This window comes from Rhipicephalus sanguineus, chromosome 4, assembly GCF_013339695.2.
Source record: "Rhipicephalus sanguineus isolate Rsan-2018 chromosome 4, BIME_Rsan_1.4, whole genome shotgun sequence".
In the NCBI taxonomy this organism is placed as follows: Eukaryota; Metazoa; Arthropoda; class Arachnida; order Ixodida; family Ixodidae; genus Rhipicephalus; species Rhipicephalus sanguineus.
The window spans coordinates 55,104,516-55,176,604 of record NC_051179.1 but is presented as its reverse complement, the minus strand read 5'-3'; the positions used below and the strand labels follow the sequence as shown (position 1 = coordinate 55,176,604).

Below are 72,089 nucleotides of genomic sequence, written 5' to 3'. Positions count from 1 at the left end.
AAAAGGTAGTGTGAACAAAAGTTATGCTATTGTTACTTGGGAATCATTTTAAAAATATCTGAAGCATTGGAAGCGGGACTTCGCATTTATCGGCGGTATTCTTGCCATATTTTCAATTGAAGTCCCCATTAGTGAATGCCCATTTTGCCCCTTTTGAAAAAGAAGTTTTCATCGCCATGTTTTTTTTTCCTCCGTTGGATCCATGTGAAATAACATTTTTCAAACTGCATCTCTTTTTCTTGCCTACATTTTTTCTTCCTTAGTGAAGAGGATAAAGAGGCGGTAGAATAGACGTGAAGCAAATTCTTGCTGTTTCTCCAACCCTTTGGAGTGGGCTCACCTGCAATTGTGCAGTTGGTCTTCCCTTCACCTATACCTGATCGCGCACGCGATTTTTCTGCGTAGTTAATGACGACACCTGACAACTACAAGAGCTTCTCTTCATTTATTTATGTCGTGATTCTCGTAATAAGTTGTTGGTTCATTTATCCATTCCTACGGTCGCCTATTATCACCAAATCTTCTGTGGTTTTTATTATCTAATTCTTCAACGTTTTCATCTCGTTCGCTTGATGCTGTAGGTACGTCAAAGCAGCTTGTTCCCAAACGATTCACATGCAGCGGCGAATTGTGAATTCAGCGCATGTCCTGGTAACCCCTCTTCTTGTCTCTCGTCTTGTGACGCGTTGCTTCAATGAAATTACCTAACCAACTCAAAGGGGTACTGATATCAATTTTCCAAGCCAACTTCACTCCGTCATACAGCTTTCCTGTGTACAGAGACCACTCTGAGCAAGTGTGAAGCTCAGTAAATGCAGATAAGATATTTTATTTTGATACTGAATTTTGGCATGGCGCACCTAGTGATATCGACACTAGCGTGACGTTAGGCTATATTATCGCTTTTGGTGACTTCACACACCAGTATGGCTAGTTGGGATGACGTCAGGTACCAAAGCATACAATATGGCCGCTAGCGCGTCACCAAAAACATTCAAAATGGACGCTTGTGAGTCTCCAACGGCGCCACTCAGTGGTGCAACCGCGGAAACGTCGTGATATCTTGTGCGAGCACGTCACGGGAAGCTCATACCGTGTCATGACGTCCGGGTACAGTATACGAACCGCAACTAGCTTTTAAAAACATGTTGTAGTTCATTTTTCTGGGTTCCCTCACGTTTACCAGTACATCTATTGGGCCCTTGAGTCCTTGGTCTTTCATTTCACGCAAAAAAAAAAAAAATCAGGCCTGAAAATTTTCGTGTCAGTGCCCCTTTAACTCATCTAGTCATTCTTAACCAGCCTAACCTGAAATCGTCACAAGGATCGATGTTCCGGCCGGAAAAGTTCCCGAAGGGTATGTCGCCCGTAGCGCAGTCGGCTCCGTAGCAAGGCGTGGGTTCGTTGTCACCACCGGCGCGCCCCAAGCTGAGGATGTTCCACATCGCACCGACAAGAAAGCCCGACGTCAGGACGATGACAGCGAAGCCGAACAGAAACCCCCAGTGGCGACGTTCGAACCGCCGGGTTGTCAGGTCGTTCGTCTGGGCGAGAAAACATGCGTTACACGTGTTTATGCACATACCAATGCTCTGCACATGAGTGCTTATGCATATTTAATCTTCCCGTTCAAAGAAACGAAAAATTGGAGACGACTCTAATCATTGACTTCGAGGTGTCTGGTAGCTGCGCTCGCACCTCGGCGTTCATGTGCCCTCGTGTATCCCTTGGTTTAGCATTGTATATCGTCGCACGCTGTCGAAGCTAATCTCAGAGGCCATATATAAGGGAGCGCGTCGTTGAGATCTGCTCCGCAAGGTGCCGCATCGATCCTATAGCTGCTCACGATAAAAACCGCCTGCTCTTTCGATGAACTCATTCAATTAATTTTCAATAATTATCCTTACAGTTAGATGACCCTTAGTTATTTAGCCTTTATTATAGGTTGGAGGGTTCAACCTCCCCCCTACCCCCACCCAATTTTTCAATTTGCGTGTGTATATATAAAATGCACTCATGCAAACACACACTACGAACATATACAAACGCTGGTTAAAGTCCCCTTTCCCACCAAAATTTCTGGCTACGCGACTATGTTGTGATGATGTCCAAAACGTACACGATGATTCTGACCAAATTCAAGTTGCTTCGAGCAGAGGCTTTCCTTAGCCAGGCTCGAACCGCAAGAGCAGCGTAAACCAGAAGTGAATTAGGCGCAGACCGCAAGTGCGTGTACGGAAGCGAACTGAGGATTGAAAGCCGTGTGACCGACCGGAAGTTGCAAAACTGAACGTAGGCGCGTCTTAAAAGTCACACTAAGGACGAGGGAAGTCGTGTCGAGATAATGCGAGAGGAAGTTGAGGCTTAAAGGTGCCATGACACCCAAATTTTCACCATAATCTGTGTTATTTGGGTTAATCCTTGCGCGTTGACAAACAATTTGGCGAAATTTTAGCGCATTTGGTCGAGCACTTAATTTATAATCGAGTGTTTTTATAAACACGCGAGTGGCCTGAGAGTCGCGCAACACTGCCGCAGTCGCGAGCCGTGACTTAACAAGCTGCTTGCTGTGCGAGCATCTGCATTCCAGCGAACTATTTCGTTTCGCACTCATCTGCGCTTTCAATCGAGCTATTTCAGATTTGTTCAGCTTCTCATTGAAATTAAACGATTTGCAACGGCTTAAACTTTGATAGATGACGGCGGCTCCGCTCCATGCAGCTCATGACGTCACACACGCCATGGAAAAATGACCGTCGCCGGCGGTGGGTGGAGTTTATATATGGCGACTGCTGGGGCTTATTTTGCGGTGAAACTTTCTTAAGTCTATTTTTCATATATGTATAGGCACAATAGACCCCGTACTTCTATTTTTCGCTGAAAACCGCGAATTCTTGCGTGACCGTGTCATGGCCCATTTAAACGTAACATCAACTAACAGTCTCAATCTAATGATCGGGTTGTATACACAAATTATTTTTACCGCGCACGTTGGTGACATGCCAACCGCGTCCGTGTGTCGGTGGCGCGACCTTCGCCTCCTGCGCCGGGCTCCCGACGAAGAGAACGGCTTGCCGAGTCGCTCGGAGCCCGCCGCCTTCTCGTCCATTAGCACAGCGTCGGTGCCGGCCCACTCGGGGGTGCTCGCCAGCGTACTCGCACCGCATGACGTTCCGGCCGCTGGCCTGTCGTCCAGCTGGTCGACGTGCTTTTCGGCCGAGTTGTAGCGCAACACCGGGGAGGGACCGCGCTGCTTTTGAGAAGTGCTGCGAACAAAGACGCGCCATATTGACTTATTCCTGAGTACATGTTTATCCTTCTTGAAGAATGCGATAGTTAAAGGGACACTAAAGAGAAAAACGATTTTTCTCGTGTTAGTAACTTACTCTTTCCCAATTGCAGAATCGCCACGCTTGCCACGAGAACGTGCTTGGTAAGCGGGAAGACGCGCAGAAATAAAATGCACGTGGCGACGCCACCTTAAACGCCTGCATCAAACGCCGTGACGTCATGGATTTTGACAGCGTCTACTAGGTTCTAGTGGTTCCTAACGAGTAAAAATTAAGTACATTGTCCTCTCAAGGGGCCACAAACTTAACATACCTGGTTGCAGGAAATTTTTTTGTGCCGATGTCACCATAATGCAAAAAGTGCAATTTGAAATTCGTGACGTCACGCGCGGAGATTCCGGCGCGAAATTTAAAAAATGGCAATTTGACCTTGATCTTCTCTATGGATAAACCTATTATGGTGAAAGTAACAGCGCTATAGTGCTCAGAGTACAACTTATCCATCTAAACCGATTCATTGTTTCACTTTAGTGTGCCTTTAAAGGGCCCCTAATAACCATAGAAAATACAAAGAACGAGCGTGTTTTTTCTCTCCTGACGTTTCCCGTCTTTGCGGCACAATTCGTGACGCCAGCAGTCTGTTCACGTGACGTCATGAGGAAATAAGCTCTCTATTGGTCAATATACGAGGAATATGAGTCGCGAATTGTCTCCTGCCCTATTTTGCCGTGCAGTCGGACGCTCGTTCTGCCTTGTTTCGCATTACCATCGTGCGCGATCGCATGACCATCGTGCATGACCATCGCATGACCATCGATCGCATGACAATCGTGTGCAATCAACCAGTTTCACTTCGTATCGTGCGTCTTCGACTGCGCAAGCGGAGATAACCGGGTGTAGCCGAAAAGCGCGAAATCGTGATAGACTCAACGCTTAGGGCTGACGTTGTCCGCGTGTTTTACGAATAAATAAAGTGGCAGATAGGAAACAGCGCCTGTAGGAAAGGCGATGAAGGCAAGAAAGAAAACACTCTCTCATCTCTGAACTCAGAGTGGTTCCGGGGCCCTTTAAGACAGAGTCAGAGGGGGTTAGTTGAAAATATGATCTCTATTTTTTTGTCTTGGAAAAAGAGTTCAACACGTTTAGCACCGGTGAGAGGTGCCATGCCCGCAACGTATCCTGAAACGCCGTCCTGTCGTCGTGTCAGCGTGCTCGCCATACAACAGTCACCGGAACCTCCCTCTCCCCCTAGCAATCGTTCGAGGATGACCATGTTCTAGAAGTGGTTCTCGCTGGCACCTAGGGTTTTCTTTTGAATGTCCATTACATTTGTTTGTGTTTTTGTCAAGTGACCAAGTGAAACAAGTGACCAATTCACTTGTTTTAGGACGGTTTCTTGACCCAATCGCATGTAGCGTTATCAAAAACTGTACGCCCGGTCAAGTTGCTGGTTCGTAAATTGCAGATAGGTGACAAGTGATCGCATCTTGTGTCGTCTTTAAAACTTTTAGTGCTAATACATTATAACTACACTCGCGTAACGCACACAGAGGTTTGTCTGTTAGGAACTATTGTCACAGTTCATAAAGACAAGGTCATATCCATTGGCTTAGCCATTGGTTAAGTGCGTTTGAAGTACCCATTTAAGGAAGACATTATTCGAAATACTGTAGAAACCATTCTACAATGGCTCTTGCACTTGTTTGTACATGACCATCAATAAATTATCTAGTGATTTTTGTTAATAAGACAACTGACATTTGTATGCACCTGGAGAACGTGGATAACTGTCAACTAAAGTGGGCTGATTTTGGTTCAGCTACAAACATGCTATATCTACTCCCAACGAGCATTCGATTGAATTTTTAATTGCAATTTTTTACTGCTTGACCCACTGCGTCCAAGTATAGACACACTTGAAATTCATACTCCTATATATAGTATGCAGTGTTCTCGCTCTGACGTTAGAATACTAGTCACTACGCCTCGAAAAGAAACAACAAACTCGACGGCTCTAAAGCAAGTACAGTGATACCTCACAGTGCAATAAGCGCGTGCAAGAACAGCCTCATCGAATGATAATGGAACGTTGAAAGTTTCAACTGGAACGTTTCAGCTAACCTTGACTTATCGGTAGGCGGGGCGTGGTCTTTGACGGGTCCATCAGCCAATACTCTTTCAGGGCTCGGATTTACGGAGAACGATTTACTTGATGGAAGTTCGGGCGACGGCAGCGTCTTCTTCCGCGGGACTGCTGGCTTCTTGGGTGATAATTCGGAACCGTCGGAACACGTCTCTGGCGTCTCCATTCTTTTTTTTTTCTTGTTCTCGTTCCCCAATAAGTGGCACTTGCCCACTACATTGGGCAGGCCAGGATGCAGGTTGGAAGACAGCAAATGCCTTCGCCGAAACTAAACAGGAAAGCAATTTGGAATCGGGAAATTTACGGGCAGTAGAAAACGAAATTCATCTTGTATATTGAAGCTTATGACGAGCAATGAAAAGCTGCAAAGGTCTGGAAGTTCGCAAAAACTACAGTACTTTTGCCCTGCGTCATTTGATTATAATATGGGGCCCTCTTTTTTTGACATGCGTTATGACTTGAGGTCTTCATCCCAACGAACAAGGACAGCAAGATTTAAAGAGATGATCTCATTTTGCAATCTGTTCGTCACCCAATTCTCTGTTGTGGGTACCTGTCTGTCTTTCACATCATGATCATCATCTTCTTCATCTGAACTTTGCGCCGTGACAGGCACCGTATGTTCTTTTCTTTTTTTCTAGGTTACGCTGGTTTTGGTTTATTCTCATGTAACATGTGTAACGAATTGCCTGTGAAGCGTAATTTGCGGTCATTGTAGCAAAGCATTCGTCTCTATGTTGCCTTCCAAATATTCAGCTCATGCCAATTGGGCAATTATAGCTCCGATGATGATGATCAAAACTTTATTTCTCCCAAAAGAGGGGACCGACCCAGAGATCGGTTACGCTGCTTAGAGGAGCACAAAATATTAAACAGGGCCAGAAATTATTGTTCAGGCTGGCTTTCACATTGTAGACGTGTTTATGTAGTGTCTTTTATAGTTTACTTGTCTTTCTTCATTAACGCGACACCACCTCGACGATCGGTATGCGCCCTCTGAGATATCGTCCACTCTACAACACGGTCGTGTTTTCGGTTACGTGTTACGAGGTGCCTTAGTTTGAGCTGCACGTACTTACTGTCAAAAAAACCTTCATGAGCCCGTTAAAGTGGCCTTGAAAGACAAGTAAACTATAAAAGACACTACATAAACACGTCTAAAATGTGAAAGCCAGCCTGAAAAATAATTTCTGGCCCTGTTTAATATTTTGTGCATTTTAGAATACTTGTCGCATTCTCCATTAATTCTAAGTAGGATTAGCAATCATCCATCCACGTCTGCGCTAACTATATTTTAAAAGGACTGAGCGCTGGGCGAGTTGGTACTCCATTACTAAGAAAAACTGCGCAAACTAAACAGGGACAGGGAAGACACACGCACAAGCGCAGAAGCGCACAAGCGCTTGTGCGTGTGTCTTCCCTGTCCCTGTTTAGCCTGCGCAGTTTTTCGCTAACTATATGTTCGCTGTGGAAACTTCCGGTCACCTGTTCGTTCAAACCGTTCTGTCGAATACTGGCATTTTCAAAACCTAGCTCAACTTACGCTCGCCTACTTATCGTATCCTGAAGAGATTGATTGATTGATTGATTGATTGATTGATTGATTGATTGATTGATTGATTGATTGATTGATTGATTGATTGATTGATTGATTGATTGATTGATTGATTGATTGGCACTTCGCACGCAACAGAAAAAGAAGAATGTTCTCAGAGGCGTGAGTCTCCTTCCGAACACGGTGGACTTACTCCTTACAAAATATATTTATACAGTCTATAGACACTCTAAAAATGGGTTTAGACACTCTATAAACTGTTTATTGAATTTTAATAAGGGACGTTTCATAAATGCCTGTCTACACGTACCACCTTCTCACATTTGGTCGCTTTGAATCCGTGCTGTCTTTTAACGACCGCAAACAAAGCAAATGACAAGGTTGCTTCTTCCGTAACGAACGTAACGCCATACTTTTAATGTTGATTGCTCGCATGCCGCGTTTCGTATACATGCATATATGTGTGACCTCGCGTTCCTTCGCAAGTATCGCCAGTATGCAACATGTCGATATTTATCGATACCTCAACAGCGAACATCGATATCAAAATCTATATAACGGAAGTCAAGACGTTTTTAGTGGTCGTTGGATAACTTCTCAAAATTGGGTCGAATGGCACACAGTATTCGTAATGGGATTTTCCCGCTCGACCAACTCCACCTCGCAAGTAGGTAGAAACGAGGAGCCTTGCCATCGAGTCACGAAGGCCGCGCACTGTAGATACGTAAACGCTGTATTCTAACGGAAGACTATAGGCTGGACGAGCTTGTGTTTGTTCGTTATTTACGCAGCGCGAAGGACGAACACTACCGGAAGAAGGTGAAGCGATTGTATGTTTCACTAGCCTTTATGATGTCATTCTGTCTCGTATAGCACTCCACCCTTCCGTAGTTAGCAAAAAAACAGCGCAGGTCAAGTACAACGCACCAAACGTCTTTATTGCACACACTACACTCAGTTACTGTAAGATGCGTGCTCGTATAAAGGTGGGAACGCCGTTTTTCTTTACTCAGTGAACTGCGTCTAGTGGATACTGCTGGACTCGTGGGATTTCAGGGAATGCTCCTCACGAACGGTTAAGCGTCGAAACCTCGAGACGGAATCTCGACTTCTTGGCAAGGTCACAGACCTGCAGTAAAGTGCGTCCGGCTGTGAGCGACGTACCCGTATTTCGCTGCTGTGGCACCGTCTCAGGGAGAGAGTAATGCTGCTACGCGAGGCCTTCACGCCACGCCCGCTATGAATAACAAGGCCGAGGTCGCAACAGCGACCTCGGCTCCCGTGTTTGTTATACAGTTTATGATGATGGGATAGCCGACTCTAACGTAGCCTACCTTCCCATATTTTTTCCACGTCTATATAAAAAAAAAAAAGTTTACGAAAGGGGGCGAACACTGGCAAAGTCCTTCCGCGGGATCATCTACTCGTCTCACGTTTAAACCTGTGCTACTGAGACCGAGGCGCATCATGGACATAATCTTCTTTCCAAGTCCTCTCTTCTACTGCCAGGAACTTTGCAACCTAACATCAAGAACTCTATTGCTGTTTTTGTTGTGGTGGTTGTTGTTTTATATATGAAAAAAAACCAAAGGAAGGTAGGCTACGTTAGAGCCGGCTATCCCATCAACATGATATTAGTATTGAGGAAACACAGAAAAATACGAAAAACTACAAGGAATAAAAGAATAAGAAAATAGAAGAATAATCAGAAGCACTATGTACATATACAGTATGTGGCGTGTAAAGAATGAGCAGAGTCTTGTTGTTGTTGTTGTTGTTGTTGTTGTTGTTGTTGTTGTTGTTGTTGTTGTTGTTGTTGTTGTTGTTGTTGTTGTTGTTGTTGTTGTTGTTGTTGTTGTTGTTGTTGTTGTTGTTGTTGTTGTTGTTGTTGTTGTTGTTGTTGAAATGAAGAGAAAGCCGGAAAATGGGCTACCCGAGGAAAGGGCCAGTCATGGAAAATATACTCCAGTGAATATATGAGGAATGTATGCAATAGACAAAACAAGACGGAAAGAAAGGAATATAATAACGAAGCAAGTATTCCAGAGGAATTGAGTAGACGCCTTAAATGCGGCATAGTCTTCGAATGCAACGCACAGTGCGCTGCATATCTGCACCGTGAGTGTGTCCAGTCAAAGCCAGGCATTACCGTAACACCGTTTATTTGTGCAGACATGACGTAAAAAGCCAGGTAGAGTGAAAAATAAAGAACACAAAAAGAATTAATACAACTTTACAAAAACGTTTACAGGCAAATAGTGAGCGCATTCACAAATTGACTCTGCATGCCTTGTACTGGCCACAGAAGCAACGCTATGTTCTCGTTTAATAAAAGCAAGCCTGACTAAGTAACTGGCTCACCGATCGTTCGTTAACGATAGCGCTATACATTCTCTTCAATTCTCTCTGTCTGACTCTCTTCATTTACACATATTTATAACGCGAATAACTTTTCTGCAACGCGTGAGTTACCACGTGGCACAATGAGATTAAAAAAAAATTAGCGTCGGCTTGATCATCCAGAAACTGCGGAGGTACTTTCTGGCATTGATCGTCGACGATTGAACGCACGAGTAGGACTCGGGGCTAATGGCTAATCTGTAATTAACTAACGTCTGGCCGGCACCCCGCTTATGATATGTACGTGCAAATGAATGGTTCTAGTCGACGCGAGAATTTTCACTGTTTAATTTTTTCACGAACCGAATGCTTTAATGTGAACACTCGAATAATGGGGTTTTGCGACTCCAATCAGAAACCCGCATATCATTCAGTTTTTTTTTTCATTAATTCAATAACAAAAACTCATTTCCTCTGATCAGTTAGACAAGACAGATGTTGCAGGGGAACATAGAGGCTTGGAGTGAAGAGAAATTTTTGAACAAGCAAGTCGTTCGTTGGACGACTTGTCACGACTTTCCACGACTTGTTGGACAACTTGTTATAGCTGTGCAGTTAAGGAACACGTACACCCCTCTAGATGGTCAAGTGTTTCAAATTGCAAAAATTTATCGAATGCCCGCTGTGGCGGCCGCATTTTCGATGGAGGCTAAAATGCTTGAGGCCCGTGTACTTAGATCAGTGCTTCTTAGCCGTCGATGTGTCAGGGAACACTTGTGGATTGGTCGAAGTGATGGCGGACCCCTTGATGAGACGAAACAGGGGGAAGGGAGGAGGTCTGATGTAGTAGGCTTAGTTTTTAAATGAGACGTTGGAGCGCCGAGGTGATCTTGTTCAGAATGATGCTGCAGTTCCTGTAGCTGGAACTGGGAATAGGTCAAAACTCGCCTCCAAAAGCTTTTTTTTTTTTTTCGAGGGCGATGGCGTCGCGGAACCCCTAAGACGTCTCCGCGAACCCCATTTGAGAACCACTGACTTAGATATAGGTGCACGTTAAAGAACCTCGGGCGGTCAAAATTTCCGGAGCCCTCCACCACGGCGTCCCTCATTTCAGTCTATAGTTTCCTGTGATCAAAGAGGGTATTTGATGGGTAAACAAAAGACCATGCTCGCGTGTCTTGTGGTTCCGCTTCGAACAGTAAACAACCATATTTGCTATCTTCGCTTGAGAAGGCGCGAACTTCACACGCAACTGCAACATACAGGAGTTCACGTGCAATTGTGATGTACACTTGTATGTACATGTAAACATTACACACGAATGAACAAGTTCATATACAAGTGTAGTGGTGGCAGTCCTATAGCAAATGATAAAACCTGTTGACTTCAACAGCCGATAACGTTCCCAAGAATGCCGCGGACCCCATTCCAGATATTAAAAACTCACGTTATTCTGACACTTCTGTGCTGTCAGAGCACTTATTATATTTCATTACGGAATTACAGAACCAATATGTATACGGAATATGTTGCGGAAGGAATACGTTACAGTCGAGCCCGCATATATCGAACCCACATATAACGAATTATTGTGTATATTGAACAGTTGTAAAATTGCCTTGAGTATATTTTTGATATATAAGCTATTTTATATATCAAATTGCCAATATATAAAACTTTTGCGGTCCCTTTCGCATTCGATGTGTCAGGGTTCGAATGTATTGCCCTACGGAAGGGGAAAGACCGCAGTTTGGTCATCACCATTTTCTCATCACTCACTGTTATTCTTTGACTTGCTTCTGTCACAAAACAAAACAAACAAACACATCGCTCCTCAAAGGGCCATAGTGGCCACTATAGAGCCACGCACGAGGCTCGTTAAAACGTTAGTAGCAAGTGTGCGCTATCTTAATCAACCATACAACCGATATGCCCTTTAATGTTCCTATAGTTAAGCGCCGAGTCTCGTCGCCGTTAACTATTGACGGCGCACGGGGCGCAGCATCGAAGGGATCAACGGAAAATCCTTCGGACCGTTTTCGGTACTATGCGCACGATCGTCCACATTTAGGGGAATCGCTTCATCAGTATACTCATGCAGGCGTAAGATGAACGTTTGTTATAGCTAACGCGGAACACGTGGCTTATGTGACGACTAATGGCGATGTCAGTCAATAATAGAATACTGCGGAATCTCGCTGATGCGATTCTGCATAATACGTTTTTCGGTATAATGCGCTTTCGTTCTTTTCTTGGCCAACGTTCGGTAGGAGCAACGTATATTTTCTTACGGTTCATGCCATCGCGTTTTCACCTTAATTTGGATAATAATACAGCAGATGTGTACTTTTTCAGGTGCTTCTAAAGTTCGTATACGTTCTAGTGTTAGAATGAATAACAGAGGGTTTTGCTGCAGGGTCCCCTAAGCTGCTATAGTACACCCAAGCCCTTGCGTTCCTTCGTATTCTCCTTGGGGGCGACTGGAAAACAGAAGAAACGGGGAGAGTTCTAAAGAACGCAAGAACGCGTTGACCAAGCGGCTAGGGGTCCCCGGCACTAAAACTTCCATGAACAATGTGTAACACAGCTGTAGCCATGGAAAATTCTGTGAGAAATCGCCATCACTAGAGAGTGGAGAGAGCCACTGCTAGTCTGCCGATCAGGTAAAAAACACTTTGTACAAACGACAAGTATACATGCATGCAGACACAGTTGTCATCTATCTGTCCTACTGCACTATAAGTCTATATCAGCTAACTAATCACTCGTGGAAAAGTTGCAGAGGATTCCTAAGCACATTCTTATGAGATGAGAAAACGAAAGCTTTTTTTTTTTTGATAAATTGTTCTTAGAGAGGGCTCCTGCGAAGTGGTGTTGCCTAGTTGCGTTATAAAGAATAATGCAATGCGAGAGGTCGAATTGTGTTATGCAATGTTCGGTTCGTTGAATTTCAATTGTTTGCTCTTGCTGCTTGCGATGTGCCCGGACCCTGGTGGGAATTCGAGCCACACTATGATTATTTCTCCGTCAACGTCCTTCTGCACGTACCGCAGATTTCCAACTGCTCCGTTCACAAGCTCATCGAGTGCGTGAATGTTTCGAGATGACGAAACACGACCGGACCGTGATAGGCACGCTTGAGGAACCAGAGGGAGCAACTCCGTTGTATCCACAACACGGTTTTCGAGAACATCGGCATCAGGACGAAGCTGCTGTGCGTGGCGACAGAATGCCACTGCCGTGGAGTAAAATGCGGGCACGTTAAGTACTAAGAGCTAAGCCGTGCTCCCGGTAACAAATAGCGTGTCTTAGGGCCTAAGAAATAGCAGGCAATTAAAATCATGCGCGGGACACTGATCACCTTGCAACAAGTGAAGAAGTAATCGCAGAGCAAGCAGCCGCGGCAGCGAATAGACACTCATGGGACCGCGAATCCACCGCTGTTGCATGGTTGTTCAAGCGGAGCACGGCAGACCAGCTCAGTTCCATCTGACACCAAGAACGAGCCAAGAAAGGATTACAACGACCTCGTTATTCCCAAGGAGGGTTGTATACAAGATGAGAAATGTACCATGTACGGACACAAAATACAGTGTGTGTTAAGTACCTTCTTTACAACAGTGGTAAATCGTAGTCTTGCGCTTCCCGGACATGTCGTTTTACATCTTCGTGTACTGAAACCCACACGGAGGCTCATATGTGGTAGTAGGTATAATCAAGCCCGAAAATGCGAATAGGTCGAGTCGCTTTTTTGTAGACGGAAAAGGGGACTATGAATTTCTCTACTAGGAATCGAGCACACCTGATGATGTCCTATTAAGGAAGGCATCAGGCTCCTCAAATACCGAGTGACAGCTGCTGCAAAGCTTTTGTTGTCGACGTTGAGAAGCACAACTGACCCTCATTACTCTGGGCGAACCGACGATGGGTCATGTTTGGTATTAACACAATATAATACGACCATCGTGAAAGCTATCCGGGAAATCAAAGTTCTCGAAGCGGTGGCAAAAAATTCGGCAGATCCCACGTACCATGGGAGTCGATGTGATGCGAAGCATGCGGTGGGAAGGTGAGTGTGGCATCGTCCTCGGTCAGCATGAGGCCATCGCCCAGCCTCGTAAGGAATGAAGAGGACACTGCGTCGTTCTGGCGGACTAAGTGCACTTTACGGTGCGATGATGTGAATATCATACGTAACTTTCGTTAATGTATTCCTCCGGAGTCGAGCAATGCTTGATATATCTTGCTGAATAGGGATACAAATGTAATGTTTATTAAACTGCTATAAAAGTGGAGCCAACACTGGAACCACAGACGTTAATCTGATATGACGTCTCTATCGTAGGAGTATACGCATCGTAGAAGTATCATGTATAGTGTTTATTGCTTTATTGTAAAATTAGATAGCAAGCGCCACAACCACAACTGACGTTGCACCGCTATTACGCCTACACAGGCTGTTTTTCCAAACCAGTTCATAGACCTGGCATGGCTCTGTGGTAGGATACCTGATTGCCACGCAGAATGCTTGGGTTCGATTCCTGCTGGGCTCCTGATTTTCATTCTTTCCATTCGTCGGGTCAACGCTGCCGATGCCGGTTTTTCTTAACGCTCTCGGACTTAATGTCTGTTCTCGCCGTTCCTGTGTAGATATAAACTGTCAATCACTTGTGGCGCATACCCATGCACCGCGGCCCGTGGTAAGCGGGTATGTGCCACACGTGTCTGGAGGAAAGGGTTTGACGACATACGCGACAGGATTTTCACTTTATTCATGTCATGACCCGACAGTCACATTCGTCAAATCATGTTACCATTCCATGCCAATTTTGGTCTGCACCAAGTTAAGGAGGGGATCATGAGAGCCCCCGGACGTAGGCGGCTAGATAGATAGATAGATAGATAGATAGATACGTAGATAGAAACGCTCAAAGTGCCAAAGGTTCGCTAAGAAATGCTTCGCATTTAATAACAGAGGTGCAAGTGGCACCAATGTCTTCCCAAAAGGTTAAACAAAGATTGGGGCAACTACGCACTGGTAGTGCCAAGAATGAGGATACTGCGGAGCTGGTGGCCTTCCCTAGCATGCCTGCAAACTTCAACTCGCCTCTCTCCCTCCTCCACTCGCCTCCACTATACTATGCTTTACCCCCTCCATCTCTCTCCCCTCCTCATCCTCACATCATTGCCCCTCATCCTCACTCCCCTTTCCCACTTTTTGCTAAACTATAATATACATGGTTCCGCTATGCGCTCCTTCTATGCACCCTATCCACTCCTTCTTTCCCTGTCCTATTTTCCTCCACACCCTCAATAGGTGACCCGTAAAATAAGCAATCGCAGGGAACTATGGGGCGCGGCGGCTTCCCGTTCGACACACCATGCGGGTAAGCAGCGGCACGCACGGGTTTTTTTTTTTTTTTTTACCGTTCCGTCTGCCGCGGTGTAGCAGTGGTTATGTGCTCGGCTACTGACACGAAGGTCGCGGGTTCGATCCCGGCCGCGGCAGTCGCATTTCGATGGAGGCGATATGCCAGAGGTCCGTGTACTTTGCTATGTCAGTGCAAGTTAAAGAACATCAGATGGTTGAAATTTCTGGAGCCCTCCGCTACGGCGTCTCTCAAATAATATCGTGGTTTTTGGACGTAAAGTCACAGATGATATTTTTTTTCCGCTCTGTGAAAAAGTCTTACTCTCCGCCCATGTTTCAGCGATGTCAGCGCTTTAGAAGATGATTTTGTGTTTCGGTTAAACGTGACTGCGATGATGACAACTCCCGCAAGCCATGAAAGGTAAGGATATTTTTGCTGCACACAAACGATATGCAATGCTTTTCTGCTGCTCGCGGGTACTGTAACTTTTTCGCTAGCAGACCAGTCGATACAGAGAACAGTTTTTATTGCATAATACGTTGCTTCACGTGAGAAGCATCATGTTAAAGGTCTTAACAACGCTGCTAGTTGGGAGAGTTGGAACGTACATGTCATTCCTAGTGGTATTGAGCGCAAACAATATAGACAAAAGACGAGCGAGAGGACAATGACGCAGTGCATTCTTCCAACTAAAAATTATTTGGAAAGCGCGCGCACACACACACACACACACACACACACACACACACACACACACACACACACACACATATATATATATATATATATATATATATATATATATATATATATATATATATATATATATATATATATATATATATATATATATACACATATGCAGAGGAAAAGGACCTAGCCAAAAAAGAAATGAGCAACAAAAAAAACGCATAAACGTGTCACGCTAAGAAAAAAAAGATCGACGTCCTGCTAGGTGAGTCTTTGCTAGGTGCGCTTCCGCGAGAATTCAGTTATCGATATGATATTCGCAGAAAATACATGCGTAAGCTTGCTATTTACGTTTGCCTTTAACGCTCGAGTTGGAGCAGTCGATGGCTGAACAGCCGACTATGGTTTTGCAAGGCGATAATGCCGCGTGCGAGAATGCCAAACAATCAGAGGCACGGCGGAGCGGTTCGCCGTCTGCTTGCCTCGAACAGGAAACCCGCAGCAGACGACGTATCCCACAATCCCTCGCTCTTTTGTCGGTCACCTATTCCCTTTCCAGCCCCATTGCTATGCCATACTATACATAATTATGCAACGCCTTACCCTCCTCTCCTATCCCTCCTCCTCATCCTCACTTCCCTTTCCAACCCCTTACCATACTATACTATACTATACTATACTATACTATACTATACTATACTATACTATACTATACTATACATGACTATGCTATGCTTTACCTTCTGCCCTCCTCCTAAGCCCGACTCCACTTTCCCACTCCTCGATGTACTATACTGTACATGGCTGTGCTATACATGGTTTTGCCTGCGTGACGCCAGGCCACGACCTGAGACGGCATCAGATAGCATACGACAGCCCGGGCCACTAAAGTGCTCCGCACATAAAAGTTTATTCCGTGCTATGACGCTATGAGCACTTAGGCACATCATCGATACAACTTGGGCAGTAACAAATACAAATGAATAACCATGACTGTTACATGCACGTCCAGCAGAAAAGAGACGCTTCCAGAGAACGTGACGCCATCATCATCGACGGAGGGTGCGACGGGACAGGGGTTAATCTCCTCTTCCCCCCGCCTCGCCCGGACTTTTAATAAAGTTTCTTCATTCATTCCAGAGAACGTCTCCATACTGTCCATACCACTACGCTGCGCTTCATTGTTCTTTGCTTGTTCTACTGTAGGGCCCCGTTTCTGTCCCAAACACGTGTTTCCTTAGATAAATCTTTTATTGCGATAGCAATTATATGGACAGTCTCGGCTGGATTTTGCCGTCGCCGTCGCCGTCGCCGCCGTCATGCACCGTATATGTATAAGTATGTATATATATATAAAGGCCCCAAAGAAAAATAACTCAGAAAAATGCTTCCGAAGCGCGGAATCGAACCAGGGACCTCTTGATCCGCAGCGAGCGGCGCTATCCACTACGCCACGAAACGCAGATCCTCCACGTAACTAACGGCGAGCGTTATATACACACCATTTAGCTCTGGACGGACTCGGAGACAGCAGGCGATAATAAGCGTTTCTTCATTACCAGCGAGGTGGCGCTAGGATCCCGACGGGCGCATTTAAAAGGCGTCGGCGAGCTCGCTCGCTTCTTCTTATATTTGCGCATGGGAGAAGCTTGCCCTTCCGCTGTCTGCTCGCGCGGTTTTCTCGTGGCGAGGGGTAGAGGAATGTTTCACGCTTTCACCGTGATGTCCGCGCTCATGTTACGGCGCGTACGAATGTCACTCGAGCTCAGGGACGCCGCCAAACGAACGAACAGAAGATGAGCGCGAACTATCAAGTGTCACAGCTCGACACTTGAAGCACGCTAGTTTCCTTCGCTGCTTCGGCCGCCTTTGCAACAGAAGCGCTGTTCCAACTGAGACTATTAGTTCCTTGCTATCGCATTCATTGCTTCGCCCTTGCGGCGAAACTGTGACTTTTTTTATTGGCTTCACCGAAGAAAAACTGTCTTACTGCGTGCAAACATGACGAAAGAGGCGCAGCAAGTGATCATTATGCGCTTAATATAACAGAATAGATTGCGATATCACGTATAAGAAAAATCTCAATGTAAAATGCTCTAGAAAGCATGTTGCAATTCCGGGAGGGTCGCTGCTCGGGCGATTTGGACGTTGATTTGGGACGTTGATTTGGCTATCCATAAACGTAGCGTGTCCTTCTTTCCTTCTTTCTTGCTTTCTGAAGAATCAGTAAACCAGGCCAACGAGGCGCTGACCAGCTGACCAGGCACATTTGCTAGGGTGTCTTGATGCGCGCGCAAGAACGCGAGCGTCAAGGCACCCCAACATTTGTGGATCTGTCCCGCCATCTAACGACGTTTCTGTGAATCTCCAGCAGCATTTATCGATGCACGGCGTAGAAATCTCGGAGGTCTCGTTTAAGTTTGCTACGCTCTAAAAGTCGATCTTCGCGCTGTTTCCGTCACGCGGACTAATGCAACGACTCACATTGTGATCCTTTACGACTGCGCCACGCTATTACGTGCGTTTAGCTTTTCTGCAGCGCTTACTAGAAAACAGGCGAGGGTTTTCCCTCAGAAAGCTCTAAACTGAGGGGCCACGGCTGAGTGCGTAGCAAGTCCTTGCGCAGAGAGAATTATACTTCTAAGACTAGACGTTTAGTTACGGCGCCAGACAAGATTGACGAAAGTTAACATTTTTGAAAGCGTAACTACCCATTTTACTAAGCAACATTTCAGTGATTTGTTTCATACCTTTGATCCTTTTCATTCTGTTTCTTGTTTGTTTAATGTTGTTGCTGTTTCTATCAACTCCCGCGTATGTTTTCAATATGCGGTGAGGTTATTCACATTGCACAGAATACATATACGTGCTATCTGTTTATACACATAAATAAATAATAGTGAAAGAGCAATGTGTCTAGATGACCACGCCACTTCGTTGCAGGCCGCTTCCACCCGCATTCCGCAATGGGCTGTGACAGGGGTCTCAAACTCACCTCAGCTAGGGGGCCACAATTACGAAATTAGTATCACAAGGGCCGTGACAGTTAAAAATGTGTGTGTGTGTGTGTGGGGGGGGGGGGGGGAGGGTTAGACCGAGATAAAGTCCGAAAGCCTTTTGCGTATCTTATACATGGGCCATTTCTGAAAGGCATTTGGCGTCAGGTTTAGACAAGCGTCGATACCGATCTGCAGACGGATTAAAAGCCGGACGCCGCTTCTGAAATACAGAGGTTTTTTTTTTTTTTTTCCACGGTTATGTTTCAACACATGGTGACCGCATGGGGTGCCTCACGAAAAAAAAAATACTTAAAGTCAGCCACGTTTGTGTAGCTTACTGGAACAAAGCGTTATTATTCGCAAGAGGGCAGAAAATAATCCGAGTATTAGTTAGCAAAATAAAAAAAAACTTTATTCCTTGTGAAGCACGAAATAAATACGTGTTTAAGTTCTAAACACGCTGGCTTCACGCCTGACAACTCAGTAGCTGCGACGACCGAAGAAAAGTGGGGAGGGGCGAAGCATGTAGGTAGGGGTGTCTATGATGATGGACCAATTTATGATGGACCGTGACTACGACATGACACGCCGACAAGCCGAGACCCTAAGGCGCTTCGCCCCGAAAATGTCCGCATCACCTTCTTGTTCAGGGACGATTCTCATGGGCGATCTCAGGTGTTCATCAGTCATCGTAGCTGAGTTGTTCATTTCGAAAAAATATATATATACATATATAGGACGATGACAGTCATGTGCGGGCAGGGCCGCGTGCTTGAGACCCCTGGGTTACGATGATGTACAATGTCCGATGACCAATTTCTGACCGAAATAAACATCAGTAGAAACAAAGGAAGAGCACCAAAAAATTCAAGAGAAATAAACAAACCGGGCAAACTGAAATAAAACATTCCAGAATAATAAAAAAAGGACAGAATCTATTGAAACAGAAAAAATGAAACAAATAAGTGAGAAATACGGCGCGGCAGTCAATGTGCAGGAAAAGTGAAAATCACTGTCAATAAAGTTTGACCAACCAGCCAACCACCCAATGGTGAATCTAAAGCGTGCGGCCCCAGTGTTTGTCACTGGGTTTATCTCGACGGTTCATTGAAGTATTTCTCAATTGTTGATTAGCTCTGTCCATACATTTTAACTGGTGTTTGCCGCCCGTGTGCGCATTTCATATTTTTGTTGACCATTGGCGAGTAGTGGAGCTTGCCCAATTTCTGTGGCACACACGCGCTGGGAATTTTCACGCGCATAGGACGGATGAATTTCGGTTTCGTCTAGCCATATACAGCTTGGCTGTAATAAAAATAGTATAAATTAAAAAAATTAGATGTCGCCTTCGTTCACTTCGGATTAGAGGAGTGAATAGTTTACCGACTGTTTTTAAGCGCTTCCTTCATACAACCCCGCACAAAATTCTGGCCACTGTATAGTCAGTCACTTGTCAGTCCCCTCCCTTCTTGACCAGTACGAATGGCAACAATGGCTCAACTTCCTTTCTGATGGCTGTTCAGATGCGCATCTCATAATCATTGCCGGATTAAGGAATTTCGCGGCTTGTAGCAAACTGTATACCTTCGAGGCCTAATGATGACGTTGACGATGGAGGCGGTGGTACTGGTGCTTGTGGTGCTGTCTGTTTCGAGACTGCGCATTTTAACGCGACAGCGTTAAAGAGCACGTTTCGCAGAAATTCCGCCGTCAGCGTCGGCGTCGTTGGTTGTGAGTGAAAAATCATCATTTTGTCCGTGACCAAAAAATCAAGAAAGCTGCAAATGAAATAAATAATAAAAATGTTGGGTCCGATTGAGAATCGAACCCAGGCCGTCTGCGTGGCAAGAAGGTGTTCTACCACACAGCCACGCCTCTGAACGTACTTTCATGCTTCACAAACATACGCGTCCTGTACACAGATGTCACGGTACGAGATGTAATATCGCAGTAATATTGCGTGGTACAAGCGTACATTGCCATCGGGTGTCACACCACGTGAATATCATAACGACTTGGTGGTTTAAAGCCAGCCACCCATTATAAAAGGCACACACATTACTGCGCGTATTCCCTTAAGACTACGTAGTGGGTGCATCGCAGCTTCTAAAAAGGTTCTCGCGCATAATTGCTCCTGGTTTAAAGCATGCTACCCATCACATAAGGCACACACCTTAGTGCGCTCGTTCTGTTCAGTGCCAAGTGGCGCGCGACAACGAGCCACGCAAGACGGAGGCAGAGAAGGCAGACACCAAAGCTCGGCGTGCTGCGGCTATGCGACCACTTTGTACTTTGTCGATTACAGTAATGCACAATCTGAACAGCATGTCAGGCGAACAGCCAGACAAACATCTCCAGCTTCATTAAAATATTTATCTCTCTCTCTGCTCGAGTAAAAACATACAATAAGAAGTGTGTACTAAGTGGTCTCAGTACGCACTAGGGGCAGGATATCGCTATCGCGTTCAACTCTTCAAGCATAAGCGTCCCCCAATTTTTTCGAAGCCCGTTTGGTATACTCTCCCTAAGCAGTCCTAAAGCATCCATAATATTTACGGGTTCGCGCAACTTATTTCTTAAGTTGTTTTCCAATGTTATTCAGTGTTTATCGACAGACGTGCGCAATGGTATTGTTTAGAGGAATACAAGACAACGACGAAGCACTCGAGACGCGGTGTGTAATCTCATTCACGCTACGAAACGTACACCATTCTAACCTTGACTTCAACAAATATTCGTTAAGTCATTAAAACATGCGTTAAAATCTAACATATCTACTTAAAATTGTTCTGATCAGGTTGATACGGCAGTCTGGTCTACTAACACAATCGCACAGTCATTGCAGTATTTATTTCATGTATTACCTGTTGTTCCGTTTTTATTTTTATTTTATTTTTTATCATGCAACATTTTTTCAAATTATCTTCTAAGGTTTAAACTACGAATTCTTGGCGAATCTCTCAGAGTGAGTATGTGCCACATTGTTGAATGAACAAACAAAGCAAACAAAGCGACCCGAGCTTGCGCTTGCCAGGATTTTTGGCTGCTTGACACCCGCCGTTACGAGACGCTCGCCCTTGACGTCCCTTGACGTTTATACGTCAATAAATCACGTGTCAGTATACGTCCGATTCGTCAACCTTTCACGAATTTACAATTAATCGAAGCGCCGCAATTGCCACGCCGCACAAGAAGTGGAGTTCCAGCCGTCCATGTTCGATGCTAACGTAGGCATCTAGCACGCGCAGTAGCCACTGACGGCAGCAACTATAGACTATTTTACAGATGGGTTTTGATGCCACGATATTGGAATGTCAACCTTCTCGTTGTATGTCCTTAAAAATGAAACCAACAGTGCTACGGTAGACAAATACGCATGAAAACTGTTGGATTGATGCATTCGACATTTCATGTCCCCATTAATTCACTTCGCGATGTAAAAAATAAGAAAACATTCGCTTAATAGCCAAAGGCGGTGGTGCCCATATGTCTTGCGTAAAATGTCCTTAGCCCAGCGCTGGTCGAAATCCTCGTCACCTCATCAAAATGTGTCCTGATAGAAATCCTGTTGAATTTATATTACTTTCTCCTTAATTAAGTGAAAATCATAACTCATATTTTGAAGATTTCTTTTCAAACTACCCTGTTGTAATCATATATGCCCCATAGTGGGTGCGTGCCGCGTGCGCGTGGTCATGCGCTCATATCGAGAAGAAAATAAAAGCCAGAAGAAGAATGGAGACCATGATGACCGATCCGCTCTCTCCGACCGGAGCGTAAGTCGGCCTTGCTTTACAGCGCCACACTTCCTCTGTATTGTTCGCGTCTTTACAATGCTCGCTTGTTTGTGCAGTGCATCGGAACAGTGGGAAGGCGAGGAAGTACGGTCTCCCCAACCAAAGTAAGCATATACATAGCGCATAGTCGATGGGCAGTGTAACCAGCTAGGCCCAGCCGCATGACGCCTCTAGCACGCTCCGGTGTTGAGCGGAGCGACGGGCGACATGCTCCTGTCGGTTCGCGAGACACTGAAGCGGAAAACGATTTCTACGTGGGCTTAAAAGGGTCACGAACCACTTTGCCAAGTAATCATCAAAGGACGCAGTGTCGGAGCTTATTGCCTTACGAATCGATTGCCGCAAAAATTTCTCGAATCCGTCATGAAAGAGCGGAGTTATATGGGTTTGTCGCGTGGTTTAGGCTCTTTCTCTTCTCTCGTCCCGACGAGCGCGCTGGAAGCTAGGGGAGTGATGGCACGGGGGAAAGAAGTTACGTCAGCGCGCTTCATGACCTTTAGCGTGTGTCACGAAACGCGATCGCTCTTTCCCGTTGTGATTCCTAAGCGCGCTTGTGTGACTGTGTAACGTTAACAGACTATGGGGCGCAGCGCGTGCTCGTGGTTGCACCCCGTGACGAAAAGCGCATTTGATGTAAACGCCGCTCTTCATTTATGTCCGTTATTCGTCAATAGCATGATCTCTGCTATTCGACATCATGCAGCGGGCGCCGCTGCTCCGAAGCAAGTGAGGACGGGCCTCTATATGAAGAGAGGGCGCCTGAGAAAATGGCAACTTCGCTTGTAGGCTCTCCTTGCCGCGTGCGACTGCAAGATTTGGCTGAGATGTTTATAGCAGTGTCTGCTACCCGTAGGATATGTTCTCTCCCCAAGCCCGGGTGTTGGCTCATAAGCCCTTTGATAATGCCCAGGCGTGCTGCACACATCTCCCTTCACTACGTTAGTTTGGCCAGCTTATTATTATTTTTTTATTATAGGTGCGTCAGAAGTATAGGAGCGTCAGCTCGGAAAAATAATAATCCGTTGATCGTTCAATCAGACTTATTTCCTTGCAAAAAAAATTTTTTAATGTTAAGGCCGCTTCGCACTAGAGGTGCCAAGCCTGAAGGAGCAGCGGAGTTGGACGGCCTTCCTTGTTTCTCTGTATTTGTCTCTTTCTTTCTTCCTCTCTTTCCTTCTCTTTCTCTCTTTGTCTCTGTTTCTTTTTCTATCTCTTTTTTGTCTCTATTTATTTTTATTTCTTTCTCAATCTATTTCTTTTTTTTCTCTTTCTTTCGTCCTTTCCCTGTCTTCCCTTCCTTTGTCTCTCTATTTCTCGCTTCCTCTTTCTTTCTATCTCTTTGTTATTTCTATTTTTCTTTTATTCTCTCTTTCTTTCTTTGGGTCTTGCTCTCTGTTTTTGTCACTTTTTTGTGTCTGTTTCTTCCCATCTCTTTCTCTCTCGGTCAACTTCTTTCTCTGTCTTCCCATCTCTTTCTGTCTTTCTTTCCTTTCTTTCTATCTATTTCTCTCTTTCTCTTTCCTTCTCTCTCTCTGTACTAGTTCTCTCGCCCAACCGAGTTATTGCATACCACGCCGGACTAATCGGCGTGCGGGTTCTGGGAGCGAAGCAGAAGATAAGAAGAGAGCGCGTGCCGGCCGAGTTATTGCATTCATGAAGATGACAGTTTCTGTAAACGACCGACGGAGTTACTCCGAGCTTCAACAGCTGCGCTGTTAAATGTTATGAATGACAATAAATGCGAACATCCACATCCAGCATCACTTAGTTGCACCGGGTCTTAGAATGCCCGGCAACAGCTAGGAGCTCGCGTGTTCCTTTGAACCGAAACTATAGCACTCGTTTCCCGGGGGTTTCTTTTGCCTTGGGTTCGGGTTTTGGCACAAACTCACCCAAACAAGGATTAGCCTTCATTTCTCAAGTCACCTCGTCTGTGTGTCCGCGGAACAATATCGTTTTATCAGCGGGACAACACATCTAGCCGTCTAGCGCTTCCTGAACGTGAATTCTCCTCGCAGGTATCCGATGCCGCCTGTGGCACGAGCCGGTATAGGGACGAGGCGAAATGAGAAGATGACGCCCGCTGAAGCCGTCCTGGCCGGGTAATTAAAATGCGTCAGTCAAGGTTGTCCGTTTCGTGGCGTACTCTTCGCCGTTTCCCTAGCTTCCAAGTGCAAACGCACCGTGTACATATTTCAAGAAACTTGCCCGACGAACCTCAAAAATGAGGGAGGTGCGATATTTTTTTCCTCTGCTAAATTATTTTTCCTGGTGCGGCAGATATATTATGATGAATAAAGATATTAATTACGGCAATAATTATAGAAGTTTAGTTAGCTTTTTAATTAGCAGAGGATTTAAAGGTCGTCTGCTAAGGTACGGAAGTTGAGCTGGGTGTTCCACATAGGCGTGCGCACGGAGGGGGGCAGGTGGCCAGGGGGGGGGGGGGGAGGGAGGGGGGGCAATGTATGCCACACTCAGCCGGACCTGTCCCGTCATGATTGAAAGAGCTGGGTTATGGCCACACAGGTTTTTGACTAATGGCGGCCGAAGGCCCCTAATGTTACACATCCAAGAACTGTTTGCTTCCCATGTTCACTCCCGGAAAGCCAGGGACAAAAGGCAGGCCATCGTGAGATGCACGCCATCGCTCCATTTTCATTTCATCGCGATTCCTTTAAATTGGAGGATTTTCGGACTCATGTTTTGAAACTTCGACGTTCGCTCAAGCGTTTTCGGATATAGTCTTGGTGTACCTTGCGCGGAACGATACCCGACAGCAGCGATATGGCATAAAAAAAAATAATCACTGGTGAAGTGCTAAATTCTCATCGGATATTAACCGCCCCTTTCAGTGCCGTCTTATTTCCGGAGAACGAGGAGCCGTGGTACGAGCACACGATCAGCCTTCCCAAGCAGTACGAAGGTGTCATGCCTGCGCAACAAATCGATGTGTAAGTCGCACCCAGCGCCGGAGGAACTAGTCTCGCTTATATCTACACATCCTTGTTTCCGTTGATGCGACAGAACATTGTACTGTCATCATACTATTACCACATCGAGATTTCCTTTCAATTTAGCCTGCAGCTTTAATTTGTTTTGTATATTTCAGTGGACATTAAGCGGAAGAGAAGTGGACCTGATCACTGCACTTAATGCTTGGGATAACCGGCGGTTAGAGCAGCGTAATGTATGCGCCAAAGGAAGCTAGGTGAACGCAACCGGGGACTGCCTAGTGGGGTGATCATATTGTGACGGTGGAACGCGTTTATTAATTGAGGCGAAAGCCTTAGATGCCTCACCAGACGCGAAATTTGACCGTCGGCGTCAACGCGAGTGATGCAAAGAAATCATCACGTGATGACGGCACAATACGACGTCATCAAGGCGTCACAGATCGCCAGCTTTTGTGACGTTATTATGACGTCACATAACGTGATATCATCACATGACATTGTCGCTTGGTCACAGGTGAGCCGATCACGGAGGCAGTGCAAAGCCAGGTGACGTGCAGAAAGTTTGCTATGCCTCCGATCCTGGAGGCAATGCAAAACCACGTTAGATGCAGAAAGCTTTTGGAGGGGGGCGCGGTAGTATCAGTAGGTCGACTGAGAAGAAAAAGTCTACGGTTTTCGCTTTCTAGTCGCCTTAGGCGAATGCGTAAGGAACTCTGTGAGGTTTTTTTTTTGTTTTTTTTTTTTACAGGATGGGCAATGCAAATGTGTAGCTCCGCGTAAACAGATCACGGAGCCGCTCGCGAGCCAATCCAGCTTCCTCTATTTCGTCGAATCTCCGCTGGCCACGTTTCATTGTTAAGTTCGCAAGAGCGAAATAGAATCGGTTCGCTCTTGACAGAGTATGTTGGAGATCGTTAGAAGAGGCATTTGTCCGGCAGTGGGCGTATAAAGATGATGATAATGATGTGTTATCGTAGGGATGAGCCAACGATTTCGGCGGCTTCTTACCTGGTGTACGCTTTCCTCAGTGGCTTCCTCGTGCTGCTCGTGCTCGTAGCCATCATTGCCTACGTCGTCTCCTACATGGGAAGTGAGTCACTCTATCGCGCTTTTCTCGTGAGCATCCTATAAGCTTAGCATCCTTTAATTCGTGGCAGGACATGCAGTGAGTCGCTCAGAAGAAACGCGTTGAATATAAGAAAAATGTAGAGGCGCGACTGGGTATGAGAGAGTGCGCGCAGTGTTCAAAGCAAGGGCTGCCTCTTACGTAAAAAAAAGGAAGAAAAGTGACGCTCTACAAAGCTGAGATATCGCTTAAAGCGGTGTGTTATGTGTAAGCAAAGACCAGAGCAAAAGGTGGTAACCGTTGATTAGTGCAAAGTGTGGATTTATCAGCGCATTAACATTCGTATTCTAGAAAGTTTACAGTACACCTCGACTTGGTGATGGCGATGGTGCGTTTTAATGCATCACAAAGCAAATTTTTGGAAAGTGAAGATTCTTATTTTCTAATTCAATTCGGCATGTTGATTTCTTGAGCAAGTAATGCTCTCAAGGTAATCCAGCTCAAGCTGCAGAATGGTGCTAGGTAGTTTTAAAAGTTCTGTCATATTAGCACACACTTATGTGCAGTCGTGGACAACCGAAATATGAACAAGTTAGGACTAAATAAACCGCGTTATTTTGTTTTTTGTGTTTGCCAGTATACTGGCAATGTCAGAACGCTTAGTGTGAAGCCCAAACAATATTTCGCAACTGCGTAATTACCGGTGCGAGATTGTGCTCGCGAGTTATCACTTTCGAAATCTGCTTGCGTTTCACTATGTCTGTAAAAATTGGGTTTCACCCTTGTGAACTTGTTAATGTCGCTATTTCCATACCCTCCTCTTTATCTCTTTTTACACTTTTTTCTGCAGCTGACAAAAAACCCTGTAAGCTTTTTCAATTTTGCCACTATATTTTCCTTATCATACAACTTTGTTCCTTCTAATGAGACATGCTTGCCTTGAGGATTAAAGTTCATGTGACTGACGCTATCGTATAACGTGGCGTTTGATTTTATCTATCCATGCCCCTTACGTCCGCGGTTTTTAGCCAGACCGGGACAATATTTAAAGCCGTTAGCGCTCCGCACCACGTATTGGTTAGGTTGCGCTTTAATTTAGAGAAGCAATATACTAAGAGAGAGCAATAAAAAGGTATTGAATTTGTTAATTTTCCTACCCTTTTGTTAATTCGATCTTTCGCATAATTCGACCAAGCCATGCGGTCCTGCAAGCATTCACTTGACAGGAGTCGCTTGCATAATGTAATCCATGTTCATAAGCCTGCGCTCAGGGGGGTACAAAAAAAGGGGGAAAGGGGGTACCGCAGACACAGATAGTACAGTGTGCACTTTCTGTGACCTTACGTTTTTAACTCTTTCTTTACAATGTTCGTTGTAATCTTCCTGCTTGCAGTGACTTATGCACGTGGACTTCAACAATGTTCCAGTATATTTGGTCAAATGAACCGACAACGCGTGGGGACAAATTAATCTATGCGGCGAGGCAGCATATGTCCGAAGGTTAAAAAGCCGTGACGGTTTTCTAACCTTCGGACCTTCGTAATACTAGCAACTTTAACGCGATATGACTGTGCTCTTCCATAAGCTTCCAGCTACACCTCCTATCTATCTATCTATCTATCTATCTATCTATCTATCTATCTATCTATCTATCTATCTATCTATCTATCTATCTATCTATCTATCTATCTATCTATCTATCTATCTATCTATCTATCTATCTATCTATCTATCTATCTATCTATCTATCTGTGGTGTCCGATTAAACGCTGTTGATCTTGAAAGGCTTCTTGACGCCGCAGCGAAAGCTTCGGAGTACGTACCGCTGGTGCTATGCTACTACGACCCCACTATGAGCACGAAGTACTCGCCTCCCTTCACGAAGACCGACCTGTGCGTCGATTGCTGCTCGCACCTCGTCTACGACGGGCTCGAAGTCGATCCGAGTGGCCACATCAATGGCAGGCAAAGCTCGGGGCCAGCACCAAGTGAGCATAATACCAGTGTGATACGAGAACAATTAGCGAAACACCATTGCACCGCATTATTAACAGGACCTATACAGCTCGGGAAAGTTGTACGTTGAGTCGATCTGACTCAACGTACAGCACAGATGATGGAAAGAGCGGCGAAAGAGGGAGAGGGGAAGCGGCAGTGAGGTGACGTGCCATCATTTGCGAAAGCGTTCCACTTGTGCATGTTGCATGACTTGTCTTTCGTTTTATAGCGAAGCAGCCTGTGGCTAGGGTCCGGGATTTTTTTTATGCTGTCCGGACGAAAAAACTGTCCCCTAAAAAGTGAGAGTGAAAGAAACAACAACAAAATCAAACGCGTGTCGCCGCTCGCTCAGAGCTAGAGCGAAGTTAGAAAGGAGCCTGCCGAGGCAACCCTCCTCCTCTCGGCCGGAGAACAGCTGCAGAGCCTTAGCATAGTTGCAGAGTATTTCCACCTCAGCGTAGAGCTCGTCTGCGAAGCCGACAGGCGACTTAGTCATGTAGTCGTTTCATAAAAAATCTCTATTGGCTAAAAACCCACACCCCTATATAGCCTTTAAAATTTAGTCGATAATTCTACAAATGCGCATCTTGTGGTTAGTGTATATTACGCAAATCTCGGATTACGGACTGTGAGAATTTTAGCAATCCTCTCTGCTGATCACAGGAGTCAACCATGCCCATTAGGTGTTCTGCATGGTTTTGAATGCCATTCCCAGCGAAAGGAAATGGTCATGTCTCGTAGTTCAATTCAATAAGCAGCGAAAAGAAGTGTTCTAGTCAGACCGTCATCCACTATTCGCTAAGTCGAATTGTTTTCAAACGACGCGCAGGCGACAGCATAGGGGACTGGTTATCGCTGAAGCAGACAACGCGCCTGAAACTGCTGGTGGGGTTGCGGCTCAAGAAGACTACCGCACAGTTCGCCACAGTCAAGGATCAACGGATAACTCAACTCGTGCAGACGCTACGCGACACCTACGCCGCGGAAAGCGGCTGGGATGGTGTCGTGATCACCAGGACGAACGCGGACGTGGCCGCGGAGATCTTCCTTTACGAGGCGAGCCGCTAAATCATTATCATCATTATTATCATCATCATTTATTAAGAAACGAGTATTACACAAAGTGTATGGTGCAAGTACCGTTGCCCGTACTCTCAGCAAAGAAACGTACACTTCAGTTGTTAGTAAAATAAAATACAGTCACTTTTGACGCTGGACATATTACACTCTAAGAACAGTGGCACCCGTTTGGGCGTTTTTTTTTTTTTTTTACCCACAACAATAACAGTCATCTATCTTGCGTGCCTTTCTTTATTTTCTTAACGCCACACGCTCCGTACTTAAAGGTCACGAACGGCATGCGCGCTATCAGCATAGGAAAATGACGAACGCTCTCCTTCCTGAAGACTCAGCGTCATTTATGACGATCAATAATGTGAGGCAATATGACTCCCTAAAGTATGCAGCTGCATTTACAGTGTAGCGCGGGTGTCCAGTGAATGGTAAGAAGCACTCAAGCACTAAATTTTGGGGGAAATTCTTCCCCAGTGTACATAGCCTACACGCCTTATGGAGCCATTGAGGACGTGTGCGAGTCGATGCTCAATTGGGATGGAACCTGATATCGAGGCATACTATGTCACCTGGATGTCACTAGGCTGTGTTTCACATTACCTGGCATTTACGTGGACGTAAAATGAGCTCATTTTCTCGTCTCATACAGAGAGACAAAGTTCACGGCTATATTGAGATGTTAGCTATAGTGACAGGTTTGATATATTACTCTATGCGAGACCGGGAAGGCCGAAAGAAAGGGCACGAGGTAAACAAAACCAGAGAACACGCACACTCTAGCGCAGCAGTACCGCCAGGGAGGGGGGGCAGCACCCCCCCCCTCCCCGGAGCAAGCGTATAGTTAAAACAGAACGCATAAGTTCCCAGCCTAAGTTAACGCATAAGTTCACCGCCAATTTGCCTCGAGACTCGGTGTTATACTAACAGTTTATTTTTTGTGGTCGTTGCAGGCACTGCACAAGGACATCGCCAAATCGGACTTCCAGATAATGGCTCACATACTGCCAGCCTTGATTCAATTCTACGATTTCCCCTTAATGGAAAGGTTTGTCGACATGGCGTTTTTGCTTTGCTCTTTCATGCTGCACAATCACCTTGTCTTTCGAGGGATACATAGGTTGACGTCTGTTAGTCCAAAACACCTGGGACCCAACTCGGTAACCAAACTGTGAATTGTGATGAAACGGACGAATTGTGATGAAACGAACGGAACCCTTCATACATCGAACATCGTGAAGCGCATAACGCCCCAAGAAGTTTGCTTTCCCTCACAAGAGGTTGCTTTTTCCACGCGGAAGGGGACTTTCAGTCACGTATTCCATAGAGTTTCCTACAATACTTACTAGAGGGAACTCTGGCGCTAGTGTCTATTAATTTGTCACACAAACAGGTCGGCACGATGGTTGAGCAGAAGCTTCCAGGGTTATTTTATGCTGATGATATTGTCTTATTTGCGGACAGTCAAGATGATATACAGCGACTGGCAGATATATGCGGAAGGGAATGTGAGGCTCTAGGACTAGGATTTAGTGCAACAAAATTTGGATTGATGGTATTCAATGATCACGAAGACCATGCGGTCTTCATACAGGGCCAAAAAATACCGAGGGTAAGCGAGTACAAGTACCTCGGAGTATGGGTAAATGAGGGGGATAGATATATCGAGGTACAAGAGAAAGCAGCGGTAGCAAAGGGAAAGAGGAATGCTGCAATTATGAAGCACAGAGCTTTATGGGGATACAATAGGTACGAGGTGCTTCGAGGGCTGTGGAAGGGTGTGATGGTCCCGGGGCTTACATTTGGGAACTCAGTGGTTTGCATGAAGTCAGAGGTACAATCAGGAATGGATGTAAATCAAAGGACGGTGGGCCGCCTCGCGTTGGGCGCTCACGGGAAGACGACAATTGAGGCTGTAAAGGGTGATATGGGATGGACAGGCTTTGAAGTGAGGGAAGCTCAGAGCAAAATGAGATTCGAAGAGAGGCTGAGGAAAATGAAGAAGAGTAGATGGGCAGAGAAGGTTTTCAGGTATTTGTATAGAAAAAGCGTTGACACGCAGTGGAGAAAGAGAACTAGGAGGCTCACCAGTAAATATACGGCTAGCAGTGCGGGCGATATGGCAACAGGGAGCATTAAGCGGAAGGTCAGGGAGGCGGAGAGGACTTATTGGATGACAGCGATGGAAAAGAAGCCGACTCTGAGTAACTACCGAAAAGGAAAAAACGAAATAAGGAGGGAAAGGTTTTATGATAATTCAAGGGGAAGCGCTTTACTGTTTGAAGCAAGGTCGGGCTGCCTTAGAACGCGAAGTTATAAAGCGAGATTCAGTAACGAAGACGAACACTGTACATGCTGCGGGGGAACTAAGGAAACGATGGAACATGTACTGATTGAATGTGGCGATATTCACCCAGGTATACTTGTGGGCACGAGTCTACAGGAAGCCTTGGGTTTTAGGGACAACAATGGAAAGCTGAACACGTCCGCGATAGAAATAAGTAAGAGACGGTTAGAGTATTGGTGGCAGAAGAGTAGAGGATAAAGTACAAAATAAATAATGGGGGGGGGGGGGGAATAAGGTCATTCTGCCTTAAGAGGCAGAGAGATAGACCGTGAATTTATAAATTTTTTTGGTATAATAAGATAGATTTAATCAATGTAGACAAGGTATTAGGCCAGCATGAAACAATGAAGTTTTTTTTTTCTTTTTTCTTCGAGCATGGTGGCAGACATGTCACCGCCCCGTTATAAAGGGGACGCTCATAGCATCCTATGGGAGCTGCAACGCATGGCGCTTCAGCCAGCATGGGAACGATGGGTAGTACACGGATTTGTCTAAACTTCGTTCTCTCGGCTCCGTTTGGCTCCGCGTCGCCTGCATCCGCTTTGTCGCAATACGAAGTTCAGCAAAAGTCAGCAGTTCGACTTCACCGCTTTAACCTTTTTAGGCTCACCAATTCAAATCTGGTCACGAAGTTCACAACTATTCATTCTTTTATCCGAAAGAAAACCAAAACACAGCAATAAACAAAGCCACAAGTGCGTTCGAAGCCCGCAAGCACGAAGACTAGGCAAATCCGTGCGCTACCCATCATTTCCATGGTGGCTGAACAATCGCAGCGCCAGAGTCCCCTCTAGTTAATTTTAGAAAACTCTATGACGTATTCGGGAGAGCGAGCGGTGCGAATAAGAAGGCGCCGCGCGCGGGGAGCGAGTAGAAACTACCGCTTGCCATCACATGCTTTCTCCCATGAGGTTGGTGCAGAAGAGAGTGGAATGGTGGGACCATTTTCAGAGACTAGTTGCCGCGCCGATCTTTCACTCTGCTTCCCCTTATCATTTCTAGGTTATAATAAACTTTCATTATCGTTTTTCCGCGTTAATTTATCCGAATTTTGTTCGCATGAATAAGTCATCCTTTCAAAAACCCGTGCGGTGCACGTTATGGCTCTTGTTTTTTTTTTCTTTTTTTTTTCCTTGGAATGAAATGCATATGCGTATGCCGGGACCGCCGTGATAACGTAAGGAAAGTATGCGAGGTAGACGAAGATTGTACTTGTGTGGCAGAAATACTCCCCACTTACTCGATTTTTAAATGCGAAGCATTTCTTAGCGAACTTCTGCTACTTTGAGCGTATCTATCTATCTATCTATCTATCTATCTATCTATCTATCTATCTATCTATCTATCTATCTATCTATCTATCTATCTATCTATCTATCTATCTATCTATCTATCTATCTATCTATCTATCTATCTATCTAGCCGCCTACGACTTAGTGCTCTCCTGGTCGCTTGGTTAATCGAACGTACACCAAAATTGGTATGGCGTAACATGACTGTATGACGAACATAAATGACAAGTCATAACATGAAAATCATGACACGCATGTCATGTACAGCATGATTTACATGCCACGCTCATGGTGCGCTGGCGGCCGTTTCGCTAGCTTGATATCCACCAACATTGGTATCTTGCGACGTGACTGTGTGACGAACATAAATGACAAAAGTTAACATGAAAATCATGACACGCATGTCATGTACAGCATGACTTACGTGCCACGCTCATGGTGCGCTGGCGGCCGTTTCGCTAGCTTGATCTACCCCGAAATTGGTATCTTGCGACGTGACTGTGTAACGAACATAAATAACATGAGTTAACATGAAAATCATGACAGGCATGTCATGTACAGCATGACTTACGTACCACGCTCATGGGGCGCTGGCGGCCGTTTCGATAGCTTGATCTATCCCGAAATTGGTATTGTGCGACGTGACTGTGTGACGAACATAAAAACACGAGTTAACATGAAAATCATGACACGCATGTCATGTACAGCATGACTTACGTGCCACGCTCATGGGGCGCTGGCGGCCGTTCGCTAGCTTGATCTATCCCGAAATTGGTATTGCGCGACGTGACTGTGTGACGAACATAAATAACACGAGTTAACATGAAAATCATGACACGCATATCATGTACAGCATGACTTACGTGTCACGCTCATGGTGCGCTGGCGGCCGTTTCGCTAGCTTGATCTACCCCGGAATTGGTATTGCGCGACATGACTGTGTGACGAACATAAAAACACGAGTTAACATGAAAATCATGACACGCATGTCATGTACAGCATGAATTACGCGCCACGCTCATGGTGCGTTGGCGGACGTTTCGCAAGCTTGATATACACCAAAATTGGTATCTTCCGACGTGACTGTGTGACGAATATAAATAACAGGAGTTAACATGAAAATCATGACACGCATGTCATGTACAGCATGACTACAGCATGTACAGCATGTCATGTACAGCATGACGTACAGCATGACTTACGTGCCACGCTCATGGTGCGCTGGCGGCCGTTTCGCTAGCTTGATCTACCCCGAAGTTGGTATTGCGCGACGTTACTGTGTGACGAACATAAAATAATAGGAGTTAACATGAAAACCATGACAGGCATTTTCCTTAGTGACATACAAGACGATGTATGCAGCTCTTTTGCTGGCTGCTTCGCATTACATCGATTCCCACAATGCGTGGGATCTGCCGGCTTTTCTTTCTATTTGTTCTTTGTTTCGCTTAATTTATTCTAAGCTTTCTTTTTTTCTTGGAATGTCGAGACGCACACAAGAAAATATTGTAAAATGCATAACTGCCTTTGCTGCTGCCGCAGCTATCACTGCATAAAGCTTACAGTGGGTTGCCATTAGCGAGTTTTAGTATAGCGGGAAACGCTTACGTTAGCGTTAGCGTGCGTCTCAACGCTAACGCTAAAACGGAACGCGCTGCGTGTCAACTGGTGGTCCTTTAGTACAGCGGAAGGCATTCCCGCTAACGCTAACGCAAGCACATACGGCGCCATCTAGACATAAAAACACTAAATGCACTGTAGAATCCACAGAAGCGCCACCAAGTCGAGCCGATCCAAAGTCACCACTGTTGCGTCTCCATGTCGCGTTTGCAGAAGTGTTGAGTTCTGACACATTGGTTTCTGTCGACATGCCGCGTTCGAGAATTCTTCAAGACCCCTATTACCTGGCCTTTTTAAGCTGGGACGCATCACGCGTCACATTCATGCACTGCCGCGAAAGGCATGAAGGGAAAGGACGCCTGACATGTATCTGCTTGACTTGTCGCCGTATCCTGGAAACAGGCGACTAAAGACAGCGTCGCCATCTCTGCGCTGCTAAAGAAAACATGAGCGAACCTTGCTAGCAAATCTTGCTAAGCCTTCTGCAGCGCAAATCCACTTTGTATCTCAAAAACGGAGCTATTTTATCGGCGGTACACGGTTGGCGAAGCCTCATTACTCAAATATAAATCAAATACGAACATTATTAGGGAATGAATAAGTTTAATGATGCAGGACGACGGCTACAAAGATTCGAAGTGGACGGCTCTCGCTTAAACAGGCACCGCCATCTTGCCCTACGTACGGGATCCCTTGCGTGCGTTAGCGTTGAACGCTATATTCCAGAAATAGCGTTCGTACGTAAGAGCTCGGGCTACGTTTACGTTCTGCTCATGCGCAGTTAGGAGCACGCAACGCTAACGCTAACGCTAAATCCTTGCGTTTGCTGTTATCCGCTATACTAAAACTCGCTATTAGTACGTTCACTCGTCTAATTTCACTCCTGCAATAAAGTTAGCTCCACGCAGTTTTAAACGGCGTAGTAGCGTTTCATTGCACAAATCTGCCGGCAATTTTTTTCCCGTAGCTGCATTCTTTAAGCTCCATGAAACGGAGTTCATCGCGCCTCTGAATTAAATGACGGCAGTGCATTTGGTGACAGTTGCGTTCTTTTACTTTATCACGCAGATACGTGGACCTCATCGTAGTAGAAACGCACGATTTCTCTGCCAAAGGAAAGGCCTTCCCACCGTGCATGTACGAGTCCGGCGGCTACATCGATGCAGTCGACAAGAACCTTGTGAGATTTTTTTTTTTAAGGCGAACGTCTTATGTGGCTACGTTGGCAACACCGTCCACGAAACTTGAGCGGGGCTTTGCGAGGCCTTAAGATCTCGTAAGGTCTCGCAAGGTCTCGCCAAAAACCGCACGTGACCTTGTCCGAACGATGACGTCACATGAGTACGCCATCATGTGACGTAATCATGACGTCACAGATCGCCCGAAAAATGTTGACGCCATCACACATCTTTGTTTGGAAACATCATCTTGAAATTGCATATTGCGACCGGGTTTTTCTCCAGGTGGACGTCCTAAACAATGTCCGCGACCGAGCGGAACAGGCCCTTGCCAAGCTGGTGCCGACCGTGTCGACGGTCGGCAAGAAGTACAACTTCGCAAGCGTCCAGGCAACCAGCCTCGGCGATCGTGTTGCCAGAGACTTTCCCGATGACGAACCACTCGTCAGCGTATGTATACGAGGCATTCGATAAAACGGAAGAATCAAGCACAACACTTCCGAACTTTGCAGAAGTGCAGGCGCGCGCGCATGCTAGACACAAATTCTGCGAGAATCCCATTCTTAATCGTTTCTATTATAAGATTACGGGGTTGCTTACAAGCGATACCCTTAGGAATTCTATCCTCAGAATCGCGCTTGCCGTACTGTCGTAGGCAACAATGAAGGTTCGGTTCAAGCTCAAGGGAGCAATGTACGGCAACCAACTTTATGGCGCGGAGACTTTATCTCGAAATAATTGTTTAGTAATACTTGTTTGAAAACAATATCCTGATTGTATCGCACGCAGCTCTGTCAAAAGCTGCGGACAACGGGCACGCCTTGGAAACTAGATTTCGAGAACAAGACCAAGTGCGACGCGGCTTTCGACGGCGGTGTTGGGTGGATCGGCTTCGAGAGCGCGAGGTCCGTGAAGCTCAAGGTATACACCCCACTCATATCGTGACACTAGAGCACTATTTATCACGCTAAAAGTCAAGGGCGAAAGATATGTGGGAAAAAAATGTCAGAAAATTGATTCAATGAATTGAGACTTACAGCGAAGGTGAGTGTGGCTGTAGGTTTTGGCGGATCGCGTCTGCGGACAAAAGATGCGTAGAACAACAATTTTCGGTGAACCGATTAACTCGCCTAATCCAGCATCATTGCGTCGAAAAAATGGACATCGCGTAAAAGTAAACATTAAGGTGTATGATTTCGCCGACAAGGCAGAATGACGTGAACGATTTTGCCTCAAAGACAAGACCACTTGCATAAGAAACGAACGTCACCCCATTTGTGTACTTTCGAAATAACGGGGACAAAATGAAATCCTGCAATGTATTGCAGGATTTCATTTTGACACGGCCGTTGGCCGCCGTTGATGAGATATTAGATAACGTGCGTCATACGCAAAAGAAACACCGGGACCTTTGAGTGTTTGGGTCTTTATTCGCTAAATATGGTCAGTAGTGACAAAATATAAGTTCACTGTAGCAATATTCACTATACCAGACCCACTTCACTGGCTTCCATATCCACGGTAGTGTAAGGGCTCTGAATTTTTTTTTTTTTGTACTATTATGTTGCCGTTTCGTATAGTCTCGTTTTTTATTCTTTATCTTTTGCTTTTTGTTTTGTATCTAGTGTTTTTCATATTTTGTATTTGCCTTTGATCTTTTATTTTTTGTGAAACCCTTAATTGAATGAGGCCTGAACTAGAAACCGGATGTTCGTAACCGGAATTCAGTTGTGTTAGGTCAAGCAGCGGCATGGATTTGGTTGTCTTATTAGTCTGTTTTGTGTGTTTAGTTCTTTTGCTTCTATTGATGTTTATTTCCGTTAGAAAACGACATCGTACATTCTTCCGCGTTACCGAATGTAAGTGCTTGTTCATGCAAAAGCCACGGCTTCCCAGTAGACCGCTGAGGTATGTGTATATATATTCGTGCGTGATGCAATTTATGTTCATGTAACACACACGTTACTAGTGGTGGCATCACGGTAGCCTCCAAGGAGGCAAGTGCGCGTTGCAGTCGGTGATGTATAAAGGCAGCCTTCCCTATCGGTATATTTTGTCTTCATTTATACCCCCTTTGACAGTGGCGGCCACACGCCATCACTGCGAATAAATATTGTCTACTAATGAATGAATGAAGTTGATGTACGCAGCAATTCATTTTCCTACAGATGGCTTGCGCTAACGTCACTGAAACAGCCATGTTGGAATACCAACATGGTAGGACGCGAAGTTCGTGACGTCACATTAATGTTTTCAGTACATCGCATGCAGATTCTTTCGTTACTCATGCACGGAGGCCAAAGGCGTTAAAGCGGCGTCGTTATCGAATTGAAGCAGGTTCACCAGCTGCCCCGTGATTATGCTGTCTTGATGTCATCAAGACCGCAACGCCACATGCAATCTGTCAATATTCTGGAAGTATTATGCGTCACGTACACGAATATAATAATCTAATTGAGCACCAGAAGTGCGGTGCAGCTAATTAAATTTGTTTCCACGGGTAGTACGAACTTGTGCAAATGCAGAACGGGGTCCCAAGGTCAATCAGCCATGCGTCCTCGTGCAAGGACCGATGGAGCTATCTGCCGTTGGTGTAGATTCGTTTATCTTCATAGGTCTTTACCTTAAACATCCTGCCGCCCGGCTCTTGGCCCATCACCCGTGTGGGTGAGTGTCTTCAGGAAGAGGAGTATCATCACCATCATAAATCATCATCAGTTTGACGTCTCGTGCGCCAGCTACTTTACTCTTCTGCGCAGACTGAGTTGGTGAAGAAGAAACGGCTCGTGGGGATCGCCGTGCTCAACGTGGAGCAGGACGACCGGTTATCCTGCGCGAGCGACAAATATCCGTTCCTGCTTGGAGCTGTGTACAGAGACCTGCGCCCGCAATCCGGCTAGCCACCATGGCGCGGATGTCCCTTCGGCGCCAATGCTGATGAATAGAGACGCACCGTTGTCACAAAATAATTCTACGCTGACGAATGGGCGTCATGGGTATAGATATTGTATAGAACTATACAAGAGACTCTCACATGGACGTTAGGATTATTTTGTTTTTTGTTGTTGTTTCTTTCGCGAGTATTTCGTGCCATTACTGAACGGTCGGCATACGATTTTCTGGCAACAAATACATTAATTTGTGATAAGCGTTACGTGTTCACGGTCATGCGAAATCAAATCCAGCAATTGCGGCGTTCTTCTTCCTGGAGCCGAGATTTGCTCCGTTCTTTAAGCCGACAAATCAAATAAAGGGCGCTGCTTTTCCCCCTCCCCCTCCATTCTTTTGACGCCAATGTCGGCGCGTTTCACTTACATGTACGGATGAACTGATTAATTTTTAAACGATTATTCACTTGGCACTGTAAAGGCAGTTAAACCCCAGTAGGTGGACCCAATACCTCTGACACCGAGTGATATTGCACGAATGCTGTATCCGAAGCGGAGTCGTGCACTACATGGATGCAAGCGAGTTCACCGGAAATTCGTTCGGCGCGGCGCGCACTAGGCAGTGACGTCACCCTTCACCCACCCTCTACCGAGAATTCCCTATCAGTGAGTCAACAGATGTGTGAATGGATGTTTCGTATAGTGGGTAAGTGCCATCCTGATGGCACATACCCGCCAATAAAACAGTCTACCCTTTCACAGAACTCGTTCAGTTATTAATTTAATTTTCAATTATTCTACCAGTTAATTGGCCCTTATCTTTATAAAATTACGCTCCGGTAGCACATGTATCCTATAAAACTTTAACCATTCCCTCCTTTTCATATGAGTATTACTATTTATTGGGGCTTCATAACACGCGAGCCAATGTAGAACTTCAGGTGGGCTGGAGGCAAATTCCGGTGTGCTGCTTGAGAAATATAATGTCGCTAGGTGCTAGCGCCATAAAAATACATTGTTACACAGATATATCTTACGATCAGTCTGCAAGCGCTGCGCACCGGCTTTCGTTACCTGTGGCGACACGAATCAACATCCAGATCGTTAAAGGATGACTCGCGTGGCTCTTCACTGGAGCGTTCACCGAGCAACAACTTGCATGCGATTGGTATTAAGAAAGAAAGAAAGAAAGAAAGAAAGAAAGAAAGAAAGAAAGAAAGAAAGAAAGAAAGAAAGAAAGAAAGAAAGAAAGAAAGAAAGAAAGAAAGAAAGAAAGAAAGAAAGAAAGAAAGAAAGAAAGAAAGAAAGAAAGAAAGAAAAGAAAAGAAAGACATAGAGAGAGAAAGAGAAAGAAAGAAAAAGACACGAAAATGATATACAGGGTGTTTCAGCTAAGAAGCACCAAGTATTAAAAAATTAAACATAAGCGCTACGCGTCTCCAATCAGCGCAGTATTCTCCTGAGCCACATAGAGCACGTCAGAATATCTTTTTTCCAATCCGCAAAGGTCGCCAATTAACAGAGATTGCTTAAAGAACTTTTTAAATAGTAACTCTAGAGAAAAATCTTCAATACAAAAGTTGTAGCGCTTGTTCAGAAACATCGATTTCCTTAATCTATGCTAAGATAACTCCCCTGCTCAACTTCTTCCAGCCTTTCTTTAAAGCGCGCGAATTTTTAAAAAATGACATGTGACTGCCGCCTAACGCGCGTAAACGCGCGGCGCTTTTAGTGCCCTCAAATGCACGTTGAACGAATTATCAAAGGCTTCTCAGCGCACGAAGACGAAGGTCGATTGAGCAGGCTACCGGTGACTGCGATGGACGCTAAATGATAGTAGAGGCGTACCTACTAAAAAAAAAAAAAACTAAGAAGCAGCGGTCGCAACGTGTGAGGGAATCTTTTATATCGGTACTTCATCACGTTGTCACCCTCGCGCCTTCCAATGCGTTTCTTCACTGGTGCGAAAAGAAAAGAAAAAATGCCTACGCTGCATGAAATGCTGCCTACGGTCTCACGTGGAATTTGCTCCGTGGCTGGCGCTGTTTCGTTGAAGAACTTTATTTTATTTTATTTTATTTTATTTTATTTTATTTTATTTTATTTTATTTTATTTTGTTGAAACGGTATGCTCCTTTTGTCGCCTAACGTCCATCGCAGTCACCGATAGCCTGTTCAATTGGTGTCCGTGCGCGAAGCATGCCTTTGATCATTCGTTCCACTTACATTTGAGGGCACTAAAAGCGCCGTGCGTTAGGCGGCATTGAAGTGGTATTTTTTTTTTAATTCGCGCGCTTTACAGAAAGGCCGGAAAGCAATTAAGCAGGAGAGTTATCTTACCATGGATTGAAAAATTCGATATTTCTGAACAAGCGCTACAACTTTTCTATTGAAGATTTTTTCTAGGGCTACTATTTAGTTAATTAAATTAATCAAAGTTCATTAAATCATCTTTGTTAATTGCCGAGCTTTGCGGATTGGCAAAAATATTCTGACGTGCTCTATATGGCTCAGAATAAGACTGCGCTTATTGTAGACGCGCAGCGCCTATGCTTATTTTTTAATACTTGGTGCTTTTTATCTCAAACACCCTGTATAGATAAAACAGGGAGCACGACCGAAAGAGAAAGAAAGAGAAAAACAAAGAGGAACAAGGAAAGAGAGAGAGAAAGTAGCAGAGAGAGAGAGAAACAGATGCATCATACAGAGAAAGATAGGAAGACAGAGAAAGACACCGAGAAAATGAAACAGACACGAGAAAGATATAGGAGAAACAGAGGGCAAGACAGAACGAGAAAGAAAGAGAGAAATAAAGGCAAACGAAGAAAGAAGCAGAGAGAGAGAGAAAGGGAACAATGAGAAATAAAGATAGAAAGAGCGAGAAAGAAAAAGAAATAGAGAAACAAAGAAATAGAAAGCAGCAGGTAGAAAAATAGATACAAGAAACATAAAGAAAGAAAGAGAAAAAAGAAATAAAAAATCACACCATCTCCCGCTAAAGGGGACCATGAGGCGATGCGAAGCAGCGTTTCGGCATGTCGAGCCCGCGTTTCAGAGGGGGAGTGGAGAGGGAGAGAGGGGAGGAGGAGGAGATGAGAGGGAAAGTGGAGAGAGGAGATGGTTTGCGCATGCGCAGTAAGGGTGGTCACGCCGCACACCACCACCGGATTGAACTCCGCTATAAGATGCTTCACATCTAATGAACAGAAACAAGGCCATCCAGCTCCGCTCTTCCTTCGGGCTTGGCGCCACTAGGGCGAAGCTGGAATAATTTTTTTTCTTTTTGCTGCATTCATGGGGGGGTGGGGACGAAAATTGATGAGCGCGCGCGACTAGCGTCCACAAGCCAACCTCCTCCGACGCCGTTGCATGCGTTTGGTAAAATTCCCAGCATGCGCTTGTTTTTTTTTGTTTTTGTTTTTTGCTCTCCTCCATGGAAATAGCGCGTGACACTGTGGCTTCTGTTCTTTTTTTTTAACATGCGAAGCAGCTTATGGCGGAGTTCAATCCGGTGGTGTGCGGCGTGACCACCCTTACTGCGCATGTGCAAACCCTCTCCACACACCTCCTCTCCGCGCGCCGTAGCCAACCTATTTCTAGGTGGCGTTGGATGAGCGCCCTCCTACGCCCCCACCCACCCCCCCCCTCTCGCGCGCCTCATTCTCTCCTGCGCAACGTCGCGATAAGCGCCAGCACATGCGCGTCCCCTCCCCCTCTCTCTCTTCTCCTACGCTCCCCCCCCCCCTCTAGTGCGCCTGTCGACCGCGTTCCTCGCTCGCCCTGTGAGAATCGGCCAGGTTCGAGGGAAGACACGACGCGCGTAGCGTTCCTCTTCACGTTCCACGACGCTTTGAATGGATGGACGCAGCTTACGGCGCGGGACTTCGCCCCAGCTTAAGAACCTAGCGAGCCAGCTCCTAAAAAAAATTACCGCTCAAGCCAACCATCTCCCCGCTGCTTCGCATCCACACATGGTTCCCTTTAGAGGGAGATGGTGCATTTTTTAAATCTTTATTTTACTCTCTAAATACATGTGCGCCATGTAGGAACATTTCTACATGACAAATTGTGACCAATACCGCAGTAAATGTCCGGATCGAGTCACCGGCCATTCAGGCACTATTGCTTTTTTTGCCTCCCCGCACAGTTCCCCACACTAGATCTGAAACCTTGTAATTTATCTGCTGTCACGGGCCTCACGGCAGAGTCAAAACTGGTTACGGCAAAATGAACTCCGTTATCTGGAACCACAACAACCAATGAGTAAGCGACTGAGCGCCACTCGTCTGACAGGAATCAGCAACCAATGCTGCAAAATCTGCCGAGCACCATCGCTAGGGTGTACCCTACCACCGCACCTACTTGTTAGATTGTGCGTGGCCTCCGAGATTGGCGTCGGCAAAGCTTTGCCGGAGCTAATCACGGAGGCCACGGAATGTGTCAAAGGGGTATGGTCTGCTGGAAATATACCAGACTCCCAGCGCGCTTCTGTCGTTCGTGACGATATGGTCATGAACGAGAAAGAAGTACATAGGCTCCCATTTCTTCCGTTTTATTTTTTGTACGTTTCAAAGGTTTTGAACGGATCACATAGTAACGGTGTACTTACGATAACAATCGGGATCCAGTTTATTGATCGCGATTGGCTTATCCGCGCAAGCTGTGGGAAAGGAACAATTCGCGGTCGATAAATTCGAGCAGGGTCGGGCTCGATCGAAAACCGCGTGGATGAGAGAGAGGGGGGGTGGGGTTGGTCGTCCTCCACCCCTCAAATTTGTGCATTTTGTATGCGTATATGCAAACACGCACGCGAAGATATAAAGTGGGGTTGTCTCCCCTCCCCCGCTGGCGGAAATTTCTTCTTTCTTGTATTATTAATTTTTTCGTTGTGAGTGAAAGGCAAACAGCAGCATCGAGCCACTTAAAGGGAGACTAAAGTGGAACCATGAATCGGTTTAGCGTGATAAATTTTACTGTGAGAGCTCTAATGTCGTTAGTTTCATACTTTCATTTTGAAATTTCTCGCTGAAACTCCGCGCATGACGTCCGCAGTGTTCGTTTCCTATTTTGGCGACATTGGTTCAACGAAATTTCCTGAAACTTGGTATGCTAACTTTATTGCCCCCTCAGAGGACAATGTACTTCATTTTTACTGATTAGAAACTACGTAGGACCTAATAGGATGCCGTCAAAATCTATGACGTCACGACGTTTGGTGCGCGAACTTCAAGGGGGCGTCTCTGGCGTCTCCACCCGCATTTTCTTTTTGCACGTTTTCTCGCTTACCAAGCTTGTTCTCGCGGCAAGCGTGGAGATCTTGGAATTGTCAAAGAGTAATTCACTAATATAAGTACAATCGTTTTTCTGTTTCGTGTCCCTTTAACGATAAAAAGGCATATGTTTCTCATATAAGCCGCACGCTTTGTAAAGTGCAATGTGTATGTGAATGTTGCCTTAAAGCCTAATTAATTTTAGCGCATCTCCGGAGTGTTTTAACGTGCAAGTAGTAATTGATACGACGTCTGGGCATTGGTTGCTCACCACAGTTTACCGAAAAGGTGGCTCTGATGTACGGACGCCTATTTATTGTATTTATCACAACGGGTGTTTCCTACGAGCGCCGCAGCGAGTCGCCGGCTTCTGGATCATTCGAAAATGGCAGCGACTAGGCGGCTGGTAAAAGTGAGTCATTTTTCGCTAACTAACTATGTGTAACTCGTTCGTAACGCCGCGACAACGTGCTCGGCGTGACATTGTGCTTAATGTGCTTACATTTTTATTAGTCGCTTTTTCCTTCACCTTCCACGGGAACTCATTTTCACGTTTTCCTCTTCGCGGCGCCTCATAAAGTAGGCCTAGACTTTGCTATCAAATCGGTGAGCTGCACCGCCTCCTGAATCAGAACTCTTCACTTATTCAGCGTCCTCACTTGTTACCGGCCTATTGTTCGTGATGTGGGATATATTTTCGTTGGTTTATGTGCCGTTTAAGTCTTGCAGCTTTGAACTGCGGCAACACCCGCTCTGTCATTGAGTGAAACCTCGAAAGGAAATGGTTGAGTTAGCCGCAGCGGACTATGAACTTGCCGGTTTGCTTGTCTTACTTTAGTTTTGTCGTTTTCAGAATCCTTGTACACAGTCTGTATACAAATAGGCGCTGTATAGGCAAGCGAAGAGCGCTTTCATACTTTTAGATCTCGGGACTGAAGTTTCTAGCATACATAATTTCGGTTTAGCTGTTCCCGCACTTGGAGAGATACAACTCCTAACATCGCGTCGTGTAAATGCTGTCATCGTCGACGCCTTAAAAGCGCTTCCGTTTTCTCGGCTTCTTACATCGGTGTGTTTATTTTCGCGCTAACAACCTGCTCACCGAGTGCAAATTCGCTGCTGTTTTTTCTAAACGAAATTCACACCCTGTCAGGTGAGCGCGCGGCGTGTTTCGCGTCGAGAAAATGCGATGTTCCCGAGTCGAGTAGCGCAGGATTTCGCATTGAAGTCATCGCCTACTGCCGTTTCACCACGCGTTGCGATGCAGCCGGTAAGCACCGGCGGCTGACGCTTTCGGGGCGTTGAGCCTGGTCTAAATATAAACGTCGCCGCCCTGCGCTCTCAAAGTGGAGTTTCGGCGCTGTGCATGGCTAGCTTTTCTCGTTTCTGAGGTCGATTATGAGCACTCCCTGCTTAGGTAACTTAACTTCCCCTTTGGTTGTGCGCGCGATACCGTACAAAGCACGGCTGTGTTTTGTTTAGCAGCCGCATAAGCGCCTATTCGAACTGCCCATTGGCTGCGTGAATTGCGAAAGCGCTGGCCATTCGTACTTGCGTCACTGGATCGTCGTCGTCGTCGTCGTCGTCGTCGTTGTTGTTGTTGTTGTTGTTGTTGTTGTTGTTGTTGTTAGTGTCCGTGGGGCGGTAGCTGTGCACAATTTGAACCTTTCTTCTTTTTCACTAGTGATAGAGTCGCATTAGCGAGTTACAAAGGCGGTGTTGAGAAGCACCCTTCTAGTTTAAAGGAATGCTACGAAATTTAATGTGGGCAGTCGGAAGTAAACGTATTTGACAAAATTCATTCTCCTTAGTGGAAGTACCGAGACAGAAGTAAGGCGAGATATAACAGCTCCATTCTAATCATATTCTTTTCCATGCTTTTATCAGTTTGGCCGTGTAGAGTACCGCCTGCGTTGTCACTGGCGTCGGCTCGCCAGAGAAGGGTGATAAGGAAGGAATGGAATGAAGCTATAGCAATCCGCACTTTATATCAGCCCCATTTTTATAAGTGCATGTGTGTCAATGCACTGATCAATTGTTTCAAGAGGAATCTGTGCTGTCTAGCACAGATATGTTGTGGACACAAGCTTCTCTAAAACTGCAAATTGCTTTGCTAACCTCAAGGATGAGGGCTTGTTTCCAGCCATGGCAAGTGCATTTTATTTCAATGGGATTGAATAGCAGGAGCTCCTGTGTACTTAGCTTTATGTGCACATTAAGGAAACTTAGGTGATCAAGAGTAATTCGGAGTCCTCCAAATTTTTTTTGTTTTTACTCTTTTATTAATTTGGGTTGTCGTGGCTCAGTAAGTGTGTTAACTACTTGGCTGTTTCAGAATACAGCGAAGTCATCTTTACTAATAAAAACTTAATTAGGCCCAGTCAAATACACTCAGAATTAATCTTGTGGTGAGCTTGTGTGGGTACTTCAGATTTCACTACCCTTTGTGATGCTCGAAGGTATTATGAATTGGGAGTATGAATTGTACATGAGGAAATAACAGAAAAAATAGGAGCAAATGTAAGGCTGCAAAGAAAAACACTGCAACAACTGATACAGTAAACACACAACAGTGGTGGGACATACAGCACAGTAAAGACAATACAAAAGCAAACTGACAGAAATTAGAAAGTCGGACTATGTACGGCAGTTTGAAAAGTAGTTAAGTCAGTAACAACTACCAACATGCCTGCTGTCCACATACATGCCGGGGAAGGTGGTAATGTCAGGAGGTGCCATGAACAAATGAATTAAAATAATGTTTGCTTCGATATCAACAAATGCTTACTTTGCTGGAATGATTGCTGTGGGCTTAATAGTTAGGGGTAGCCAGAAAGCTGCTCTTAAGGAAAGAATTGCTCAAAAATTTTTGTGTAGTCTGAGCATTTGTAAAATTTCCAAATTACAAAAAAAAGAATGCGTCCAGATGTATAAGGATGGTGGGTATACAATATATGCTGCAGGCGGTAAAATCTTTTTTTTTTAGTCACTTGGAGTTGGTGTGTGAAACCACGTAGCTAGTGTTGTGGCTTCATTGATCACTTCAAAATTGACACTTCCAATCCATTCCAATTGCCGAAAATAGACACAATGTAATAAAGTTGCGGAGAAGACTAACACCACTGTGTTCGTACATTTATTTCACATGTTGATTGGGTTGGTGCAGAACTAGTAACATGTAAAAGTTCATGCTATTGAAAATGATTGGTGCTGTCATTCACGTTGTCATTGAAAGTTACGCAGGCTTCATCGTCCTTAGTTTGTCGCATGCTGCAGCACCTTAGTTCACGCACAATGGAAATAATTTCACTGATGCTTACCTTCATGTGTTATCTGTCCTCAGGAACTTCAGGACATCAGGACCTCGGGAACAAAATGCTTTCGGGACATCCAAGTGGATGAGAAAAACATGCTCACATGGCAGGGATTGATTGTACCTGTGAGTATCGCGTAGCTCTTTTTGATGGCCTTTCATTTATTTGTGTGGGCACATCAGCAGCATCTTCATTATAAATGCGAGGGTGGAGTTGGCGTTCATTCAGTTGTTGCCACTGTTCACATTTTACCTCAGTAGCTCGAAATTGTTTTTATGCCTACAGTCATTTACAACTTTATAAAAAAATTCTAAGCTCCACCTACACAACTGCTGTACACCTACCCTTCAGTCCTGTAAAAGTGTCAGGCCAGCTAATTTGCGTTCAAAGCGTAGGTACTTCCTGCTAATGCAAGTGCTAGGGGCATTACATGATGAAAGTTAATCATTTTTATCTAAATTGTTGTGTCTGACTGAGTACTGACGTCAGAATTTCCTGACGAAGTTTGGCAGGACATTCCACTTTTCTATCTAAATCTAGCGACACAAACGTCTTCCTGTATGGTTATACCCGTGCCACACGGGCACAGAAAATGACATTCGATAGTGAAGGCATTCGGTTCCCAGATTACATTTTTTTCGGCAGAGCTGCTACACGTCCAAACTGAATGACATTTGACTTGATGTCGATTGTAGCATCTTCTGTAGTGAGCAATTGTTGAGTAGTAATAAAATGCGTTTACAAGCTTCATATACCTTCAAGAATAATTAAATGTAGAAATAAGCGTATTACGCTGCCGTAAGCTGTATTTAGTCGCTTTGTTTCACGATGTTGCAGCCGACCGTAGCCACCTAAGACAACACTAGTCAGATCCACAGCGTAAAAAGAAAATGGCGCCTGTCACATCCAAAATACAGCGTCTCCCAGCTTGTTTAGGTGATCAGTGTAAATAGAAGACGTGAAAACTTTATTTTCAGCTGAATAGGACGACGTTTTATATAATTTAAATATATCGCACTTCGTCAGCTGTGCTGTCGAGAGTATGCATTTCTCAGTCGAATGAGTTCTGGCGATGGCATTAGGTGACGAATGGCATTTGGGCGAATTTCATTTGTCCGTGTGGCCCCGCGCGAATGGCACTAAATGTGAAGGCATTAGGAGGTAAATGCCATGTTCTGTGCCCGTGTGGCACGGGTATTAGACAGACTGCCTCAAGCACGGAAATGTGCTTGACGTCACAAAAATGAGGGAACGTGATTAGATGGAACTTCTACGCAAATTCTCTTTGGGTGGGCTACGCTTCTAAGCTCGACGGCACGGGTTCCATTCCCGGGCTCAGTGACTGCATACCCGTGGTGGCGAAGTGCAAAGAACGCCCGTGTGCTTAGATTTAGGTGCATGTTAAAAAACCCCGGATGATCGAAATTAATACGAAGTCCTCCACTGCGGCATGTCTCATAATCATATTGTGGTCTTGCTACGCAAAACCCCAGCGATTATCAGCTTCATTTGGATTGGGTGGCGGCAGCTGTGGGCGGAGTTTGCATGTTTTGTTAGGCTGTAATCAACTGCGGGTTGTTTTGAAATCCAGTCACAGGCTGGAAGAAATAAGTTTAAGCCCACCGCAGAATTTGCTTCTGTGCTGGCGGTATATTGAACTAGAATATACTCTAGTGGCGTGACCAGCCTGGATCCTGCGTCCCTTTTACATGGATGCCGCTAGATGGCCCCACTGCTACATTTCCTAGCAGCTTTGGCTGCGTTGTCAGGCCGTCACGGGCTCCTTCAAAGTTGCAGCTGCGGTTAATTCTAACACATGTGTTTGCTTCCTGGTTCTTGCAAACATCAAACAGCCAGCTTACTAGCTGCACAGCTCAGCTGTTTTATTTTGGCCAAGAATGTGTGTTTTTTCATGTTTACCGCGCTTGTTTGGAACATTAGCTACACAGTGATTGCTTATTATGTGCATACACTTATGGCCTGATTTCATTTTAGTTGTGGTGTATGCTTATTATATAGGTGTTCGTGGTACAGGACACAGTGCTCAGATCGAAAATGAAAACGGACACCTCTTTATTAGTTCTGATGATTAAAAATTACTAAGAAGATCACAGCTAGGATTTAATATGCAGAAGGAGATCCTGAAGTCAGACTGGAATGAGACCTCCTTTTTAGCAGTTTATATATATCGCGTACAAAGAATAGCTGGTTTTTAACATGAGTACTACTTATTAAGGAATATAAAATGTGTAAATAATAAAGATACAGGAAGCGTTGTGGGAGAGTGAAGCTTAATAAACAGTGTAGATGACATGAAGTACACAGTGTAATTTGGAAATGCATATTGCCGCGAGTCTTATATTTCATGAGTGTAAGCTTCACCCACAAAGACTGTGGGCAACGCGCTGCGCAGGCCTCGCCGTGATGTGTAGGAAGCTTCGCGATTGTTTTGGAACAATCTGTTAAGATTGCACGCCGCACGAGAATGTTCCAGCTTTGTCGAGAGATAACGCCGCCACCAGCGATACCGCTGGAAAGTTCAATAGCGCCTGTATAAAAGCCGACGCGCTTGACTGCTTGTCAGTTGATCGACGGACGACGCCCTGTTCGCTGCTATCATTGTACAGCGTGTATTGCTGTAGTTCTAGTTCTCATTTTCCCGGCCACAAGTTCGGCCAAATAAACAGTTTCATTCTGCAAACGCCGACTGCCGTCTTCGTCGACGTCACGACCACGTGACAATATGCATGGCGCATAAAATAACAGTATAAATCACATGGCATAAATATACTGGAAAGGTCATTTCCATGACAGGGGTGTTAAACGATATAGAGTGTTACAAAACAAACAGGCTAAATCAGACTAGAATAAATGATAGGACACTGAAAGTATAGTCATGAATATGGGTCATGCATTAGTATCGGACAAAATAAATTATTTTAGGCAATGGCATCGGCACAGAAGTGCGAAAGGGGCCCTTGCTCCCACTCCCACCCCCAAGCCACGCCAGCGCTTACCCTTCCACACCGCTATGCAAGATGGGTTTGCACTCCCTAAGACAAAATCCTGTTGACGTCTATGCTTTTAGGTGTTTCTTGAATTCGTGTCTTTTAACTGTTTTGATGTGTACAAGAAATGTGTTCCAGAAGGCGACAGATGAGAAATGGGCGCACTGAAGGGAAATGAGAAATGAATGGATGAGACTAGTAGTGATAATACGTTAGCAACTTTACTAGAAATAGCGAGAAGGTTACCTGCTAATCATTGGTGTCAAGAATAGCAAACCAGTCATTTACAGATACAGCTTCCAAGGATGATTTGTTATAGAAACCAGGTTTGGTGTAAGAACTAGAATAAGAGTAGTAAGCAGATATGTAGTGTGCACAAAGATGGGGAAATGGTCAGTAATGCCGTTTTTTAAAGACTCCTACATGAGTTGGACAACAAAGGATTAGACAATGCATGATTACAGTGCTGGAGCTGCCAAGAACTGAGCAAGCAGGGACATTAATTAATAAGACATTTGTAACTAAACCATGAAAACAAGATAACTTGAAGAGTTCAGGAATGAGTCCGTTAATTTATGCTTATCATCCATAATTGTAATATTTTTATTTTCTGAAGATAACCTTGCCATTATTTATTCGTGACAAACAAAACAATATCTGAGGAAGAAGGTGATCAGTAAAGGTCATCCAAAGATGAAATTTCAGTTATCAATGTTGAGAAAGTTAGTATAGAATGCCAACCAAACTGATCCGCAGTTTTGAATATAACGTGAGGTCGTGTCTTTGTGTGGGATACCTGACAAGATACAGCTGCTGCTCCACAGTCCGTGTGAGAAAATTCAACAAAATGCACCGACACATGTGTAGTAGTCGAATTGTAGCCGCCAACGATGCGATATGTGAGATTCGGGCAGACACACTGTAGTGAACTACCGCACTGAGTGGCAGGAGCCATGCCGCACCACAGAACATGTACACCCGACAGCAAAAGTCTACGGGACGTAGGCTTCACAGCAAAAGGGGATTTCTGCTCTGTTATTCAATGACTCTTCTAATCAAGCGGGTAAAAGTATAGGTGGCAACAACTACCACAGGTTTGAACGTTCGATTGGAGGCTCTGTTCGCAGACAAAGCGGGAATATACACTTTTCTGAAATGTCACGTCCCGCAACCTTTTGCTGTCGGGTGTACATCACACTCCATAGCTGCGCCATGAGAAACCTTAGTGGCGGTTCGTGGTGTTTAGGACCACTGAGAGAGGCGCCGCAGACTGCCGGTCGGGTCACTAGAGTATATTCTAGTTTACTGTAGTTGGCAGTATCTCAGCGAAGTGCATGCCTGAACCAACTCTTCTTTAGAGCGGTTGAGCAGCCGTGTGCACCGCAGTAAGGTTACGTTTGTGTTATATATAGCCTAGAGACCTAGCATGCGGTACAATACCATGCGTGGTGCCATTGCATTTCTTTTGCAAGAAAATGTGGCCGAGTCGGCCATTTGGCCACTCTAGACAGGTGTAATTTAGACTGTACTAATCTATGGCAGGCTTGCTCTAACTGCTTCAAGCGCGCCACGCAAAACTGTGAGGCACAGCTCCATTCCATAGTCCCCTGTACACAGCTCGCAATAATCGGTTGTGAGATCGTTAGGCAAGGTTGAGTTACTCTCGTGCCTTGTGCACACACTGCACCATCGCCTGCTTGCAAGCACCTGCTTGTAAACAAGGCAATTACGTGCCTACTGGAGGGCCATGTGGACGAGCGCCTTGCTATTACGTTTTGATAAACGAGAAATGGCAAGCAAGGGCAGGGCACTCGGCAGCTAACTAGGTGAAGCGGTACTGCTGCTAAACTAATGTGGCAGCAGCCATTTAATAGTCTGATGAAAAACCTCTTTTTCCGATAACTGATGAATGGCAGCCCCGTGGCTTTCCAGGAGTCATGGAAGATTACTTCTTGAAGTTGTGGAAGCTTGCAGCACCTCCAGTGTCACACTAGTCTATGTTTATTTTCAAAAGGGGGTGTTTTATTTTTCTTCTCGAATTTTGCCACCAGATGTACCGATTAACACTTCATTAAGGTGTTATGGAGAAGCAGTGTTCAAAGAAAGCATCGCTGCTGTGTGGTTTTTTCCTGCAAATAAGAAAAAAATGCTAAATTAGGAAATACCACTTCAAAATGTATCCATGCATGTAACGTCCAGGGTGTTCGTTATGAATAGATGAGTGCCGACATCTATAGACACAAAGAAACTGGGCAGCTGCTTGCGTTTGATAAGCAGCTGCCCAGTTTCAGGGCACAACACTTCACGCAGGGTGTCTTCACAAGACCTAGGTTGCTTAAGAGCTCTTAGCTGGTAATATGTCGCCATGTCTTGCAGCTTACCTTATCTCGTGTTATTAATGCGGTAGTGTTAAAAAGCTTATTTCGCAGAAATTCCGGAGGCGCCGTCGACGTCATTGGTTGTGAGCGAAAAATCGAGAAAAATGCCAATAAATAATAAAGAACTTCAGTTCGAGTGAGAATCGAACCCAGGCCGTCTGCGTGGCAAGCAGGTGTTGTACCACAGAGCCGCACTATTGCTTGAAACTGCTTCATGAAAAAAACACTATGTGAATGTCATGTTAACAACTGTACTAGCAGTAGGCATTCTAGGATAGTTTCAAATGGCCAATGCTACGTGCACAATCGTTCGTTTCCTTACAGCACGATTGAGGCATGCACTGAGAACAGAAGCCAGGCTAATTGAGAAGGCGATGCTCATGGGCCCCGATTACGCTATCACGTTCTACTCTTGAAGGCGAAGTTAAAGCGTCCTCAAAGTTTTATTTAAAAGATAGCTAATAGACTTCAACAACTATTTGTTCTCATTTAATAAGATACTGGCATCGGCAACGTCCATCAACAGACAGTGTTGGAACTGGAAAAAAAACTGCTTCATAATGTGTAGGCCTCACATGCCGGCTACCATTGTTAGACGAGACTTCCTAATATTGCCTAAGGGATGTACTATACTCGGTTACGACTGAAGAGCAGTGCAGCTTTTCGTCGTGTCATCGTGACATTGTGGCCGACCGCGAAGACGGGATTTCAACCAAAATGCCCACCTCCACTGTTCACAACAATCCATCAGCGTCGTCAATGAGATCACGTTCTCGCAAGCTGACTTCAATGCCGTTCATTTATCCCAATTTGAATTCCTCGAAAAACCTTGTTTGTGTGTTGTGTGCAGTGTTCGGTTACGAAGGATCATGGTGGTGCTTCGCCTGCTGCGTAAGTGCTCAGCGCTTCCTAGAAACAGCTGCTGGTGCACGTACTGGAATATTTGTGCCGTTGATCGGCGCTTCAATACCGTGTGTGATAAAAAGCGATCATCATCCTCTGCGGGTGTTTTGTCTTGAGCGTGAAGTGTTGTGCGTTCTGCCGTTTTGTCCCTCCGTCTGTGGCATACATTGCATCACACTCCCATTACAGCAGTGACAGTGACAGGGGGCGAAAACTGCAATTTACTACTGCAGCTGACCAATGAACTCCTTCACATGTTCTATTCTAACGGGGAAATAAAAAAAAAATGTACTAAAATTTCATCTTCGCTCAAAATAAAGCTTCCGGAGGAACTACTTTATGGTGTGGACGCACTCATAGAAGCTTGGCCACGACATCACGTTGACGCAGCGACAGCATTCGCTAAAGTGGGGTCCTTTGACGGCGAAAAGCCGCATTGCTCTTGACTTGTAACCGAGTACAATAACACTCGCTGTTTCCATGGTTGGGCATGTGAAAATGTAGAAGTGCAATTTCCTGTTGCAGGGGAACACAATGCAACTGGCTTGCTTTAAAAAGACACTAAAGGGAAACAATGAATTGGTCTAGACTGATAAATTGTACTCTGAAGACTCGCTGTCCTTGATTTCATGATCATAATAATGGAAGAGAAAATCGAGGTCAAATATTCATTCATAAATTTCATGCATAAAACACCACATGCAACATCACAGGTTTCAAAGTGTTTTTTCATATTTCGGTCACATTGTCTCGAAATTTTCTGAAACTTGGTGTAGTACGTCTCTGGCCCCGTCAGAGGTCAATGTACTTAATTTTTGCCTTTGGGAATTGCGTAGGCCCTAGTATAGACACCGTCAAAATATGTGGCGTCATGTCAATTGGTGCAGAAATTTAAGGTGGCATCGCCACCTGCATTTTCTTGTGCATTTTCTCGCTTACCAAGCGTCTTGCGGGAAGTGTGGCAATATGGGTATTGTGAAAGGGTAATTTACTCATGCGAAAAAAATTTCACTCTGCTAAAGACAGTCTTCAGACACATCATAATAGTTTGATGGCTGTGGCATCACACTGCTGAGCTCATAATTGCGAGTGTGATCTTGGCTATGTAGGCTACATTTTCATTCAGGCAAAATGCAGTGACGCTCTTTTACATAATTCATGTGCGCATTAATTCACATGGAGGTGCTGTTATGTTGTCCCATAATATATTGTGGTTTTGACATGTAACACCCAAGAATTTCATTTCAGTACTGTCTTGCTGCTGAAGAGAGCAAATGGCAGATGGTATTCACAGCTAGGCTCTATTTCAAATATGTCGACCTAGTATCCTGCTGCTTAACATTGGTTTTGTGACTGGAATTAACATATTCAGCGTAACGTAGCTAGTGACCCTGAGTCTTCATTTGTGATGAGTGTGAGCTGTAACTAAATCTTCTTTTGTGTGGTGTAGTAGATGTGACCATGTCGTTTGTCAAAAAAAAAGTTGAAAGGATGCCAAGGAGCACTGAGGTAGCAGCAGAAAGTTATAAGTCTGACGCTAATTGCCAGTAAGGTGGCAGCAAGGACTGTTAGACTAATGTGGAGAAGAGGATGCTCTGGCCTTTGGTAAGAATTAGTATAAAAGTGGGGATCTGTTAAAGTGACCTTAGCGCCAAGAGAAATGCAGTAGAGGGTAAGGAAGTCTAGGTGGATGATGATGATGATGATGGGAAAATTGCAATGTGATTTTGTTTATGCAGAACAGGACTTTTGGGTGAAGCTGTTATCGCACATTTGGACCTTGAAGTGGGTACATGCCAAATAGACGTGTACACCAAGCACTCACAATTTTTGTTCACATTTATAGTCTTTTTGGGAACGGGTTGCCGAAATTTCCCCACTGTACGACAAGCTTTGTGAAATAACTAAGTCACAATGTCTACGGTAAGCTGAAGTGTGGTTGCACTCACCTAAATTACCAATTCTGCGATGCAGGACAACAGCCCGTACAACAAGGGGGCCTTTCGGATAGAGATCAACTTCCCAGCCGAGTACCCATTCAAGCCGCCCAAAATCACTTTTCGCACAAAGATCTACCACCCCAACATTGACGAGAAGGGCCAGGTGTGCCTGCCCATCATCAGCGCCGACAACTGGAAGCCGGCCACCAAGACGGACCAAGGTACGAAACTACTCTGCACACTTACCCTCTGCAAGATTGCAGGGAATACAAGCAACCCTGCTGCCTTCAGCTTGCCTGGATAACACCATATGTTGCATTTGAACCCCATGATAACAAAAGCTTGTGGCAACATGGTTCTCTCCACAGCAAAATATTTCGATGTCCTTTGTGAATGCTGTTTTCCTTCATGCATGTTTTCTATCTCTCCACAGCAAGATCTCACAATATCAGTCCTGCAGTAATGCAATCTGTAAGAACCTCAGACCCCATTATGATAAATCTGTGTAATGGCAACAGAGTACAGCAAAACCTCGTTAATTTGATTTCACTGGACCAGAAAAAATGTCCGAATTAACCGAATGCAAAATTGTAGAGAGTATCTAGAAAACAATAGACAAATGTCTCTTACATCACTACACTTTTATTTTCTGCATGAATATACAGATCCTGTACTTATTTTGCCTTAAAGTAGTGTAAAAACCACAGTCCTCATCGTCCTGTAACTTCCTTCACAATGTGAATGCAGCACAAGGCCCTCGTTTCTTAATTCATCGCAAATGTGCTCCGCACACCTCCGCCCGGTCCCTTTTCACGTGCCGCCACTACCAACCCCACCATGCACACGTGACATTCTTTTTTTGCCAGCAATATGCCAGCAACAGATTGTTAGAGATGTAGCAGTCAAGTTTTATGTCAGCATGTGAACCACAAGTGAAACGCTCTTCAACAGCTTCCACCGTGTTTGAGTTTTGCAACATTGCGCACGCATTGCACCTAGTCAAGACGAAGCTACTGAGTGCCGCACCCACTGTGGAAGAAACCATGTACGCCAATGGCGCAGTCATAGCATCCAGACGATTTTGAAGGCATGCACATAGCTTACGCACACAAAGTCAAAACGAAACTGAGATGCAGCACAGTGCTGCATCTCATGTGGACGAAGCCGTGATTGCTAGCGATACAATCGGAGCGTCCATGCATCTGAACGCATATGTGGCCTACGCGTGCCAAATCGAGAAGGGTGTGTCCAGATAAGATCGAACACGAGGTCCCGGTCACCATTCCCGATTTTCGTGAAATATATTCTAGGCCTAGGCATTAGACCCAGAACATTGGAATCTCGAGCGCACCTAGGGAAAAGCGGTGCACTTCTTGGTCACAATATTTATTCCACTCAAATACCGTATACAGTAAAACCTCGTTAATTCGAAGGCCTCGGGACCGAGAAAAATATCCCAATTAAGCAGGATTCCCAATTATCCGAAACAACGCGAAATCAAAGAAATCAGCCAGAAAATGTGATGTACGGAAGTCACACCTTTATTGTGGCAAGTCAGCCTACTTGGAGAAAAATTCCTCCATGCGTGACTGACGCGTTCGGTAGTTCCCAGCACTGAAAGTCATATTTTCCAGCCTGTCAATGAGGCGCAGAATCTCAGCCTCGCCGCCGTTGCACTCGACGAAGCTGCGCACAACACTCAAGGCATCGATGACATCCGCCAAAGGGGGTGCTCGGGAGGGCTCGTCATCACTGTCAACATTAGAGGCCGAATCGGTCGATCTCGCAGCTATCTCGCTGTCGATGTCGGCGTAACACGTCTGCACTGTGCACTCGACATTTGCGTACTCGGAGAATCCGATTGGAGTGCACTCCTCGTCCGCGTGCAAAGCCTCATATCGAGCGCAGAGAGTCTCCCCTTCTTCATCAAACGGGCAAGTGACAGCGGTGACAGCAAACTCAGCGGAGGTTGCCTCTTCTCGTTTTCGACGCCGTCGACTTGCTGGCCTCTTCAATTAAGCACACCTTTTCGTGCAGGGACAAGCTCTTGTACTTCGGCATCTTCCTTCCAAGCACACCTCAATCAACTAATTCACAGGGAAGACACTCAAGCGGAGACAGGAGACAAATGGAGCAGTCGCACCGAATCGCACAATGCTCGCCAGCCGACGTCCAAATGGCACAAAGACTCCACAAAACATTCACTTCGCTAGAGTGGCTAACATCGCTGTTGAGATGATGATGATCATGATCGCAACCGCACGCATCGCCGCCTGGCAATTGCTAAAACATGGCGTCTACGACGTATTTCCGGTAAAAAAAACATGGCCTTCGAGATCCGTACATCAAAAAAAAAAAATGCATGTTTTAGTTACAGCCTCTGAGATTCGCAACACCCTTTGCATATCTTGGAAGTCGCGGCCAAGTGTGCCAATTAACCGGGAAGTCGCAGACTAGCCGCACCAATTATCCGGTTAAATTTACATGTAAAAATTTGGGACCGCGCAAATAATACAAATTATCCGGGATTCCCAATTAACCGAGTACAAATTACCGAGGTTTTACTGTATTGCCAATTATAAGTCGACTCCGATTATAAGTCGACCCCCCAACTTGCAACCCCTTCTAGGGGAAAAAGAAGTTGACTCCGAACACAGCCTCATGCTGCGGCCATAGCTCACCAATAAGTTTTTCAGAAGAGGGAGTGATACAAAGAAACATTTATTTGCCCGTGAAACATTGCTTACGACTCGTCGTCGCTTGAGAGAAGGACGCATTCACGGTCATTGCCATTGTGTGAGCCACTGCTGCTGTTCGTCGTCGGAACGGGTGCCGGTGGTCTGAGATGCCGCACATGGAAAACGCCGCGTGGACCATGTCGGTTGGCAGTCCATACCAGGCATCGTTGACCCATTTCTTGGATACTTTGAACTCTGTTTGCGGAATGCACATATCCTTCGTGACAGTATGTGCTTTTGCTTCAATATCATCGTAGCAAACACTCAGGCTCTTGCTTCTCTGGTCATGAACCCAATCTCGAACCACCTCCTCAACGGCAGGGTATCGTCCAGACTTCAGTCCGCAAAAGGAACAGCGTGTAGCAGCGCACACGAAGATCTTGGTCCTTTGTTTTCTCCATTCCCTCACGCACTTTTCCGACACATCGAACTTGCGCCCTTTAACGTTGCTTTCCGACTCTACGTAGAGGATCGCTTGCCTCTTGAAAGCAGCGCTGTACTGTTGCCGGCATAGCGGTGGCATCTTGGTGTCCGTTTGGCAGCGTCGCAAATCGCACACACCACTGTTCGCAAGCGAAGTGAAATGCAGAAATGGTGAACAGGCCTCAGTGCAAAAAGACGCGAAGACGCTTGTGGGCGCATGTGACTGGTCATGTGGTTTAGTTCCCTGCAAAGTGTTGCCAGGCCACACGCCGCTGTTAGCTTTTCTTTGGAACGCCGATGGTTTGTCAATGAATCGTTTGTGTGTGGCTCATGGTGTGGCTGCTCCTCTTAGGCTCTTCGTTTTCGAATTCGTCGCCATGCATCACTTCTTTGACGATTTGCTCATCAGTCAGAGCGTGCGGTCACACGAGAACTCCGCACAAAAGACAAAAGCACCAGCAGCAATCGAGCTGAAGGAGCCATACTGAATCGTTCCTCCATAAAACGGCGTTCAATGATGCAGCACACCAACGGGAACAAAGCAACAAAGTGGCACCGCCAAACCCACACGCGAAGAAAAGGCATTCAACCAGTCTCAAGTCAAGCCATGTCGATAATTGATGTCCATGGCGATGCTGTGTTTGAGCTTCACTTCTGTTCCGAATTGTTCTTTTTTGGTTTTCAAGCCTTGCCGGCGGCCCGAAAGTCGCCGAATTATCCGATTTGCGGTCAAATTTGTCAGAAATAACGAGCTCCCAGTCTCGTAAAGTTATGCGTGTATTTACAGGGACCAGATGACGTGCAAGGTAAATGTAAATGGTAGCGAAGCTTCCATAGAAGCCCATACGTTCAGAAAATGGCTGCTCATCAGCTGCTCATGGGGCTTGGCGCCATCTGTGTGAGGAGGGAACACTTCCGGCGGAACAAAAAATAAAGCGGATGTGACGCAATATCCGGTAAAAAAGTGACGTCATTTTGTTGGCACTAGCGCGAAATTTGACCTCAAAATATTTTTCCTAGGCCCCTGATCACTAAGGACTCGCGCTACAGCGAGCCGGCAAGCCCTTGGCGAGTGCGCTTGAAGGCAACGCTAGCTAAACTAGTATCGGCCCGTGAATAAACAGCCGTGTTTAAGTGTACCGTCGTGGAATTCGCCTTGGTTTTACCAGGAAACTTTATTCTCTGAGCTTTTATTCTGCGTTCGTGTGATCTTCCACAGCGTGAATAACGTAGGCAGCAGCGTACATCTCATATTTGCAGCGTTGCTTATTTGCTTCGCACATGCGCAGGGGACTTAGAGCGCATTGCATGCGTGCTTCAGTTCTAACGAGAAGAAATGACGCCTGGTCACGCCAAAATAATGATATTTCAGTTTTATTCAATGGTCACAATAAAGCAATTTAACACACCCTACACAATGAGCAACAAATGTCATAAGTACAAAAGGTGCGTACACTACGTGCACTATGTTTTGCCTTTTGTTCCGATAAATTAACCTTACGTGTAACGTATCAAGACATGCGAATTGTAGCGATCGTAGCGCGACAGATAACTTAGCGATCTGCTCACCGATAACCGGAAATATAGTAGGCACCGCATGTTCACGAAGGAAACCGGGCAGCAGGAATACTGATCCATGAAAATCCAGCAAGCACACTACTCCGAACCGTTGCCCCGGTGTCTTATCTAGAAGAGAGGGCTCGCCAGGCGTACGCGTGTTGCTATTGCATCCTTGGAACACCACATCGTTTCCGCTAGTACCGAGGAAAGCGTTCGGCGTGAAATGTTAGCCGCCTCGTGCCGTTGTCCGTTGAACACCGTAGCCAACACGTTCACCAATTATGAAACGCACATTGCAACTTCGCGCACACAAAAATCAAATTCTCACCACAATAATTCACAGCACGCATGCAAGTGCGAAACACCAGCACACCTGAGGGGGTGTGTCGCCGCAGGACGAACTTTACGCGCGCCTTTCCGAACACTACAAGGACTGCGTCGCAGAGCAATGGCATGTGTCATTCTTTAGAGGGCGCTAATAAGAAGATTTTTGATAATGCATATACATTTTCATGAATTCTTTGTACACTGGATCTAAATAAATGTTATTCTGAAATAAATCTCGGTCATAAAATATAAATATTATTTTGTTGTTGAATGAAATTAGGTTTTTTGTTATTAGTGTTTGTTCCCACCACACCTAGTCGCGCTTCAATCACTACTCCCATAACTCCCCATGCTGATGTCGCTGACAATAGGATCTGAACCGCTTTTCGCCCGAAGCTTCGCGACCTATTTGGATAGACCTTGTGACGTGTTCGAATTAACCGATTTTCCGAATTAACGAGTCAAATTAACAAGCTTTTACTGTATTAACTTTGGTACTTGCGCTCCCTTCTAAAATAATTTTCGTGGTTTTATCACACTCCATTTCACTCAATAATTGGGCTGAAACGTAAGTGATCTACCAAAAACGCTGGAGTTTGAAAGTAGTTTTCTCAGAAAGGCCATTTTTAATTTCATTTTTTAAAATCCCTCTGATCGAGGTCAAGGGCGTCATCTACTAAAGAAACGCTGCATTACTTTGGTTGCTAACAAGTTATGATGCATCAAATGTGACCAAATCAGCCTAGCGTCCGTGCCGTTCGTTATGTGCATTAAATTGGATATAAGTTGTTCAAAATACATGTACATTACATAATCACGAATCAGCAGCTCCACAACAACTGCACAGCCAGGTGTCATAGTGCAGCAAGCTTTGTCTTGTGATCGGCCGCTTGACAAACCTGCAACAGCGGCCGCTAGATGCTGCGCTCACATTGCGTGAGTGCCACTTCAGTTGCAGTTGCGGATGAGTTCCGCTTGCGCTCAAAACTACGCTCAGAGGACGAACGAGAGAAGGGATGCATCACTGTGAAAGTTAAAGTGCAACGAAAACTCTGCCGGCAATTTTGCGCCAGCAATGTGATAGCGGATGGTGACAATGCGTTTCTGAAGGCCCGCGACGAACACAGTCACATGTGGTGATAAATGCAAATAGACATGAAGCGTTCTGGCTTTGTTGTCTTTGCCATACGGTTCGGGCTGTTGACAATGGCAATGCAGACTGGTATACTGCAGCGGTGGCTGCACGGTTGAGCGTCCTCTTCCAATGCGGTAGGTGCCAGGTTAGATTCCCAGTGCCAACCGGAAATCCACCGTTTTTTTTCTAAGGGGTAGAGGAGTACACCGGCCTGGTGCTCAGTTGTTTACAGGTACTCATCTCGAAGATGGTCCCATAGGGTTCTGTAAAGGCTCCTGGATGCACGTTAACCTATCACAGCCTTGATGAAATAGTTGAGCATCCGCTGCTGCTGTGGGAGGCAGAGATTGGCTGCCGCCAGGTACCTATTGGTAAAATAAATGCATGCTCAGCAGAACGAAGTACATAGTCACTCAGGAGGGCAGCCACCTGGTCGGAAATTAACTGCATGGGACCACCAGACTTAAAAATAAGACCATCCTTTTTTTTTTTACCTCCGCAGCGGTGGCTACATGGTTATACCAGGTACCACAAGGAGCATCAACCTATCAAAAGGTTAACGGCCGTCACCGCACCTTGCCACTCTTCTAGACAAGGTAGCTCAATCACTCTGCACTGTCTAGAAAGAGTGCAGCATTTAGAAGGGCAAAGCGCAGCATCGAATGTGCCGCACACCCAATTTTCGAGCGTTCTAAAATGCATATTCACATAATGTTACAAGATTTTTTAGGACTATGGGATGCCCATATGTCGACGATCAGAAGACAAAAAGGGCAAGCACCATGCATCCTCATAGAAAGGGAAATTTATTCTGCTGGCAGTTCTTATCCTTCAGTGATCCAGTTTTGTTTTAAGGTCACTTCTGGATACCCCTCGCTCGCGTGCCAATTCAAGGTTATTACCTTGGCGAGCTGGGTCTACACGCAGCTGCTTGAGAATGCCTGCAGGCTTGCCGTCAAGATCGGGATATTTTATCATTATCTGCCCGTAGAAACTTCCTGGTAGACTTGCAGCTGAAGATCTCTTTCCTTGGACACGTTTTGCACTGTATTTTAATGTGAAAGCATTACTTCGCCAGGTTTGGGAAAGCGTGCACTCATCCAGCGCCCGCAAAAGCCATGTGCAGGAAACAAGTGACCTCTCCCACCGGAACTGTTGCCGGCACTAACAGCTGCAGCGAAGTAGGAGAGGGAAATCAGTGCAGTAGATCACGAAGTCTCGACTCGAAGGGCGCACGCCCTTGTCTGCCATATCTGTTGGCTTTTAATTTCTGTGAAGGCAGTATTGCAGCAGCATGCATAGTGATTTTTGCAAAACATAGCTGCAGTGAGTCCGATGCTGACATTGTAGGCTTAGCGTCGAGGACGTGTGAAGAGTTGTCGACGCTACTTTGGTTTTACCAAATAATATAAACACTATTCGCCCTCTGCATTGCCTTATTCTTTGAGACAACTCGGGAAGACCGCTTTACTGCACCCCTCGAGGGCTTCACCAACTTAGCCAAAAGAAAGGCTTTCATGTTCCTATCTCATAAGAATATACTTAGGGATCCTCTGCAACATTTTTTTCTGTAATTTTCCTTAGAAGTATTCGAAAAATAATCTATTCGCCTCGCACTTAAAATTTAATATTCGAATTCGCTTCGCATCCAAAACTTTGCTATTCACACAGCTCTACTCTTTTCGATAGTTAAGAATGAGCTACCTATTTTAGTGTTTATCAAATTTTAATACAGTAAAATCTTGTTAATTTGGTCCTTGTTAATGAGGAAAATCGGATAATTCGGACGTGTTCTCTGGTCCCAGCAGGCATAGGCATTGTTTAATGGCGTCAAACTCTCATTAATTCGGTCTTATTTTTCAGCAACCTGGTCAAGTCGAACAATCCTCAGAGCACACGATGGATGTCTTTTCATCTTTGCAATTAATAAAGGCATGGTCGCCATACACAATCGTGAATCGCGTCTTTGGTGACGAAGGCTTTAGCAGCTTTGACAAACTACTTTTATTTTCGTTTTTACCCGGCGTACATAGCTATGATTGCTTGGATGTCAACTGGGTGAAAGCCCATGTATCATCCACATTGGCTGCTGATTGACAAGCAGCAGCTTCGCTTTTGCTTTGTGCCTTCAGAACTGTATAGTCTCCATCCATGATTGTGCATTAGTGAGACCGGTTTCTTCTGCAGCAGATGCAGTGCTTAGCAGCTTCATTTAGACTCCGAGTTTAGGTCATGCACATGCCTTCAGAACTGCGTGGATGCTGTAATAGCACCATTAGTGACTACGGTTTTGTCCACACCGGATGCAGCCCTCCATAGCTTCGTTTTTACTTGATGCAACACGCACGCAGTGTCACAAAACTCAAACATGGTGGAACGCTGTTAAAGAGGAAGAGCTTCAGCCACAGTCCACATGCTGGCGTAAAACTCACTTACTACATCGTGAAGGATGAATGATCAGTTGACTACCATTTTGCTGGCAAAATAGTTATTGCCACATGCGCGTGGTGGTGTTGGTGGTACATAATAAGAAAGTGGTGCAGAGCATGTTTCTGGTTAAGACACAGGGGTCTTAAGCCACGGCCACAGTGTGAACGCAGTCGCGAAGGACAAAAATTGCAGCTTTTACACTGCTGTTATGCAAAATAAGTACCGGATTCAAGCATTCATCAAGGAAAAGAAAGTACATTGATGCAGTAAACGTTTGTTTCCTTGAAAATTTCAATAATTTTGGCATTGGGTCAATGCAGATGTTCCTTCCAGTCCTGTGGAATCCGAATTAACAACCTTTTACTGAACTACTTGTTTTCTTTTTTCGAGAGCTTGTCCCAATATTTCTTGGGAGGACAGCGTATATCGTTCTTCATGGCGATAAGGTGGCAGCAATAAACGTTAGTGTTATTCTGTGAAGATGATGCTCACTGGTTTTGTATTTTCCTCATCGCTGGAATGAGAGATATGCGGTGTTCTTCCCTACTAAAAAATCACGTGCATCGCAAACTTTAGGCATCCCCTCATTTAACAACCAATTTGCAACTGGCACCTCCAAAAAGCAAGGTCTCTGTTCTTCTGTGACCAGTTCTGTCTGTGTCTCCTGGTAACAGCATGCAGCCCGCCACGGTGGTCTAGTGGTTATGGCGCTCGACTGCTAACCCTGAGGTCGCAGGATCGAATCCCGGCCGCAGCGGCTGCATTTTCGATGGGGGCGAAAATGTTTGAGGCCCATGTACTTAGATTTAGCTGCACGTTAAAGAACACCAGGTGGTCGAAATTTCCGCAGCCCTCCACTACGGCGTCCTTCGTAATCATGTCGTGGTTTTGGGATGTTAAGCCCCAGATATTGTTATTAATGGCATGCACTGTAGAACACAGTTCATGTGCAGCATGCTGCTGCTCGATATTGTATGGTTCACTTGTATTGCCCATTTTAAAAGGTAAGGACGTACAGGTGCCCCAAAAGTAAAACAGAGCACGTGAGCTGTGGCCAAACTAGGCAAAACTGCATGCCAGCACGCTCTATCAGCAGATGCGCTGCAGGTAGCAAGAGTGTGTCCGCATATCCGGCTGACCCATCCCGATATGCTGATGCTCGCCTTATTGCCGGCTTGAGTGAAGCCGTGCTGCTACCATCACTGCTCGTCAGGGGCAAAAGTGGTGGCATTCTTGGCAATGCAGAACGCGCATGCCTCTGAAGGTTTCTTCAGAGGTGTAGAAAAACAAATGCATAAAGCATTGAAAGTGCCCCTGACAAGCAGTGATGGTAGCAGCACGGCCTTGCTCGAGCCAGCGATAAGGCAAGCATTGGAATATCAGGATGGGTCAGCCAGATGTGCCAACACACTATTGCTGTCTGCTGATAAAGCGTGCTGGCATGCAGTTTTGTTTAGTTTGGCCACAGCTGACATGCTCTGTTTTACTTTAGGGGCAGTAAATTCATGGTTATGTGTCGTCCATGCACAACCACGTGTGACGATGCAGAATCGCATGATGGCAAGCGGTAGTTTCTACTTGCTCCATGCAGTGCCCTCCTAATCTCACCTCACTCTTCCATATAGCTGTGGCAAAGCCTACTTCCGTGAGGAAAAGCCAATTTGAGGTATTTCATGCTGCCTGATATTCAATATATAAAATGTTCCGCCTATTTTTTGTTCAGTGTAGCCATAGATATCCCTGCGCATTGGCGATAAAGCATTGTCGTGTTCAGAAATAATTCGATATAAAGGATAATTCAATTTACTAGAGTTCAATATAGTCGAGCTTGACTGTAATCTTGGCGGTACTACCACACCAACTGTTCCAACAATTCAACTAAGCACCACATGCTTGTTTGCATTCTTCTGTGCAGTTATCCAAGCCCTGATTGCACTAGTCAACGACCCAGAGCCAGAGCACCCACTGCGTGCCGACCTTGCCGAGGAGTACAGCAAAGACCGGAAGAAGTTCCTGAAAAATGCCGAGGAATTCACCAAGAAGCACTCCGAGAAGCGGCCGCCCGACTAAGCTCCTAGCTGCCTAGCCGCCACTCGGGACGTGCTGCTCACGGGCAACAAAAGTGAAAGGGAAGGCAGAAGCAGAAGAAAAAAGCATGGGTCTTTCAAATTCTTGAGCCCGCCTTCATTTCAGGTGTACTTGTTTTCTTCTCTCTCTGAAAGTCCTTTTTTTTTTTTTCTTTGTATGCGTGCCTACACGAGGAAAGTGTGCGAATGCTTGTTTTCAAAAAAAGTGGGCCACTCTAGTGTGGCTTTTTTTATTTTTACCGGCTGCGACGCTGTATGAAATGTGGGTTTTTCCCCTTGTTTCCCGAGATGTCATACTTACTAGTGCGCGGTAGGATGCTGCCCATTTTAGCATCGATGTTCTTTCGCTTCTTGCTCCGTGCAGCAGCAAGTTTGCTATGATGTTATGCTTTAGCGCTAGCTTGCCACTCTTGCTGTTTCACGCGTTTCTTGTTAAACAGTGCTGTAGGACGCATCGAGAGGGTGATTATTTGTTCACGGTATTGTTTTAAGTTTTTCTTCTTTTTTTCTTTCTTGCGCGAGACAGCAGACATTGGTCATCGCTCGATTCTACCTTTCTTCCGAACAGTGTTGTACGCGAAAGGTGCGCACGTCTAGGCGCTTTCTGGCATTCATTTCTTTTGGGGAGGCCAAAGAAAATTGTTGTTGGATTCTGTCTGTGTGCTCTTTGTTGTCAATCTCGTCACGCCGTTCGTGCTGCATTCGCACCCGAGAGGTGGGAGAAAACGTTAACACGTTCACTGATGCGGTGCTTGCCTTTTGTGATACCCGAGCACGTAGCTGGCTCGTGGTGCAGCGCACGGTTCGCCTTAAAACCCATGGAAACAAACACATGCACAATGGCACGGTTAGCAGTGTGTCGGAACGTAACAGGGAGAACACCGATAGAAAGAAAAAACTTTAGCCTGTGTTTCCTTAATCTACGACACCGCCCAAACACTTAGTGTTACCTAGCCCCCACCCCCCTTATAAGGACATTTTCATGTAGTAGGTGGCTCAGTTCTTTTTTTTTTTTATTACTGTATGTTGTGATAATTTAGACCTTTCTTGTATTTCACGTGGCGTTTATGATTACTCTGAGCTTACTTTTTTTTTGTTTATATAATTGTGCGATAGTGCGGAGTATGAGAATCACAAATAAATCTTGATTGATTTGTTTTATCACAGTTGTCTCTGTTTGCATTCTTCAGCTACTGCCCATTGTCATCATGTGGGAGCAGCTAAAATATTATGGTATCTGAAAGCTTAAAACTAAATTTGTGCTTTCTGTACATCCTTTCCGTCGTAATGATCAACCTCACTGTTGTCAAGGTGTTGTAGGGCCACAATGTGGTCTTCACTCGTGTCAAAAGGCAAAAAAGATTTGCCCACTGTAACCTCTGACGCATTATTCCGATGTTAATGCGCAGTTTCGTCATTCAAATATTTCATGGGGCCTTGTACACAACATCGACCTTAAGGGGTGGTGTCTGTGCATTTATTTGGGAGGCCATGACAGGCAGCGCTGTAGATGAGGTCAACACATGTGTTGCGGAAATAAAAATTTGGTGGACACCTGTGGCGTGATCTTGTTCGTTATCCAAAATGGAACGGAGACTGTCCGTTCTATCGAGCCACACGCATTTGGTCAATGTGAGTCATGACGAACTTCAAGACGCACATTGACCAATCGCATGCGGCTTGATAGAACGGACCGCCTCTGTTCCATTTTGAAATGCGTGCAAGATGACGTCACTGAGCTTCGCCTTCAAAAGTGGAATGCGATAACGTAATACATCATCACACTTCGCTTCTCGGTGCAAAACTCAACCGCAGCACAAGGAAAACGTGTGTGCGCATAACATTGACCGTTTTAAACTATCGTAGAATGCCTACTGGAGGTACATTGCCAAGTGTCCACTACGCCATAATTCTTTTGCGAATTGGCGAAGTACCCACTAGGTGTCTGCAAGACGTGTGCACCTACGCAGCTATACACTTTGTTGATGCTCTGGTTGATCAATTATGCCTGAGCGCTTTATAATGGGTGGGCCTTTAAACCACCCACCCCTTGCACGATTCAGTGTGACACCTGGTGCGATTCAATGCTTCTATGATTCTACAATTACATTTTTTTAATGCGACTCCTTCTCACACTATTCACGCCTGTATAAGTTTTTTTCTTCCAAGGCAGTTTTTCAAGCAGTGGCGTAGCTCTGACGCAGAAGACCTGGGTTCAGTTCCGGTTTGGATTCCCCAATTTTATTTATTTGCATCAAGCACAATTTTTCGCTCTCGGACAAACCAATTTTCTAAAATAAAAAGACCAGGACGCTGACCACAAGAGAATCAAAATGTATTGACCTTTCAATGATTTATTAAACGATTCTTCCCGACCAGACAGGTGTCCGTCGAAGCCTTGATTTCACCGATTTTGTGCTCGTAACTAGAGGCTGGATTTTTAGGCATTGAAAAAGCGCGTTTTAGGCGCCAAAAGTAGTCAGGCAAAACACGTTTTAGGCCTCCAACGTCGTAAATGTACGCACAGTAAATTTTTTACATAACTGCAAATAATTTCAAAACAAACACGTGCGCGACCTCTATCTGCGACTGAAAGAAAAAAAAAATATTGATGATCGCACACAGGCGCCAACAGTTGAACATATCCGTGCAATTGTCATTTTTCCCCACATGGTTCGGAGAGTACGGTCTCTCCTTTTATTCTGTAGCATGGTGAGTGAAGTGGTCACTGTCGATTCAACACACTCCTGGGTCTCTTTCTTTTTGGTTTACGTAGGGTCAATTTCTCCCCTGTCTGTGACCGCCTTAAGAAGTGTATTACAAAAAAAAACAAAGCCGCCTGCACATCCTATTTTAACTGCGAAGCTGTTTAGACTGTCGGTAATTTGTGTTCTGTTGTAAACGCAATCATCGTCATGAACCGGTATGTGCTCTCTTCATTGTCTTTACAATTAAACTGTTTAAGCTATCTGTGCTCCGTCGTGCAAAACTCCTGAGGTGGGTATGCGCCGCATGAATTGGGCAAGCCCTACCACCGTGTGCAGTAGGTGCGAATGTCAAACAAAAAACGAACACGTGAAAAATAGAGAGAAAGAGGAAGTGCTAAATAGAGAGCGAGAAAGAAACGGAAAGAGTCAGAAAGAAATAGAAAGAAACAGATTTTAAAAAGACGTGCAAGAAACAAAGAAAATCAAAAAAGAAACAAGGAAGGCCGCCCAGCTCCGCTCTTCCTTAAAGGGGCCCTGCAACACCTTTCTTAATTATATTGGAATAGTCTCATTATTGACGTATGACTCTTCACCAGTCATATGCCGCAAAAATTTTTCGAATCCGTCAAGTCTAAGTGGTGTTACAAAATTATAGAGATCACGTTCCGCAGCTTTCTCTCTCAACTCAACGCAGCGAGCGCGCGGAAAGCTGCGCGCGGCGTGAGGGGAGGGAGGGAGGGCGGAGGTGCGAGGAGGCGACGTCAGCGCCGGCGGCATTTTTTTCATTTTTTTCTCTCTGGCGTCTCGGCGCAACTAGAGTTACTGTATATGCTACCTGTAGGTAGCAGAGTTGCGCATCTGTCTTCCAAACGCCGCTAGCAACCACGCATTGCGGAGAAGCTGGCGCTCGGGCCAATTTTTGTATTTCTCGACGCCGCCGCTGCAGCGAAATGAATTAACACTATTCATCGACAGCCAATGTTTATCGCCGATCTTCGACACGCGAGACATGTTAATCGCCGACACGGTAGGCATGTCGCCTGCACAAACGGAGTGCGACTTCACCGCATAGCGTTGGTTGCTAGCCGGACCTATGCGCAACTCTGCTACCTAAAGGTAGCATATACAGTGACTCTAGGCGCAACCAGTCTGTGCCGCCCCTTCCGGTCGGCTTGCGTCGTTCTCGTCGAGCGGAGTCGATCGCGCTGTGTATCGCGCGTGCTTGAAAACTGCGCGTCGGTTTGGTAATGTTGGGTGTGCACCTCGAACGCCGTAGTGTTTTCATCACTCTGCCAACCATGGAAGCAAACGTGCGCGCTCGTTTGGAACGAATGACAGCTGAGATCGGTTTCGGCCCATACTCCGATACACCGCCTCGTAAGACGGCACTGGCAGACGACCCCGAAGCGCCGCCATTACCGGAGGCCAGCATTGTTATCGGAGACACGCTGCGCCCGTGCCTCGGTCGGTCGTGAGAACGTGCCGACGATGCAGTTCTCAGCTGACGAGGCAACACTCGAACAGCTGCCACTCTCAACGGCAACCGGCGATGGTCAAAAGCACAGAAATATTCACGTTTTCGGCACTGCGCATGGCGAAGAAAACGGAACCACGCAACTACGAGCAGACGAGCTGTCGGTGAGACCGGAAGTGCTAATATTAATGTTTGTTCGATGTTTTTAACGCGATAACATAATATAAACGTACATATTATCTACTTATAGAACTCAAAATTAACAACGAAAGTAATAATGAAGGTGTTATCGTGATTATAACATCAGCCAATGGTGGAACTGCCGACAATCGCGTCATATTTTGCGGACTAATACACCATTTGTCGAGAGAAGAGGGAGCGATTTTCAGCTGACTTTGAGAATTTATTGTAAATTCCAGGCCGTGCGCATCGCTATAATATTTGGCTCGCGTGTTCTCGAGAGCCTCGACTACCGATCGGCAGCGCTTTTTGAGCATGCTCGAAAAGTGTTGCAGGGCCCCTTTAAGGCTTGGTCCACTAGTGCGAAGATGCCATGATTTTTTTCTTTCTTTTGTCATTCCTTCCATTTCCCCCTGACGGCTCTCCACGGTTTCGCATTTGCCAACCGGTCGCGCCATGTCATCGCGGCTGCGTCCCATTTCACTGCTGCCAGCGGTTGTTTTCCGGAAGTTAGTTGAACTAGAGAACACCATAGAGTTCCGAAGAGTCCATGTTGCCCCTTAACATGAATAACGGTCTTAAACTGCATTCGAAAGCGAAATTTGAGGTTAAACAGTGTTCATATAAGCGCCGATTTTGAAAATAGGCATTTAGGCACAAACGTCAAAAATAGCAATTTATAGGCACTATAAAAGCACTATAAAAGCCCTTCTTAACCTCTAATTCATGCTCATATATCAAAGTGGGGCGATAGGAACGCAAGGAACAAAATAGGCATTTGCCTAAAATCCGGTCTCATAACCAACGCTGTCGGCATCGATGCCGGAATTTCTGCGAAATGAGCTATTTGATACTGCTGCGTTAAAAAAAAAATGTGTTCAGATAATAGCATCTGTTGTGAGAGCCTGCTGCCATTGCAGTAAACAAGTTAACAACTTGGGCAACTGCTGAAACTGGTAATATTGTTTTGGGACGTTAAACCCCAGATATTATTGAAACTGGTAATATTCTGGAAATTTCTTCTTTTTTTTTTCATTCCATGACAAATTTTAGTTGTCTCATTTAAGAAATGACTGTGAAAAGCATTTTTTTTTAGAGCTCAAGCACTTACTGAAAGTCCACAGTCTGGCCTACCTGCTTGCTCCTTACCACCGCTCCAGAGGCGTAGCCAGGAATTTTTCACGGGGTTGGGGGAGGTTCAACCCCCAACCCCTTTAATGTATGTTCGTACGTGCGTTTGCATGTGTATAATCACATGCGAAATTGAACACGTTCGGGGGAGGGGGGGGGGGGTATCGAACCATCAATCCCCCTGGCTACGCCACTACGGAATCTTGGCGTGCATTTGAAGGAACGACGGAGACTTATGACCACCGGGCCCCTTCTGACATTCTTTTACACATTTCAAGTAAATTTGTGCGTTTTCCGTAGCGATTATATTTTAAAAAGGGCGATAGCTGCGTCACCAACATAAAAAGAAGACAATCGTATGCTCATCATTTCGGCCTTTTCGGTGCCGCCTTTGCGCCGAAAAGGCCGTAATATCGAGAGGGTGTTCAGGACTAGTCATTGCTGGTGCATAGACAGTCTACAACCGAAGAGGCCGTGATG

General features: G+C 45.4%; 3 protein-coding genes across 3 annotated transcripts in view; 2 read left to right on the top strand and 1 right to left on the bottom strand.

The window, feature by feature from the left end:
• Positions 1-5,599, bottom strand: part of LOC119391212 (uncharacterized) — a 7,868-nt gene extending 2,269 nt beyond the window's left edge. The window contains exons 1-3 of the mRNA XM_037658885.1: positions 5,412-5,599; positions 3,008-3,266; positions 1,309-1,544 (exon numbers count right to left, since the gene is read on the bottom strand). Coding sequence (XP_037514813.1) covers positions 1,309-1,544; positions 3,008-3,266; positions 5,412-5,599 — 683 coding nt within the window. The remainder of the gene's footprint in view (positions 1-1,308; positions 1,545-3,007; positions 3,267-5,411) is intronic.
• An 18,660-nt stretch (positions 5,600-24,259) lies between these two features.
• LOC119391210 (uncharacterized) lies at positions 24,260-38,615 on the top strand. The gene is made up of 10 exons (XM_037658884.1): positions 24,260-24,288; positions 25,042-25,140; positions 26,121-26,233; positions 28,012-28,197; positions 29,037-29,263; positions 30,232-30,326; positions 35,606-35,717; positions 36,001-36,165; positions 36,505-36,636; positions 38,475-38,615. The coding sequence occupies exons 1-10, from the start codon at positions 24,260-24,262 to the stop codon at positions 38,613-38,615; spliced, it is 1,299 nt and encodes a 432-aa protein (XP_037514812.1).
• A 5,540-nt stretch (positions 38,616-44,155) lies between these two features.
• LOC119390020 (ubiquitin-conjugating enzyme E2 L3) lies at positions 44,156-67,277 on the top strand. The gene is made up of 4 exons (XM_037657527.2): positions 44,156-44,285; positions 47,217-47,312; positions 55,451-55,637; positions 65,945-67,277. The coding sequence occupies exons 1-4, from the start codon at positions 44,259-44,261 to the stop codon at positions 66,097-66,099; spliced, it is 465 nt and encodes a 154-aa protein (XP_037513455.1). The 5' UTR covers positions 44,156-44,258; the 3' UTR covers positions 66,100-67,277.
• Positions 67,278-72,089: the final 4,812 nt, after the last annotated feature.

Excerpts from the sequence above, each read along its gene's own strand:
- LOC119390020 (XM_037657527.2), top strand. The coding sequence starts at position 44,259 with ATGGCAGCGACTAGGCGGCTGGTAAAA. Across the intron at positions 44,286-47,216 it reads CGACTAGGCGGCTGGTAAAA|GAACTTCAGGACATCAGGAC; the intron begins GTGAGTCATTTT and ends ATCTGTCCTCAG. Across the intron at positions 47,313-55,450 it reads GGCAGGGATTGATTGTACCT|GACAACAGCCCGTACAACAA; the intron begins GTGAGTATCGCG and ends TCTGCGATGCAG.
- LOC119391210 (XM_037658884.1), top strand. The coding sequence starts at position 24,260 with ATGACGCCCGCTGAAGCCGTCCTGGCCGG. Across the intron at positions 24,289-25,041 it reads GCTGAAGCCGTCCTGGCCGG|TGCCGTCTTATTTCCGGAGA; the intron begins GTAATTAAAATG and ends CGCCCCTTTCAG. Across the intron at positions 29,264-30,231 it reads CGGAGATCTTCCTTTACGAG|GCACTGCACAAGGACATCGC; the intron begins GCGAGCCGCTAA and ends TGGTCGTTGCAG.